Source organism: Salmo trutta, unplaced genomic scaffold (assembly GCF_901001165.1).
Source record: "Salmo trutta unplaced genomic scaffold, fSalTru1.1, whole genome shotgun sequence".
Lineage (NCBI taxonomy): Eukaryota > Metazoa > Chordata > Actinopteri > Salmoniformes > Salmonidae > Salmo > Salmo trutta.
The window spans coordinates 7,735,973-7,808,061 of record NW_021822911.1 but is presented as its reverse complement, the minus strand read 5'-3'; the positions used below and the strand labels follow the sequence as shown (position 1 = coordinate 7,808,061).

Sequence of the window (72,089 nt, the reverse complement as noted above, 5' to 3'; positions counted from 1 at the left end):
GAAGGTCCTATAATTAGGGGTGTGTTTGTATTGTGGTTTGTGGGTAGTTGTATTCTGTTTTGTGCTTGTTACCTGACAGAACGGTTGGTGTCGTTTCTGTTAATTGTATACGTGCTTATTTTGTTTCTCCTTCTTATATATTAAAAAGAGAAGATGAGTATACACTTCCCTGTTGCGTCTTGGTCCTCCACACACGTTACAACAGGAAGTAAGCCAAAAAGGTGGAACAACTAAAGGTGTTGACTCTCCACATCTATCAAGACAACTGGAGCACTGGGCCAGACACTCTTAAATAGAACCTGGACCAGCTCAGGTGAAACACCTTCCCACTAACGAGATGGACAAGCCAGCACAGGTGTAACACATACTGACTAACGAGGTGACACCAATCAGTGCGTCCTACGCGCTGACGAGCTAGACGGGCTAACGAGCTAGACGTGCTAACGGGCGAGCTAGACGTGCTAACGGGCTAGACGTGCTAACGGGCTAGACGTGCTAACGGGCTAGACGTGCTAACGGGCTAGACGTGCTAACGGGCTAGACGTGCTAACGGGCTAGACGTGCTAAACGTGCTAACGGGCTAGACGTGCCAACGGGCTAGACGTGCCAACGGGCTAGACGTGCCAACGGGCTAGACGTGCCAACGGGCTAGACGTGCTAACGGGCTAGACGTGCTAAAGTCCAGCCTCAAAACATAAATAGAAAAACCACAGCCCGTAACACCTTCCCCCTGAAGACAACAAATAAACTCAGCAAAAAAATAAACATCCTCTCACTGTTAACTGTGTTTATTTTCAGCAAACTTAACATGTGTATGAACATAACAAGATTCAACAACTGAGAGACAAACTGAACAAGTTCCTCAGACATGTGATTAACAGAAATTGAATAATGTGTCCCTGAACAAAGGAGGGGTCAAAATCAAAAGTCACCGTCAGTATCTGGTGTGGCCACCAGCTGCATTAAGTACTACAGTGCATCTCCTCGTCATGGACTTCACCAGATTTGCCAGCTCTTGCTGTGTGATGTTACCCCACTCTTCCACCAAGGCACCAGCAAGTTCCCAGACATTTCTTGGGGGAATGGCCCTAGCCCTCACCCACCGATCCAACAGGTCCCAGATGTGCTCAATGGGATTGAGATCCGGGCTCTTCGCTGGCCATGGCAGAACACTGACATTCCTGTCTTGCAGGAAATAACACACAGAACGAGAAGTATGGCTGGTGACATTGTCATGCTAGAGAGTCATGTCAGGATGAGCCTGCAGGAAGGGTACCACATGAGGGAGGAGGATGTCTTCCCTGCAATGACAACAAGCTCAGTCCGATGATGCTGTGACACACCACCACAGACCATGACGGACCCTCCACCTCCAAAGCGATTCTGCTCCAGAGTACAGGCCTCGGTGTAATGCTCATTCCTTCGACGATAAACGTGAATCCGACCATCCCCCCTGGTGAGACAAAACCGCGACTCGTCAGTGAAGAGCACTTTTTGCCAGTCCTGTCTGGTCCCATAGAGCACGTTGTTGCCGGTGATGTCTGGTTAGGACTGCCTTACAACAGACCTACAAGCCCTCAATCCAGCCTCTCACAGCCTATTGCGGACAATCTGGTCTGCCACTGCGAGGACGATCAGCTGTCCGTCCCTGTCTCACAGTATGGACATTGCAATTTATTGCCCTGGCCCCATCTGCAGTCCTTATGCCTCCTTGCAGCATGCCTAAGGCACGTTCACGCAGATGAGCAGGGACCCTGGGCATCTTTCTTTTGGTAAAAAAGCCGCTTCAGTAAAAAGGCCGCTTTAGTGTCCTAAGTTTTCATAACTGTGACCTTAATTGCCTACCGTCTGTAAGCTGTTAGTGTCTTAAGTACCGTTCCACAGGTGCAAGTTCATTAATTGTTTATGGTTCATTGAACAGTGTTTAAACCCTTTACAATGAAGATCTCAAATCAATTAAACAAACATTTAGGGTTCCACATTGTGAACATTTAAAATACTCCTACAACAATGTTAAAAACATATTGTGACATTGCATTGATATCATGAAACAACCTTCATCTATGTATTTTCTGATGTTTAATCAGATATCTTTTATCTGAGAATCTCTTGTCACATTGATTACAGCTATGAGGTTTCTCTCCTGTGTGTGTTCTCTGGTGTGATACCATGCTGTTTAGCCAATTAAAACTCTTCCCACATTGACTACAGCTATCAGGCTTCTCTCCTGTGTGTGTTCTCAGATGCACTACCAGGCTGTTTAACTGAGTAAAACTCTTCCCACATTGATCACAGCTATAAGGCTTCTCTCCTGTGTGTGTTCTTTGGTGTGTCATCAGACAGCCAGATGTAACAAAACTCTTCCCACATTGAGTACAGGTATATGGTTTCTCTCCTGTGTGTGATCTCTGGTGTACCACAAGGCTGCTTGACTGATTAAAACTCTTCCCACATTGATCACACCCATAAGGTTTCTCTCCTGTGTGTGTTCTCTGGTGTACTATCAGGCTGCTCGACTGATTATATCTCTTCCCACATTGATCACAGCCATAAGGTTTCTCTCCTGTGTGTAGTCTCTGGTGTGTCTTCAGATCTCCAGATTGACCAAAACTCTTCCCACATTGATTACAGCTATATGGTTTCTCTCCTGTGTGTGTTCTCTGGTGTTTAGTCAGATTGCTAGATGTAAAAAAAACACTTCCCACATTGATTACAGCTATAAGGTCGCTCTCCTGTGTGCATTCTCTGGTGCACCTTCAAGGTGTGTGATGTTGAAAAGCTTTTCCCACAAAATGAACAATGGTGAAGCTTCTCTCCTGTGTGTGTTCTCTGGTGCACTATCAAGGAGCTTGACACAGTAAAACTCTTCCCACATTGATTACAGCCATAAGATTTCTCTCCTGTGTGTGTTCTCTGGTGTGATTTCAGGGTTTTTAGCTGAGAAAAACTCTTCAAACATTGATCACAGCCAAAAGTTCTCTCTCCTGTGTGAATTCTATGATGTATTTTAAGGTCTGTTGTAGAGTTGAATCTTTTCCGACAGTCAGAGCACCAGTGAGATTTCCCTCCAGTGTGAATTCTCAGGTGTACTTTTAGTGAATTTGATCTTGAGAAACATTTCCCACAGTCAGAGCAGCAGTAAGATTTCTCTCTTGTGGGTCTCTGCTGTTTATTGAGGTGCTCTGATCTGGAGAGACTCTTCTCTGCCTCGTCAGCTTCTTGATGTTGTTGAGGCTCCCCAGAGGATCCACGATAGTCCCGTCTCTCTCCTGTGTGATCGACAAAGTCAGACAGATGGTTAAAGGCCCACAACAGCAGAAATCCACTGTTAATTTATTATTTTTTCACCTTTATTTAACCAGGTAGGCAAGTTGAGAACAAGTTCTCATTTACAACTACGAACTGGCCAAGAATAAAGCAAAGCAGTTCGACACATACAACAACACAGAGTTACACGTGGAATAAACAAAACATACAGTCATCAATAAAGTTGAAGAAAATCTATATACAGCATGTGCAAATTAGGTGAGATAAGGGAGGTAAGGCAATAAATAGGCCATGTTGGCAAAGTAATTACAATATACCAATTAGTAATTACAATATACCAATTAGACACTGGAATGATAGATGTGCAGAAGACGAATGTGCAAGTAGAGATACTGGGGTGCAAAGGAGCAATAAATAAATAAATAAATACAGTGTGGGATGAGGTAGTTGGATGGGCTATTAGCAGATGGGCTATGTACAGGTGCAGTGAACTATGAGCTGCTCAGACAGCTAGTGCTTAAAGTTAGTGAGGGAGATATGAGTCTCCAGCTTCAGTGATTTTTGCAGTTCGTTCCAGTCATTGGCAGCAGACAACTGGAAGGAAAGGCGGCCAAATAAGGATTGGCTTTGTGGGTGACTAGTGAGATATACCTGCTGGAGTGCATGCTACGGGTGGATGCTGCTATGGTGACCTGTGAGTTGACATAAGGCAGGGATTAACCTAGCAGAGACTTGTAGATGACCTGGAGCCAGTGGGTTTGACGACGAGTATGAAGCGAGGGCCAGCCAACGAGAGCGTACAGGTCGCAGTGTTGGGTAGTACATGGGGCTTTGGTGACAAAACAGATGGCACTGTGATAGACTGCATCCAATTTGCTGAGTAGAGTGTTGGGGGCTATTTTGTAAATGACATCGCCGAAGTCGAGGATCGGTAGGATGGTCAGTTTTACGAGGGTATGTTTGGCAGCGTGAGTGAAAGAGGCTTTGTTGCAAAATAGGAGGCCGATTCTAGATGTAATTTTGGATTGGAGATGTTTAATGTGAGTCTGGAAGGAGAGTTTACAGTCTAACCAGACACCTAGGTATTTGTAGTTGTCCACATATTCTAAGTCAGAACCGTCCAGAGTAGTGATGCTGGACGGGCGGGCAGGTGCGGGCAGCGACCGGTTGAAGAGCATGCATTTAGTTTTACATGCATTTAAGAGCAGTTGGAGGCAATGGAAGGAGAGTTATATGGCATTGAAGCTCATCTGGAGGTTAGTTAAGACAGTGTCCAAAGAAGGGCCAGAAGTATACAGAATGGTGTCGTCTGCGTAGAGGTGGATCAAAGAATCACCCGCAGCAAGAGCGACATCATTGATGTATACAGAGAAGAGAGTCGGCCTGAGAATTGAACCCTGTGGCACCCCAATAGAGACTGCCAGAGGTCTGGACAACAGGCCCTCTGATTTGACACACTGAACTCTGTCAGAGAAGTAGTTGGTGAACCAGGCGAGGCAATCATTTGAGAAACCAAGGCTGTTTAGTCTGCCAATAAGAATGTGGTGATTGACGGAGTCGAAAGCCTTGACCAGGTCGATGAATACGGCTGCACAGTAATGTCTCTCATCGATGGCAGTTATGATATCGTTTAGGACCTTGAGCGTGGCTGAGGTGCACCCATGACCAGCTCAGAAACCAGATTGCATAGCAGAGAAGGTACGGTGGGATTTGAAATGGTCGGTAATCTGCTTGTTAACTTGTCTTTCAAAGACCTTAGAAAGGCAGGGTAAGATAAATATAGATCTGTAGCAGTTTGGGTCTAGAGTGTCACCCCGTTTGAAGAGGGGGTCTAGCAGCTGCTTTCCAATGCTTTGGGAATCTCAGGTGATACGAAAGAGAGGTTGAACAGGCTAGTAATAGGGGTTGCAACAATTTTGGCAGATAATTTTAGAAAGAGAGGGTCCAGATTGTCTAGCCCGCTGATTTGTAGGGGTCCAGATTTCGCAGCTCTATCAGAACATCTGCTATCTGGATTTGGGTGAAGGAGAAATGGTGGAGGCAAGTTGCTGTGGGGGGTGCCGGGCAGTTGACCGGGGTAGGTTTTATTAGATAGTTTTATTAGATAGTACTCACTGTATTTACTGGTGTTTATCAGATCAATGTCCCTGTTTTATTAGATAGTACTCACTGTATTTACTGGTGTTAATCAGATCAATGTTCCTGTTTTATAAGATAGTACTCACTGTATTTACTGGTGTTAATCAGATCAATGCCCCTGTTTTATAAGATAGTACTCACTGTATTTACTGGTGTTAATCAGATCAATGTCCCTGTTTTATAAGATAGTACTCACTGTATTCACGGGTGTTAATCAGATCAATGTCACTGTTTTATAAGATAGTACTCACTGTATTTACTGGTGTTAATCAGTTCTCCAGTCTTCTCTTCATCATTGACAGTAATTGACCCCTCTTCAGCCTTAATTCCAAAAACGTCTTCATCTTCTTTCACTTCATCCTCCACTCCAAAAACTGCATCTTCCTCCTCTTCTTTCACTGTAACAGCCTCACCCTCTACTTGTTTTTGTATTGTAACGGCCTCCTCTTCCTCCTCCTCTTTCACCAGAGCTTCTTTCTCCATCCAGCAGACCTCCTCTTCTTTAACAGGAGGAGAGTAGCTTAGTGAACTCATGGTCGGGGATAATAGCTAGTTAGCATTAGCGACTAGACTAGTGCTAATTTAACCAGCCAGCTAGTTCTTACAACGTAAATATTAAATTTAATGGGGTAGCTAGTTGTTTCCACATAAGTATGTTTAAAGCAAAATGGCAATTAAACCACGAAATTGTCTAAAGAACTTGATTGTGCCGACTTTGTCGGCTAGCGAGCTACCGAGGTGGCTGCAGTTGTTGAAGAAGCGTTCCGTCCACTAGATTATACGTCACACTAGAAACATCGCCTGAAAGACACATATCGCCATCTGCTGTCTGGAGGGAGGAAACGCAGTTGAGGAGGGAAAACTATTTTTATTCTTCATTGAATTATAATATTATAAAGCAGTTTAGGGAAACGTTTTTTTCTCTCCATTAAATAACAATATTATATCAACACGTACAAAGAGCAAGAAGTATTGTTTGATTAGTTCAGATTTTTTTATGAGAATTTAAAACAAACTCTACATCTACTCCACATCTGTATTTCAGATTCAGTCAAATAACTAGATATCAAAATAAGCACCTAGTTATTGATACCCTTGATAAAGATGAGCAAAAATTACTGTATAAAATAAATAAATAAACTTTACCCATTACCAGGATATTTTAGCCCAAAACCTGGTTACCTCTCTGCTAGGAGGCTGAAACTTGGCCATAAGTGGATCTTCCAGCAAGACACATCAACATCCACGAAGAAATGGTTAATTGGGCACAAAAATCAACATTTTCAATGGCCATCTCAGTCTTCGGACTTGAACTCCATTGAAAACCTGTGGTTTGAATTGAACAGGGCAGTCCATAAGACAGACTAAATAAATCAAGGACATGGAGAGATTCTGTATGGAGGAATGGTCTAAGATCCCACCCAATGTGTTCTCTAATCTCATAAAACATTTCAGTGTCGTTATCCTTCCAAGGGGAGGGTGTTGGAGTATTGAAAACATGGGTGGCAATAATTCAGACCCCTACATTTTGAGAATTACATGTTAAACTAAATATTTCTCTCTGAGCAATTGTATTAGTATAAAATGATGTAATTTCCCTTTATTTTGGTGTACCAATACATCATGTAGATGTATATAATGAACAGACTAGGTCTATACTGCTCCTACATGGTGTAACAATACATCACGTAGATGTATATAATGAACAGACTAGGTCTATACTGCTCCTACATGGTGTAACAATACAACATGAAGATGTATATAATGAACAGACTAGGTCTATACTGCTCCTACATGGTGTAACAATACATCATGTAGATGTATATAATGAACAGACTAGGTCTATACTGCTCCTACATGGTGTAACAATACATCATGTAGATGTATATAATGAACAGACTAGGTCTATACTGCTCCTACATGGTGTAACAATACATCATGTAGATGTATATAATGAACAGACTAGGTCTATACTGCTCCTACATGGTGTAACAATACATCATGTAGATGTATATAATGAACAGACTAGGTCTATACTGCTCCTACATGGTGTAACAATACATCATGTAGATGTATATAATGAACAGACTAGGTCTATACTGCTCCTACATGGTGTAACAATACATCATGTAGATGTATATAATGAACAGTCTAGGTCTATACTGCTCCTACATGGTGTAACAATACATCATGTAGATGTATATAATGAACAGACTCGGTCTATACTGCTCCTACATGGTGTAACAATACATCATGTAGATGTATATAATGAACAGACTAGGTCTATACTGCTCCTACATGGTGTAACAATACATCATGTAGATGTAATAATACTTTCAATAATACTGATGGGAACAGTCATGATGTAGTGAATGTTTTAATATGGGAACAGTCATGATGTAGTGAATGTTTTAATATGGGAACAGCCATGATGTAGTGAATGTTTTAATATGGGAACAATCATGATGTAGTGAATGTTTTAATAATACTGATGGGATCAGTAATGATGTAGTGAATGTTTTAATATGGGAACAGTCATGATGTAGTGAATGTTTTAATAATACTGATGGGAACAATCATGATGTAGTGAATGTTTTAATAATACTGATGGGAACAGTCATGATGTAGTGAATGTTTTAATATGGGAACAGTCATGATGTAGTGAATGTTTTAATATGGGAACAGTCATGATGTAGTGAATGTTTTAATATGGGAACAGTCATGATGTAGTGAATGTTTTAATAATACTGATGGGAACAGTCAGGATGTAGTGAATGTTTTAATAATACTGATGGGAACAGTCAGGATGTAGTGAATGTTTTAATATGGGAACAGTCAGGATGTAGTGAATGTTTTAACATGGGAACAGTCATGATGTAGTGAATGTTTTAATAATACTGATGGGAACAGTCATGATGTAGTGAGTGTTTTAATATGGGAACAGTCATGATGTAGTGAATGTTTTAATAATACTGATGGGAACAGTCATGATGTAGTGAATGTTTTAATAATACTGATGGGAACAGTCATGATGTAGTGAGTGTTTTAATAATACTGATGGGAACAGTCATGATGTAGTGAATGTTTTAATATGGGAACAGCCAGGATGTATTGATTGTTTTAATATGTGAACAGTCATGATGTAGTGAATGTTTTAATATGGGAACAGTCATGATGTAGTGAATGTTTTAATAATACTGATGGGAACAGTCATGATGTAGTGAATGTTTTAATAATACTGATGGGAACAGTCATGATGTAGTGAATGTTTTAATATGGGAACAGTCATGATGTAGCGAATGTTTTAATAATACTGATGGGAACAGCCATGATGTAGTGAATGTTTTAATAATACTGATGGGAACAGTCATGATGTAGTGAGTGTTTTAATATGGGAACAGTCATGATGTAGTGAATGTTTTAATAATACTGATGGGAACAGTCATGATGTTGTGAATGTTTTAATAATACTGATGGGAACAGTCATGATGTAGTGAATGTTTTAATAATACTGATGGGAACAGTCAGGATGTAGTGAATGTTTTAATATGGGAACAGTCAGGATGTAGTGAATGTTTTAATATGGGAACAGTCATGATGTAGTGAATGTTTTAATAATACTGATGGGAACAGTCATGATGTAGTGAGTGTTTTAATATGGGAACAGTCATGATGTAGTGAATGTTTTAATATGGGAACAGCCAGGATGTATTGATTGTTTTAATATGTGAACAGTCATGATGTAGTGAATGTTTTAATATGGGAACAGTCATGATGTAGTGAATGTTTTAATAATACTGATGGGAACAGTCATGATGTAGTGAATGTTTTAATAATACTGATGGGAACAGTCATGATGTAGTGAATGTTTTAATATGGGAACAGTCATGATGTAGCGAATGTTTTAATAATACTGATGGGAACAGCCATGATGTAGTGAATGTTTTAATAATACTGATGGGAACAGTCATGATGTAGTGAGTGTTTTAATATGGGAACAGTCATGATGTATTGAATGTTTTAATAATACTGATGGGAACAGTCATGATGTTGTGAATGTTTTAATAATACTGATGGGAACAGTCATGATGTAGTGAATGTTTTAATAATACTGATGGGAACAGTCAGGATGTAGTGAATGTTTTAATATGGGAACAGTCAGGATGTAGTGAATGTTTTAATATGGGAACAGTCATGATGTAGTGAATGTTTTAATAATACTGATGGGAACAGTCATGATGTAGTGAGTGTTTTAATATGGGAACAGTCATGATGTAGTGAATGTTTTAATAATACTGATGGGAACAGTCATGATGTAGTGAATGTTTTAATAATACTGATGGGAACAGTCATGATGTAGTGAGTGTTTTAATAATACTGATGGGAACAGTCATGATGTAGTGAATGTTTTAATATGGGAACAGTCAGAATGTAGTGAATGTTTTAATATGGGAACAGTCATGATGTAGTGAATGTTTTAATATGGGAACAGTCATGATGTAGTGAATGTTTTAATAATACTGATGGGAACAGTCATGATGTAGTGAATGTTTTAATAATACTGATGGGAACAGTCATGATGTAGTGAATGTTTTAATATGGGAACAGTCATGATGTAGCGAATGTTTTAATAATACTGATGGGAACAGCCATGATGTAGTGAATGTTTTAATAATACTGATGGGAACAGTCATGATGTAGTGAGTGTTTTAATATGGGAACAGTCATGATGTAGTGAATGTTTTAATAATACTGATGGGAACAGTCATGATGTTGTGAATGTTTTAATAATACTGATGGGAACAGTCATGATGTAGTGAATGTTTTAATATGGGAACAGTCATGATGTAGTGAATGTTTTAATATGGGAACAGTCAGGATGTAGTGAATGTTTTAATATGGGAACAGTCATGATGTAGTGAATGTTTTAATAATACTGATGGGAACAGTCATGATGTAGTGAGTGTTTTAATATGGGAACAGTCATGATGTAGTGAATGTTTTAATAATACTGATGGGAACAGTCATGATGTAGTGAATGTTTTAATAATACTGATGGGAACAGTCATGATGTAGTGAGTGTTTTAATAATACTGATGGGAACAGTCATGATGTAGTGAATGTTTTAATATGGGAACAGTCAGAATGTAGTGAATGTTTTAATATGGGAACAGTCATGATGTAGTGAATGTTTTAATATGGGAACAGTCATGATGTAGTGAATGTTTTAATAATACTGATGGGAACAGTCATGATGTAGTGAATGTTTTAATAATACTGATGGGAACAGTCATGATGTAGTGAATGTTTTAATATGGGAACAGTCATGATGTAGCGAATGTTTTAATAATACTGATGGGAACAGCCATGATGTAGTGAATGTTTTAATAATACTGATGGGAACAGTCATGATGTAGTGAGTGTTTTAATATGGGAACAGTCATGATGTAGTGAATGTTTTAATAATACTGATGGGAACAGTCATGATGTTGTGAATGTTTTAATAATACTGATGGGAACAGTCATGATGTAGTGAATGTTTTAATAATACTGATGGGAACAGTCAGGATGTAGTGAATGTTTTAATATGGGAACAGTCAGGATGTAGTGAATGTTTTAATATGGGAACAGTCATGATGTAGTGAATGTTTTAATAATACTGATGGGAACAGTCATGATGTAGTGAGTGTTTTAATATGGGAACAGTCATGATGTAGTGAATGTTTTAATAATACTGATGGGAACAGTCATGATGTAGTGAATGTTTTAATAATACTGATGGGAACAGTCATGATGTAGTGAGTGTTTTAATAATACTGATGGGAACAGTCATGATGTAGTGAATGTTTTAATATGGGAACAGTCAGAATGTAGTGAATGTTTTAATATGGGAACAGTCATAATGTAGTGAATGTTTTAATATGGGAACAGTCATGATGTAGTGAATGTTTTAATAATACTGATGGGAACAGTCATGATGTAGTGAATGTTTTAATAATACTGATGGGAACAGTCATGATGTAGTGAATGTTTTAATAATACTGATGGGAACAGTCATGATGTAGTGAATGTTTTAATATGGGAACAGTCATGATGTAGCGAATGTTTTAATAATACTGATGGGAACAGCCATGATGTAGTGAATGTTTTAATAATACTGATGGGAACAGTCATGATGTAGTGAGTGTTTTAATATGGGAACAGTCATGATGTAGTGAATGTTTTAATAATACTGATGGGAACAGTCATGATGTAGTGAATGTTTTAATAATACTGATGGGAACAGTCATGATGTAGTGAATGTTTTAATATGGGAACAGTCATGATGTAGTGAATGTTTTAATAATACTGATGGGAACAGTCATGATGTAGTGAATGTTTTAATATGGGAACAGTCATGATGTAGTGAATGTTTTAATAATACTGATGGGAACAGTCATGATGTAGTGAATGTTTTAATAATACTGATGGGAACAGTCATGATGTAGTGAATGTTTTAATATGGGAACAGTCATGATGTAGTGAATGTTTTAATATGGGAACAGTCATGATGTAGTGAATGTTTTAATATGGGAACAGTCATGATAGAGTGAATATTTTAATATGGGAACAGTCATGATGTAGTGAATGTTTTAATATGGGAACAGTCATGATGTAGTGAATGTTTTAATATGGGAACAGTCATGATGTAGTGAATGTTTTAATATGGTAACAGTCATTATGTAGTGAATGTTTTAATAATACTGATGGGAACAGTCATGATGTAGTGAGTGTTTTAATATGGGAACAGTCATGATGTAGTGAGTGTTTTAATATGGGAACAGTCATGATGTAGTGAATGTTTTAATATGGGAACAGTCATGATGTAGTGAATGTTTTAATATGGGAACAGTCATGATGTAGTGAATGTTTTAATAATACTGATGGGAACAGTCATGATGTAGTGAATGTTTTAATAATACTGATGGGAACAGTCATGATGTAGTGAATGTTTTAATATGGGAACAGTCATGATGTAGTGAATGTTTTAATATGGGAACAGTCATGATGTAGTGAATGTTTTAATAATACTGATGGGAACAGTCATGATGTAGTGAATGTTTTAATAATACTGATGGGAACAGTCATGATGTAGTGAATGTTTTAATATGGGAACAGTCATGATGTAGTGAGTGTTTTAATATGGGAACAGTCATGATGTAGTGAATGTTTTAATAATACTGATGGGAACAGTTATGATGTAGTGAGTGTTTTAATATGGGAACAGTCATGATGTAGTGAATGTTTTAATATGGGAACAGTCATGATGTAGTGAATGTTTTAATAATACTGAAGGGAACAGTCATGATGTAGTGAATGTTTTAATAATACTGATGGGAACAGTCATGATGTAGTGAATGTTTTAATAATACTGATGGGAACAGTCAGGATGTAGTGAATGTTTTAATAATACTGATGGGAACAGTCATGATGTAGTGAATGTTTTAATAATACTGATGGGAACAGTCATGATGTATTGAGTGTTTTAATATGGGATCAGTCATGATGTAGTGAATGTTTTAATATGGGAACAGCCATGATGTAGTGAATGTTTTAATAATACTGATGGGAACAGTCATGATGTAGTGAATGTTTTAATATGGGAACAGTCATGATGTAGTGAATGTTTTAATAATACTGATGGGAACAGTCATGATGTTGTGAATGTTTTAATAATACTGATGGGAACAGTCATGATGTAGTGAATGTTTTAATATGGGAACAGTCATGATGTAGTGAATGTTTTAATAATACTGATGGGAACAGTCATGATGTAGTGAATGTTTTAATATGGGAACAGTCATGATGTAGTGAATGTTTTAATAATACTGATGGGAACAGTCATGATGTAGTGAATGTTTTAATAATACTGATGGGAACAGTCATGATGTAGTGAATGTTTTAATATGGGAACAGTCATGATGTAGTGAATGTTTTAATATGGGAACAGTCATGATGTAGTGAATGTTTTAATAATACTGATGGGAACAGTCATGATGTTGTGAATGTTTTAATAATACTGATGGGAACAGTCATGATGTAGTGAATGTTTTAATATGGGAACAGCCATGATGTAGTGAATGTTTTAATATGGGATCAGTCATTATGTAGTGAATGTTTTAATATGGGAACAGTCATGATGTAGTGAATGTTTTAATAATACTGATGGGAACAGTCATGATGTAGTGAATGTTTTAATAATACTGATGGGAACAGTCATGATGTTGTGAATGTTTTAATAATACTGATGGGAACAGTCATGATGTAGTGAATGTTTTAATAATACTGATGGGAACAGTCATGATGTAGTGAATGTTTTAATAATACTGATGGGAACAGTCAGGATGTAGTGAATGTTTTAATAATACTGATGGGAACAGTCATGATGTAGTGAATGTTTTAATAATACTGATGGGAACAGTCATGATGTATTGAGTGTTTAAATATGGGATCAGTCATGATGTAGTGAATGTTTTAATATGGGAACAGTCATGATGTAGTGAATGTTTTAATAATACTGATGGGAACAGTCATGATGTAGTGAATGTTTTAATATGGGAACAGTCATGATGTAGTGAATGTTTTAATATGGGAACAGCCATGATGTAGTGAATGTTTTAATATGGGAACAGTCAGGATGTAGTGAATGTTTTAATAATACTGATGGGAACAGTCATGATGTTGTGAATGTTTTAATAATACTGATGGGAACAGTCATGATGTAGTGAATGTTTTAATAATACTGATGGGAACAGTCATGATGTAGTGAATGTTTTAATAAGGGAACAGTCATGATGTAGTGAGTGTTTTAATATGGGAACAGTCATGATGTAGTGAGTGTTTTAATAATACTGATGGGAACAGTCATGATGTAGTGAATGTTTTAATAATACTGATGGGAACAGTCATGATGTAGTGAATGTTTTAATAAGGGAACAGTCATGATGTAGTGAGTGTTTTAATATGGGATCAGTCATGATGTAGTGAATGTTTTAATATGGGAACAGTCATGATGTTGTGAATGTTTTAATAATACTGATGGGAACAGTCATGATGTAGTGAATGTTTTAATATGGGAACAGTCATGATGTAGTGAATGTTTTAATATGGGAACAGTCATGATGTAGTGAATGTTTAATAATACTGATGGGAACAGTCATGATGTAGTGAATGTTTTAATAATACTGATGGGAACAGTCAGGATGTAGTGAATGTTTTAATATGGGAACAGCCATGATGTAGTGAATGTTTTAATATGGGATCAGTCATGATGTAGTGAATGTTTTAATAATACTGATGGGAACAGACATGATGTAGTGAATGTTTTAATATGGGAACAGTCATGATGTAGTGAATGTTTTAATTATACTGATGGGAACAGTCATGATGTAGTGAATGTTTTAATATGGGAACAGTCATGATGTAGTGAATGTTTTAATAATACTGATGGGAACAGTCATGATGTTGTGAATGTTTTAATAATACTGATGGGAACAGTCATGATGTAGTGAATGTTTTAATAATACTGATGGGAACAGTCATGATGTAGTGAATGTTTTAATAAGGGAACAGTCATGATGTAGTGAATGTTTTAATATGGGAACAGTCATGATGTAGTGAGTGTTTTAATATGGGATCAGTCATGATGTAGTGAATGTTTTAATATGGGAAAAGTCATGATGTAGTGAATGTTTTAATAATACTGATGGGAACAGTCATGATGTTGTGAATGTTTTAATAATACTGATGGGAACAGTCATGATGTAGTGAATGTTTTAATAATACTGATGGGAACAGTCATGATGTAGTGAATGTTTTAATAATACTGATGGGAACAGTCAGGATGTAGTGAATGTTTTAATAATACTGATGGGAACAGTCATGATGTAGTGAATGTTTTAATAATACTGATGGGAACAGTCATGATGTATTGAGTGTTTAAATATGGGATCAGTCATGATGTAGTGAATGTTTTAATATGGGAACAGTCATGATGTAGTGAATGTTTTAATAATACTGATGGGAACAGTCATGATGTAGTGAATGTTTTAATATGGGAACAGTCATGATGTAGTGAATGTTTTAATATGGGAACAGCCATGATGTAGTGAATGTTTTAATATGGGAACAGTCAGGATGTAGTGAATGTTTTAATAATACTGATGGGAACAGTCATGATGTTGTGAATGTTTTAATAATACTGATGGGAACAGTCATGATGTAGTGAATGTTTTAATAATACTTATGGGAACAGTCATGATGTAGTGAATGTTTTAATAAGGGAACAGTCATGATGTAGTGAGTGTTTTAATATGGGAACAGTCATGATGTAGTGAGTGTTTTAATAATACTGATGGGAACAGTCATGATGTAGTGAGTGTTTTAATATGGGAACAGTCATGATGTAGTGAATGTTTTAATATGGGAACAGCCATGATGTAGTGAATGTTTTAATAATACTGATGGGAACAGTCATGATGTAGTGAATGTTTTAATAAGGGAACAGTCATGATGTAGTGAGTGTTTTAATATGGGATCAGTCATGATGTAGTGAATGTTTTAATATGGGAACAGTCATGATGTTGTGAATGTTTTAATAATACTGATGGGAACAGTCATGATGTAGTGAATGTTTTAATATGGGAACAGTCATGATGTAGTGAATGTTTTAATATGGGAACAGTCATGATGTAGTGAATGTTTAATAATACTGATGGGAACAGTCATGATGTAGTGAATGTTTTAATAATACTGATGGGAACAGTCAGGATGTAGTGAATGTTTTAATATGGGAACAGCCATGATGTAGTGAATGTTTTAATATGGGAACAGTCATGATGTAGTGAATGTTTTAATAATACTGATGGGAACAGACATGATGTAGTGAATGTTTTAATATGGGAACAGTCATGATGTAGTGAATGTTTTAATAATACTGATGGGAACAGTCATGATGTAGTGAATGTTTTAATATGGGAACAGTCATGATGTAGTGAATGTTTTAATAATACTGATGGGAACAGTCATGATGTTGTGAATGTTTTAATAATACTGATGGGAACAGTCATGATGTAGTGAATGTTTTAATAATACTGATGGGAACAGTCATGATGTAGTGAATGTTTTAATAAGGGAACAGTCATGATGTAGTGAATGTTTTAATATGGGAACAGTCATGATGTAGTGAGTGTTTTAATATGGGATCAGTCATGATGTAGTGAATGTTTTAATATGGGAAAAGTCATGATGTAGTGAATGTTTTAATAATACTGATGGGAACAGTCATGATGTTGTGAATGTTTTAATAATACTGATGGGAACAGTCATGATGTTGTGAATGTTTTAATAATACTGATGGGAACAGTCATGATGTAGTGAATGTTTTAATAATACTGATGGGAACAGTCATGATGTTGTGAATGTTTTAATAATACTGATGGGAACAGTCATGATGTTGTGAATGTTTTAATAATACTGATGGGAACAGCCATGTAAATGTAAAAAATGATTTAAAACCTAATAGGAAGACAGTGTCATCAGTTTTGATCTCTCTGTTAAACTAAATCCCCTCTTTGTCTTTGGCAGGAGACCAAACTCAGAGGAACCAGAGGCAGAGGCGTCCAAAACAGCAAGACGACACCACTGCTCCCAGTGTGGAAAAGTTTTTTCCTGTTTAGCATCCCTGAAAAGACATAAAATAATACATACAGGAGAGGAGCCTTACTACTGCTCCCAATGTGGAAAGAGTTTTACCCAGTTAGGAACCCTGAACATACATAAGAGAATACACTCTGGAGCGAAGCCTCACCAATGCACCAAGTGTGGAGAGGGTTTTTCCCATTTAAGGTTCCTGAAAATACAGGAAAGATGCCTTTCCACTGCTCCCACTGTGGAAAGTGTTATATCAAGTTAGGGAACCTAAAAGAGCATGAGAGGAAACACACAGGAGAAAAGCCTTTCCAATGTTCCCAGTGTGGAAAGAGTTTTACCTATTCACGGAACCTAAAAGGGCATGAGAGAATACACACAAAAGAGAGGAGATGACTTATTACTACTGCTCTCAGTGTGGAAAGCGTTTTAGTTGGTTAAAGGACCTAAAACGGCATGAGAGAACACACACTGGAGAGACCCCTTACCAATGCTCTCAGTGTGGAAAGGCTTTCTCTCATTTAGCGTCCCTGAAGATACACAAAAGAAGACATACAGGAGAGAAGCCTTACCACTGCTCCCAATGTGGAAGGAGTTTTACCCAGTTAGGAAACCTGAGCATACATAAGAGAATACACTCTGGAGCGAAGCCTTACCATTGCGCCGAGTGTGGAACCGTTTTTCTCATTTAGGTTCCTTGAAATTACATGAAAGAATACCTACGGGAGAGAAGCCTTACCACTGCGCCCACTGTGGAAAGCGTTTTACCCAGTTTGGGAGCCTGAACAAACATAAGAGAATACACTCTGGAGAGAAGCCCTAGCGGTATACAATAAAGACTGTATACCGGGGTATTTGGAAATAGCCACCACGGGATGGTTTTTCAATACATTATAATATTTGTAGCCACTTCAGTAAATACCTGTAGTCAACTTGTGCAATACATTAGGAGATAAAGCAGATGGCGATCTTCATTTCACCTGTCACATTATTTTACATTATGAAGCTAACCGTAGTTCCCCAGAACAGTTGAACCAGTCATGTGTTTGTTTGTAAATAACAACAGAAAGCGAGAGCAGCTGAGTTCAGATGTGTATTGATGGGGGTCACGTTATATAATGAAAGTCATCAGTGTTTTTTTGGTTCAATAGCGTGATCACTTAAGTGTCACTAAAGCTTTACCTTCACAGAAAATACATTAGTGCAACACATTTGTCCAGAAAATAGCTTAATTTTCATCAGATGACAAACAGAAATTCAACGCTATTTGGCTGGCAGCCACACAAGTAAATGAGTTTACAATGAAAATCAAGGTCTTTTTTTTTTTAAACGATGCATGGCCATCATCATATTTCTAAACTTTTTATAATAGAAAGAATGTAGCCAGCTACCATTCCTAATGTTTTGTTTTAAAGTGAATCTGTCATTTTAGCTGATAAAAGTAGTCTACAGGAGAACAGCACCAAGTAGCTCCACAAAGTCTGAAGCAGAAATGTCAATAACAAGCATCTTAGCTCTACAGGTACAAAACGCAGACAGATTTTTCTGACGAGTTTTACATATTTATCCTGCATGAAAAACTCATAATTCTGCATAAACGCCAAGTTTAACTTGCTAGTTATCTCAGTAGGTGGCTGAATTGGTAAGGAGACGGGGCATCATATAGTGTTAACTTTCTGCCCTGTTTGAAAAGGTCAAAGCACTTTGAATTAGTTATTTGTACAGCTGCCACTGCTATCTTGATCTTGTTGTGTTTTTTTTAAATGTCTGTACTCGGCCTGTCTGCTCATCCCTCCTCATCTCCAAGCGGAGCAGGCAGGCCTGTTGCCCTTGCGACTCCAGAATCCAAACAGACACAGCTTGTACACATGCTGCTCCAGAGCCAGTACTGTTGTATATGTGTGTGTGTGTATACACAGTGCATTCAGAAAGTATTCAAATTCCCTTTTCCACATGTTGTTACGTTACAGCCTTATTCTAAAATGGATTAAGTCGTTTTTTTAACTCCTCAATCTACACACAATACCCCATAATGACATCACAATACCCCATAATGACATCACAATACCCCATAATGACAAGGCAATAACAGGTTTTTAGATACTTTTGCAAATGTATTAAAAACTAAAAACAGAAACCTTATTTACATAAGTATTCAGACCCTTTACTATGAGACTTGAAATTGAGCTCAGTTGAATCCTGTTTCCATTCATCGTCCTTGAGATGTTTCTACAACTTGATTTGGAGTCCACTTGTTTTAAATTCAATTAATTGATTGGACATGATTTGGAAAGGCACACACCTGTCTATATAAGGTCCCACAGTTGACAGTGCATGTCCGAGCAAAAACCAAGCCATGAAGTCGAAGGAATTATCTGTAGGTTTCCAAGACAGGATCTGGGGAAGGGTACCAAAACATTTCTGCAGCATTGATGGTCCCCAAGAACACGGTGGCCTCCATCATTCTTAAATGGAAGAAGTTTGGATCCACCAAGACTCTTCCTAGAGCTGGTCGTCTGGCCAAACTGAGCAATCGGGGGAGAAAGGCCTTGGTCAGGGAGGTGACCAAGAAGTCACCTCCCTGAGTTCCTTTGTGTAGATAGGAGAACCTTCCAGAAGGGCAAACCAATCAGGCCTTTATGGTAGAGTGGCCAGATGGAAGCCACTCCTTAGTAAAAGGCACATGACAGCCCGCTTGGAGTTTGCCAAAAGGCACCTAAAGGACTCTGACCATGAGAAACAAGATTCCCTGGTCTGATGGAACCAAGGTTAAACTCTTTGGCCTGAATGCCAAGCGTAATGTCTAGAGGAAACCAGGCACCATCCCTACGGTGAAGCATGGTGGTGGCAGCATCAGGCTGTGGGGATGTTTTTCAGAGGCAGCGACTGGGAGACTTGTCAAGATCGAGGGAAAGATGAACGGAGCAAAGTACAGAGAGATCATTGATGAAAACCTGCTCCAGAGTGCTCAGGACCTCAGACTGGGGCGAAGGTTCCCCTTCAACAGGACAATGATCCTAAACGCAGAGCCAAGACAACGCAGGAGTGGCTTCGGGACAAGTCTCAATGTCCTTGAGTGGCCTAGCCACAGCCTGGACTGAAACCTGATCGAACATCTCTGGAGAGACCTTAAAATAGCTGTGCAGCAAAGCTCCCCATCCAACCTGACAGAGCTTGAGAGGATCTGCAGAGAAGAATGGGAGAAACTCCCCAAATACAGGTGTGCCAAGCTTGTTGTGTCATACCCAAGAAGACTGGAGGGTGTAATTTCTGCCAAATGTGCTTAAACAAAGTAATGAGTAAAGGGTCTGAATACTTATGTAAATGTCGTATTTCCATTTTTTTATTTTTATACATTTGCAAAAAATTCTAAAAGCCAGTTTTTGCTTTTTCATTATGGGGTATTGTGTGTAGATTGAAGAGGAAAAAAACTATTTTAATAAATTTTAGAATAACGTAACAAAATGTGTAAAAGTCAAGGGGTCTGAATCCTTTCCGAAGGCATTGTATGGTAATGAGCATTTCCTGAGTCTAAACTTGAAACCTCTTGAATTTAGTTGTTTTGTTTCATTTAGATAATTAGTATTCATCAAGCTAAATTAATATGAAAATGTGATTACGTTGTTGACATGAAACATTCACTACATCATGACTGTTCCCATATTAAAACATTCACTACATCATGACTGTTCCCATCAATTAAAACATTCACTACATCCTGACTGTTCCCATATTAAAACATTCACTACATCATGACTGTTCCCATATTAAAATATTCCCTACATCATGACTGTTCCCATATTAAAACATTCACTACATCATGACTGTTCCCATATTAAAACATTCACTACATCATGACTGTTCCCATCAGTATTATTAAAACATTCACTACATCATGACTGTTCCCATATTAAAACATTCACTACATCATGACTGTTCCCTTATTAAAACATTCACTACATCATGACTGTTCCCATATTAAAACATTCACTACATCATGACTGTTCCCATCAGTATTATTAAAACATTCACTACATCATGACTGTTCCCATATTAAAACATTCACTACATCATGACTGTTCCCATCAGTATTATTAAAACATTCACTACATCATGACTGTTCCCATCAGTATTATTAAAACATTCACTACATCATGACTGTTCCCATATTAAAACATTCACTACATCATGACTGTTCCCATCAGTATTATTAAAACATTCACTACATAATGACTGTTCCCATATTAAAACATTCAATACATCATGACTGTTCCCATCAGTATTATTAAAACAAACACTACATCATGACTGTTCCCATATTAAAACATTCACTACATCATGACTGTTCCCATATTAAAACATTCACTACATCATGACTGTTCCCATATTAAAACATTCACTACATCATGGCTGTTCCCATCAGTATTATTAAAACATTCACTACATCATGACTGTTCCCATCAGTATTATTAAAAGTATTATATACATCTACATGATGTATTGTTACACCATGTAGGGGCAGTATAGACCTAGTCTGTTCATTATATACATCTACATGATGTATTGTTACACCATGTAGGAGCAGTATAGACATAGTCTGTTCATTATATACATCTACATGATGTATTGTTACACCATGTAGGGGCAGTATAGACCTAGTCTGTTCATTATATACATCTACATGATGTATTGTTACACCATGTAGGAGCAGTATAGACCTAGTCTGTTCATTATATACATCTACATGATGTATTGTTACACCATGTAGGAGCAGTATAGACCTAGTCTGTTCATTATATACATCTACATGATGTATTGTTACACCATGTAGGAGCAGTATAGACCTAGTCTGTTCATTATATACATCTACATGATGTATTGTTACACCATGTAGGAGCAGTATAGACCTAGTCTGTTCATTATATACATCTACATGATGTATTGTTACACCATGTAGGAGCTGTATAGACCTAGTCTGTTCATTATATACATCTACATGATGTATTGTTACACCATGTAGGAGCAGTATAGACCTACAGTAGCTGGCTACTTATTTATATGTTGTTTGACTGAATGAAACTGCCTTAAATGTGCTGTAGTAAACATTTTTTATTCTCACTAATCAACCAACACATTCCTGTCTTTCTATGTCTCAATATAATAGTATTATGTAATTAAATCCATGTAAAATAATCTTAGTCTGAATATAAAATGTGATCCTCAACTGCGTTTCCCTCCAGTCAGCAGACGGCGATGTGCGTCTTTCAGGCGATGCTGCAGCGTGACGTATAATCTAGTGGACGGTTCTTCATAAACAGCTCGTCAACCACCTCGGTAGCTTGCTAGCCAACATAGCCGAAAGATTCAACCTATTTATACGCTTTCGGTCTATATTAGCTACTGTGTTTTAGACACACTTCTGTCGTATCTACTTGTTAACCTATTTAATTTAATATTACGTTATTTTTTTATTAGTCAGCTATAGTAGCTGGCTGGTTAAGGTAGCATTAGCCTTGTCGCTAATGATAGCTAGCTAGCTAACATCCCCGAACATGAGCTCCCTAAACTACTACCCTCCTGTTAAAGAAGAGGAGGTCTGCTGGACGGAGAAAGAAGCTCTGGGACTGAACATTGTCGTGAAAGAGGAGAAGGAAGATGAGGATGTCTCAGTAAAACAAGAAGTAGAGGGTGAGTCTGTTACAGTGAAAGAAGAGGAAGACGTTACAGTGAAAGAAGAGGAAGATGCATTCAGAGTGAAAGAAGAGGATGACGTTTTTGGAGTGAAGAAGGAAGGAGAGATGACTGTCACATTGAAAGATGAAGAGGAGGAGACAGGAGATCTGAGTAACACCAGTAAGTACCGCCTTCAATTCGTTTTTAACTTTGGATATTCGGAGTTGTCTCGTCAATACCTCTTCAACGGAGGGTCCTGGGATGATGACTGATATGTCTAGAATCAGACGACGTAGAGAACAAGCTACCCCTTGTTTTCTCCATTCCGTTTCCAAAAAGTGACTTAACATATATATTTGAGAAGGGTCTATCTGCTGACCACAGACTGGGGGCCACGGCATGTAGTGATTTTAATGTAGTGATGTTTTACTACACACCGTGACCCCCAATAGAGCCATGTGAGAGTTGGGTTGGCTACACCAAAGATTATGGATATACTGACAAGATGTCTCTCCGTCCTAACAAGGGGAGTCGTTGTCCACAAAGCTGCACTGTGGGTTGTCTATCTCCCACCTATCCTGTCTTTGGATTGGTGGATACATCTTATTATTGTAATCTATTGTTTATATTCTATGAGGGTTGTTGTCGTCAACCGCCTGTATTCAATGGAGAGAGATGCTAAGCTACTAGCATGAATATGCATAGCAATCTGGAGACAACTCCAATAGTGTTTTATCAAAGTTGTCGGTATGTCACGTGTCCACATAACAACTTAATCATTACGAAACTTCTGTTGGATCAAGTAAACCTCACGTAGCAAATAAGCCATTCATTTTGTTGTTGACCAAATTCAACACTTTCCACATTGGGTTGATAATTGTTTCCACTTGGATACAACCTACTGTAACCTACTGGCATGACCTAGAGAGTTACAACCTACTGTAACCTACTGGCATGACCTAGAGAGATACAACCTACTGTAACCTACTGGCATGACCTAGAGAGATACAACCTACTGTAGCCTACTGGCATGACCTAGAGAGTTACAACCTACTGGCATGACCTAGAGAGATACAACCTACTGTAGCCTACTGGCATGACCTAGAGAGTTACAACCTACTGGCATGACCTAGAGAGTTACAACCTACTGTAACCTACTGGCATGACCTAGAGAGATACAACCTACTGTAGCCTACTGGCATGACCAAGAGAGATACAACCTACTGTAGCCTACTGGCATGACCTAGAGAGTTACAACCTACTGTAATCTACTGGCATGACCTAGAGAGATACAACCTACTGTAGCCTACTGGCATGACCTAGAGAGTTACAACCTACTGTAACCTACTGGCATGACTTAGAGAGTTACAACCTACTGTAACCTACTGGCATGACCTAGAGAGTTACAACCTACTGTAACCTACTGGCATGACCTAGAGAGTTACAACCTACTGTAACCTACTGGCATGACCTAGAGAGATACAACCTACTGTAGCCTACTGGCATGACCTAGAGAGATACAACCTACTGTAACCTACTGGCATGACCTAGAGGGATACAACCTACTGTAACCTACTGGCATGACCTAGAGAGTTACAATCTACTGTAACCTACTGGCATGACCTAGAGAGATACAACCTACTGTAACCTACTGGCATGACCTAGAGAGATACAACCTACTGGCATGACCTAGAGTTACAACCTACTGTAACCTACTGGTATGACCTAGAGAGATACAACCTACTGTAGCCTACTGGCATGACCTAGAGAGTTATGACCTAGAGAGATACAACCTACTGTAACCTACTGGCATGACCTAGAGAGATACAACCTACTGTAGTCTACTGGCATGACCTAGAGAGATACAATCTACTGTAGCGTACTAGCATGTTCTACAGAAATAAAACCACTGGTATGCAAGCATTTCTAAACTTTCTTCTGAATTTTATGGGGTATTGTGATGTCATTTTGAGGTGTTGTCTGAAGATTGATCATTTAAAAAAAAGTAATCCATTTCAGAATAAGGCTGTAACGTAACAAAATGTGTAAAAAGGGAAGCGGTCTGAATGCACTATGTTCTGGGGCTGTCCCAAATAAAAATAAAAAATAGTATTTTATTTCTACCAATTGATTGGTTGAAATTTTATGACGTGTATTTGTTCATATAGACACACCCCATGTGTTTAATAAAATCAACTGTATGTGCAGAACTTGAACTGAACTGATGCTTCAAGCGTTTGATGAAATAATTAACACACACAAATGACTTGAGGAAGCCAGAGATCAATATAACCAGAAGAAAATAACCAATTCCCCACCTGCTGCTGGCCTTCGTTAATTCTGACGTTATGCTCCTGGAGTTTCCGGTAAAATAGGCAAACTTTTTCCATTTCCATTTGGAGTGCCAATTTATCTTACCATTTCTACCGATCTGCGTGCCAGTTATGAACGAGTTACAACACCTGTTTGGCTCCGCCACTTCCTGGGTCGGTGAAGTGAGGTATTAAATTTAAGGATTAAATCATTTAAGGAATATATCCGAGTCTCACGCTCATCACCTGTGGAATGCGGGGCTTCCAGCGAGGTGTGGATTTATTAGTATGTTGTACCTAGTTTCCCTCCTTCAGGGAACAGTAGTTATAGTCATAACATTAAGCTTGTCATATGATGAACTTCAACTTAAATACTGGATCTTGCTGTCAGACAGTTTTTTGTATTCAGATCTCTGAAATGCTCTCTAACTACTTAGAAGCATGTCAAACGCTGTTTGAAATCAATCTTTATGGTATTTTTCTCATAGAAAAGCGATAATATTCCAACCGGACAATAGCGTATTCATTTCAGAAGAAAAATAAGGAAAGGCGCGCTCACGTGACTGCGCATTTCCAAACCCTTTGTCCTCCACTCAGTAACTGAGCTCCTATATTCTGCCCGGTTACTGGATACGTATGAAACAACTTTCGGAGGGCTTTTGACAGCCAATGGAAGCCTTAGGAAGTGCAACGTGACCCCTAAGTATTTGTAGTTTCTCTAGGTATTCAAAAGTAGAACTACAGTTCTCAGACCTTACACTTCCTGGTTGAAATTTTCTCAGGTTTTTACCTGCCATATGAGTTCTGTTATACTCACAGACACCATTCAAACAGTTTTAGAAACTTCAGTGTTTTCTATCCAAATCTACTAATAATATGCATATTCTATTTCCTGGGCAAGAGTACTAACCAGTTTAAATTGGGTACGTTTTTCATCCGGCCGTGAAAATACTGCCCCCTAGCCCCAAGAGATTCAAGCGAGCCTTACAATTATAATCCAAAAGTAAAATGTGAAATGCACTCATAAGCTACCGGTAAATGGAGGCTATTTTTGCTGTCAGCCTATGAGAACTCCCCTGAGTTTTCCACCATGGTGGTGAATTAGTGAATAGACACAGAACTTAATGTGAGTTTCCTTGAGTAGCACTCCTGATCTTGCGCTGATAGTGAGCTGTAATATTCAGAATACATTGTGAAAAACTAAAATCTTCGCTCACCATTTTTGCTCCAGGCAGATATACTACATCCATAACTAGTGGTTTCCTCATTACCAGATATACTACATCTATAACTAGTGGTTTCCTCATTACCAGATATACTACATCCATAACTAGTGGTTTCCTCATTACCAGATATACTACATCCATAACTAGTGGTTTCCTCATTACCAGATATACTACATCCATAACTAGTGGTTTCCTCGTTACCAGATATACTACATCCATAACTAGTGGTTTCCTCGTTACCAGATATACTACATCCATAACTAGTGGTTTCCTCATTACTAGATATACTAGCAGGGAGGTGATTCTGCAACCAAAATTGTGTGCGCACTTTAACCATCTGACATTGTCGTTCACACAGGAGAGAGATGTGACTATCGTGGATCCTCTGGGGAGCCTCAACAACATCATGATGCTGACAAGTTAGAGAAGAGTCTCTCCACATCAGAACACCTCAAGAAACACCAGCAGAGACCCACAGGGAAGAAATCTCATTGCTGCTCTGACTGTGGGAAACGTTGCAAATATTCATCAGACCTTAAAATACACCAGCGAGTACACACAGGAGAGAAGCCTTATAGCTGTAATCAATGTGGGAAGAGTTTTACTCATTCAACCAACCTGATATCACACCAGAGAACACACACAGGAGAGAAACCTTATAGCTGTGATCAATGTGGGAAGAGTTTTACTCAGTCAAACGCCCTGAAATCACACCGTAAACTACACACAGGAGAGAAACCTTTTAGCTGTGATCAATGTGGGAAGAGATTTGTTAAGTCTAGCAATCTGACAGTACACCAGAGAACACACAAAGGAGATAAACCTTTTAGTTGTAATCAATGTGTGAAAGGTTTTATTACGTCTAGAGATCTGACTGTACACCAGAGAACACACACAGGAGAGAAACCTTATAGCTGTGATCAATGTGGGAAGAGTTTTATTACATCTAGCCATCTGACTAGACACCAGCGAGTTCACACAGGAGAGAAACCATTCCACTGTTCAGATTGTGGAAAAAGATTCTCAACTTCACAGATTTTGAAGATGCACCAGAAAACACACACAGGAGAGAAATCTTATAGCTGTGATCAATGTGGGAAGAGTTTTACTCAGTCAAGCTCCCTGATATCCCACTGTAAACTACACACAGGAGAGAAACCTTTTATCTGTGATCAATGTGGGAAGAGATTTATTAATTCTAGCAATCTGACAGTACACAAGAGAACACACACAGGAGAGAAACCTTTTAGTTGTAATCAATGTGGGAAAAGTTTTATTACATCTAGCTATCTGACTATACACCAGCGGAGACACACAGGAGAGAAACTTCACCACTGTTCAGATTGTGGAAAAAGCTTTTCAACATCACATACTTTGAAGATGCACCAGAAATCACACACAGGAGAGAAATCTTATAGCTGTGATCAATGTGGGAAGAGTTTTACTCAGTCAAGCTCCCTGAAATCCCACCATAAACTACACACAGGAGAGAAACCTTTTAGCTGTGATCAATGTGGGAAGAGATTTATTATGTCTGGCAGTCTGACAGTACACCAGAGAACACACACAGGAGAGAAACCTTATAGCTGTGATCAATGTGGGAAGAGTTTTACTACATCTAGCTATCTGACTATACACCAGCGGAGACACACAGGAGAGAAACCTTATAGCTGTGTTCAATGTGGGAAGAGATACTCTGATAAAAGTTATCTGATCAAACATCAGAAAATACATACATGAAGGAGTTGTTTCATGATATCAATGATATCTCACAATGTAGAATGTTTTAACATTGTAGTTGGAGTATTTTAATAATGTCACAATATAGAATGTTTTAACATTGTAGTAGGAGTATTTTAATGATGTCACAATATAGAATGTTTTAACATTGTAGTAGGAGTATTTTAATGATGTCACAATGTAGAAAGTTTTAACATTGTAGTAGGAGTATTTTAATGATGTCACAATGTAGAACCCTAAACGTTTGTCCCCTGTTCTATTGATTTCAACATGATATGGATATTAGCCTCAGGGGGAAAATCCAGGCTCTGAAATGGAAGAGTTACTATTTATGTGATTTAACAAAAAGTGACTAAGAAAAAAAGAGCTGGCTTACACTTACCACGTTGGTGACGCACTGGAATCACAATGTAGCTGTTTTCTACAGTAACCGGTGATGTGCACATTCTTCCCAGATTCCATGTGGGTTTTGAGTTGTTAGTTTTAACAAGACGTGCAACCTCATCTCCCTCCTGTAACATAAATGATTTCAACATGATATCGATGAGTGATGACAAATAAGTGTTGTGTTCCTTTGTTTAGGGACCCCTACATTTAAATGCATCACTCCAAAATGTAGCTGACTGTCTTCTGCAGGTTGTCCTCTAACCAGTGAGGTGAAAGATATCCCATTTCAATGTTTTTTTTTTTAGTTGTGTTAGTTTCCTGATTTCCCAATTAATCGATATCAGTGATTTATTGCTACTTGTCAAAACAACAGTGTTTCTGGTGCTTGTGCAGTTTATAAGGTGCTTGTTTAAAAAAAATACAAGTGATATGATTATTGTGGCAGATGTTTGTTTATATAGTATGGCCCATTTTATGTTTAGGTTTTCAATATATCACAAACTGTTTCTGCATATTGGTTATTGATTTGGACACGTTAAAACTGTGTTTTGACATTGGGGCTATCCCACCTAGCAACATGTCATTGAAAAGAAGACCAATATACGTCCGGTATCTTCATTGTAAATGAGGATTTGTTCCTAACTGACTAATTTACAATGACGGCCCAGTGGGTTAACTGCCTTGTTCAGGTGCAGAACAACAGATTTTGACCTTGTCAGCTCAGGGATTCAATCCAGCAACCTTTCGGTTACTGTTAAATGAAGGTTTACATTTTTTTAAATACACATGGACGCAGCCTATACACCTATAATCAATTTTATTAACAATCTGACATCACTCCAGTATTTCTTTGCAACGTTCAAGTGCTAATTGTCTTTATTCCACTACTGAAGAAGCAGGACTCAAATCACCTCATATTTCAAACATCCAGCCTGACAAAAGATACGTTTTATTATTTCTTGCCTCACCATTAAGTTAATTATTGCCAATACATATTAACAAAGGGGTGTACATTTGGTTTAAATATTTCATATTTACAATTCATGTAACATTTAGTAATCATTATTATTTATGCAACCAACTGACAATTTTTGGGTACAATTATATTGACATTGTTATCCTGCTTTTAGAATATCAGGGATCGTTCTCAGATGTGCCAACCCAAATGTACAAGAGCATGACATTGGGGACTGGGCCCTGATCCAACAACATGCCTATCGAGATATTGCAGGAGTTTGCGCTTGAAATCAGACATGACTAATACAATTTGATTTGAGTTTCGTTTCGGCTCGTTCCAAGGGGACGAGAGTTCTAGAAGCTAGTGAGTTTTAGGAAGACGAGAGTTCTAGAACTAGTGAATTTTATGATTCTATAGACAGAAAATGGAGAAAAAAATTACATGATTGTATATTATTATTTAGAAATACGTGTTTTTTCTTGTTTTTAATTGTTGACAGCAAGTTGTTTTCTGTTGGTGGTGAGCAAACTTGTCCAACAAAAATATAGGATATATTTGTTGTCTTAAGGGGGAAGGTGTTACAGGCTTTGGTTTTTCCATTTATGTTTTGAGGTTGGACTTTAGCACGTCTAGTTCGTTAGCACGTCTAGCTCGTTAGCACGTCTAGCTCGTTAGCACGTCTAGCTCGTTAGCACGTCTAGCTCGTTAGCACGTCTAGCTCGTTAGCACGTCTAGCTCGTTAGCACGTAGGACGCACTGATTGGTGTCACCTCGTTAGTCAGTATGTGTTACACCTGTGCTGGCTTGTCCATCTCGTTAGTGGGAAGGTGTTTCACCTGAGCTGGTCCAGGTTCTATTTAAGAGTGTCTGGCCCAGTGCTCCAGTTGTCTTGATACATGTGGAGAGTCAACACCTTTAGTTGCTCCACCATTTTGGTTTACTTCCTGTCTTTAAGTTTGGTGTGGGGTTTTCTTTTTTTGCCTCTTCTTGGGCAGATATAGTGGGTCTCATGGTGGGTGTCTTTTAGGTCCCAGTTGTTGTTACTAGTCAACTTTCAGTGGACACTGTGAGAGCAAAACTGCAACATTGTTATAATACTTTTATTGCATCAAATGGTTGTTTTATGCAACAGAATAGAGGGTTCTTATAACTATTGTGTCTGTGTGTTCTACTGAGGATGGGCCTCTGGGAGAAAACACTGACAGGAGATTTACAATGTCTTTTGGGTGATAAAACCTAAAGAGACCGCATTCCAGAGCATGAGTTAATCTTTCATACAAATCTTAACCTTGTGACCCGTTCTATACATCTGTTGTTCGTCATGTAGGTTGAAAGGGCTATAAAAGACCTTTGTACTTCTGTCCCGTGGGTCCACCAGCCATCATTATTGTAGGGCACTCAATTGATTCACTTTATATGTGTACGTTGTATTGACCTGCTCCCTTATAAGTGAATAAAGATTTAGTTTAAGAATAACTCTGACTTGTGTGATAAGTTTGTCTCCTCAATTGATATTGAAGAAATTAACCACCACATTTGGCAATGGGGATGTGAATCTTCACTTGGTGACCTGGCTCCTGAGGACCTGGGTAAATGACCTGGCTCCTGATGACCTGGGTAAATGACCTGACGACCTGGGTAAATGACCTGGCTCCTGATGACCTGGGTAAATGACCTGGCTCCTGATGACCTGGGTAAATGACCTGACGACCTGGGTAAATGACCTGGCTCCTGATGACCTGGGTAAATGACCTGGCTCCTGATGACCTGGGTAAATGACCTGGCTCCTGATGACCTGGGTAAATGACCTGGCTCCTGACGACCTGGGTAAATGACCTGACGACCTGGGTAAATGACCTGAATCCTGATGACCTGGGTAAATGACCTGACTCCTGATGACCTTTGTAAATGACTTGACTTCTGATGACTTGGGTAAATGACCTGACTCCTGATGACCTGGGTAAATGGTGCACGAGGGATCCCTCTAACTTGGGATCTGAGGGAGACCACCCTCCACACAGGAATACACACTAAGCCTACTGACTGGGCCCTGTTTACACCTCCAAGGTGCCCCCCCCCCCCCCCCCCCCCACACACACACACACACAGGAATACACACTCTGAGCCTGCACTTGCATGTTTTGCTCACCTCATTCTTTAAAAAAAAAACTAGGTTTGAGTTGTGGTATCCACTCAGATTAAAGGTGGGTTCATCTGCTCTGTTTCCGAAGTGTGTAAACAGGGCCCAGTCAGGAGGCTCTGAGTGTGTATTCCTGTGTGGAGGTGTAAACAGGGCCCAGTCAGTAGAATGAAAACTAGAATCTGTGTTTACTAGTTAAGACCATTTATGATATAGTATAAGATAGTAAGGTGCACCTTTAATTGTTTTAAACCTGTAATTATTTTAAACCTGGATCCCATTTTAGAAGTATTGAAAGATGTAAATGTATGTGTTGCATTATTCTAGGAACTAACCATGAGATAGAAATGTGAAAATATTCCTGCAGGTTAAAATATTGTTGAAAAACAACTAATTGATTAGGTATGTTTGAGAATAGCATTGTGTGGCTGTGATATGGGAGTTGTGTGACTGTGATATGAGAGTTGTGTGACTGTGATATGAGAGTTGTGTGACTGTGATATGAGAGTTGTGTGACTGTGATATGAGAGTTGTGACTGTGATATGAGAGTTGTGTGACTGTGATATGAGAGTTGTGTGACTGTGATATGAGAGTTGTGTGACTGTGATATGAGAGTTGTGTGACTGTGATATGAGAGTTGTGTGACTGTGATATGAGAGTTGTGTGACTGCGGAAATGAGTCTTAATCTGTCGTCTGGATAGTAACATAGAAATTTGCTTAATCAGATGATTGAAATGTGGATAATAAGTGGGATGATATTTTAGAAAGCAGCAGAAGGTCTATAGTTCCTGGGAGGCTTGATTTTGCCGTGATCTCAGGGAAGTTAGAGAACCGTTGATGATCCCATGGTCATTGTCCGGGAAACAAAAGTTAATTTTTTTGTTCTGCTGGGAGTATTTATAGAGAGCTGCTTCGTAGCTATGGAGAGTCCTTGAAAAAGCAAATGGAATGGTTGTCGTGACTACCTGAGAATTTCTTACGTTTTATATGGATTCTGTGAATATATGAAAATATGATGAATTGTATGTGTGTATAATGATTACTAGAGATTTGATGAAGTAATACTGGGAATATAATTAGATACAATTTAAACAACCCATATGTAGACGAACGTAGGTTTTGAGTTGGTATCTTTAATGGATCATTTGATAAAGATGAGGTTTAAGCATTATTAAACTGTAAATTACCCTAAGGATGAAACTATAAAATGTCCAGGTACTACAATTGAAATAAAACTGCCCTTAAGGCCTGGGGGGGTTCTTCCCGGTATGAGAGGAGTTGCTAGATTTATTGAATAAACCTTTTTCCATAAAGTTAGAGTGAACCAAGGTGGCTGACTAGCTGTTGATGTTGAAGAAGCGTCTCGTCCACTAGATTATACGTCACAGTGGCAGAATCACCTGAAAGACGCACATCGCCATCGGCTGACTGGAGTTGGTATCGCATTTGAGAAAATACTTTCAGACAAAAAGCCAAAAAGCGACTGCCCCTACAAACCAACGACTCCCTTTGAAAACGGGTGATGTGGCATCAGAAACATTTATTATAGTGTAAAAATGTACTACAAAGTGTAGCTAAATAGAATAACTTTGGTCATACCCAGTCAGCACGTGACGTCCAAGGACATCGAATTATGGTCGATATCAGGTCTGTCTGTTGTGGCCGCTATTTCACCCTAAAATAATCATCCCAAATTGGGCTGTGTATAACTATGTAAATGTCTCTCGGACAAGGTGACTTTTATCAATATACACTCTAAAAAGTAAAGGTTCCTGGAGTATCCTTTAGGGGTTCTTCAAATTGAAACTGTGGGGGAACCCCTAAAAGTTATTTGAAGAACCTTCAAAGAAGAACCTTTAAACTTCCTTTCCACCCTCCCTCCATTATAAAACATATTTTAATAACAATAATATTGACAATATTGATTTAAATAATTCATTATTTATTTAGTGGCACCACAAATGTGAATTCATATTTACAAAACAATTTACCAAACAAAACACATTACAAAATTGCAACATTTCTGCAGACATGTCAGACCATAATAAATAATACATTTACTTTGTATAGTGATTTTCATGACAGTTACAAAATAAGGATGTACAATAAAAACATTAAAAATGAATCACAGGTCAACTAACAACATTGTAGACTTGATGCTAAATACAGATGTTTCAGCTTTAGTGTGTATATCGTATCCACTTAGTTATGTTAGGAAGTTCTCCATCTTTATGACCGGCCCTGGTAACTTCACCCCAACTTCTCTGATCCCCAGAACACAGTAACTTAACAACATAACTGTTTTTCTGACATTTTGGGGAAATTGAAGGGAAAATAAAAATCCAGTCGTAGCAGAGCCCCAAGTCCCATGGGGACGTCCTCGGGGGTCTGGATGTTCTCCCCATCAAAGGCCAGCGGGATTTCACTCTCATGGTGAAATGGATTTCCACCGATGTGCAGTAAAGGACTGAAGAGCGGTGAAATCTGTGTCAACAAAAGGAAGAAAAGATTAATACACATACAATTAACAAAGAACATAACAAATGTTCAGCTGTAGTTTTATATAAGCATGAACACCTATGTTTATGAAGAAACAGATGATTGGTGCATAGGCATACCTTGTCACGGACATAAAGGCCACTCGGGTCCTCATTGAAGAGGTTGGGCAAGAGCAGAATCGCTGCTGTGGTCTCCAGTCCTAGTAAAGTAAAGCAATGATCTTACTACACTTGCTAATTTCATTACAAAATACATTAGAGAAAGGGAAGGAATAAGAGCAAATCCCTCTTCTGTATTGTCCTTCAGGGACTGTCAAAATAGCAGGATGATGTCCTCACCCCTGCCTCGCCTCTCTACCTCTGATAGTCCTTGAATTATCTTTTTGTCTATATCCATTCCATGGACCTGATTCATTTCTGAGAAGATCTGAAAAGATAATTTGCACACATTTGTACGCTAATAGATTTCAGTTTGTATTGACTGCTATGTAGATTAAATGTACACTTCAAATGCAGCTGTCCTACAACATATCTGTACCTTCTTCTTGAAAATGTGTCAAAGTCTAACAAGCATTAATATATATCTAAGTCGCTCTGGACAAGAGCTTCTGCTAAATGACGTAAATGTAAATGTACTCAATCAATATTTAAAGATAAATGGCATTGACATACAATGGAATGTAAAATAGATGAACATATTGGAGAAAGCACTAGCCAATACAGTACTGCCATACAGTAACAGTACTTCCATACAGGCCTAATATCACATTTCAAGATATCTTTGTACACAAATTGTTCAATATTTTATCAGGCTGACTTGAAAGATTATATGCAACATTTTGCTGCGTGGCAATACTGTGTTTGGATTCTGAAGGGCATTCATACAAAAGAGGTAGTCTAGACACTCTATTAATACCATTATGCATTTGAATCCCATCTACAGCTACCATCTAAGATATTAATTTCCCTCCACAAGGGGGCGGACATGTAACGTTTCCAAAATGGGATAGTATTGTCCATGTAATGTTTCCAAAATGGGATAGTATTGTACATGTAACGTTTCCAAAATGGGATAGTATTGTCCATGTAATGTTTCCAAAATGGGATAGTATTGTACATGTAACGTTTCCAAAATGGGATAGTATTGTACATGTAACGTTATGCCCCCTTGTGAGTTAATAGTATTGCATGCTGTAGCAGGCTATATAAAGAGGAAGACCTCCATTGACGATTCAGTTTGTTGTAACATCTCGTCTGGACAGGTCACCGTCCTTAGTTAGTTAGTTAGTTAGTTAGTTAGTTAACGAAGCTAACGTTAGCTAGTTCATTATCACAAAAGTGAGAACTGCTCTAGATTGGAAACTTACGTTAATGAGTGTAAAGCCATGTTGGCTTTATGGAAACGATGTACAATATATGGGAAAGAATATAGTTGAGGAAATAATCCAAACCTAGTTGTGCCTAGTTAGGACATAACGTTAACTAGCTAACGGTACTGTACTGTAGCTCATACAAAGCCGACGGTCAAACCCGGCTTTCTAATATTTACCTTCATTAATATATATATATTATACTATATTATATTATATTATATATATTTACATATTTTTTCTTCACTTATCTTTTTACATTTTTTTTATTCTAAATACTCAACCTCAAAGCACTCTCCTGCAACCCGCCTCATCAATTAAAAAAAAAAAGAAAGTATTATTTACCTCATCTGAATTCCACGACAGAAGCTAGCCAGAGGTTAGCCATTTTCACTGGCTAACGTTGAAGTTCAGCTAGCTACGGTTAGCTGTCCTCAGCTATCCATTAGCTCGAAAAGCTATCGCCAGTTTTTGTACAGCGCGACTCAGACCAGAGCATATCGGACCTATTCTCTCTCCTTTCCTCGATTTCTACCGCAGGCTCTGGACATTTACACCTGGATCTTGCAGCTAACTAGCTGCTACCTGAGTGACTATTGGCAACGTCGGTCTCGGAATTAACACACACTATTACGGAGCTAGCTAGCTAGCCAGCTGAAGAATTCCGTCAGCCACTCGTGGGCTACTCCTGAGCTAGCCAGCTGAAGTGTCTCCTGGGCTACAACTCACCTATCCTGACCCGTTTTACTGCCGATGCGGAGCCCCATTGGGTCTTCACGACTGGATCACCGACGTTATCTGCCCGAGGGAGTTGTCCAACTGGCCCCTCCGTCGCGACGTAACCTGATCGCCCATCTGCGGCCAGCTAATCGTTAGCTGTCTTTTCGGCTGCGATCTGAATAGGTCTGTCGGACACTTTTCTTGGGCCACTATAACTAACTATTTTGCCAACTTGGACAGGTCCCCCCTTCCACACGGAACCCCACTAACCCACAGACGGAAACGCACGAGGCGGCTAAAAACAGACCTCCCTCCCATCTTCCACCAGCTTGCTACCTATGGCCCGGCTAGCTGTCTGATTCTCACTGGACCCTCTGATCACTCGGCTAAGCATGCCTCTCCTTAATGTCAATATGCCTTGTCCATTGCTGTTCTGGTTAGTGTTTATTGGCTTATTTCACTGTAGAGTCTCTAGCCCTGCTCATTATACCTTATCCAACCTCTCAGTTCCTCCACCCACACATGCTATGACATCTTCTGGTTTCAATGATATTTCTAGAGACAATATCTCTCTCATAATCACTAAATGCCTAGGTTTACCTCCTCTGTACTCACATCCCACCATACCTTTGTCTGTACATTATACCTTGAAGCTATTTTATCGCCCCCAGATACCTGCTCCTTTTTCTCTCTATTCTGGACGTCACAGACGACCAATTCTTATAGCTTTTAGCCGTACCCTCATACTTATCCTTCTCTGCTCCGCTGGGGATGTAGAGGTGAATCCAGGCCCTTCAGTGCCTGGCTCCACACCTACTCCCCAGGCGCTCTCTTTTGATGACTTCTGTAACCGTAATAGCCTTGGTTTCATGCATGTTAACATTAGAAGCCTCCTCCCTAAGTTTGTTTTATTCACTGCTTTAGCACACTCTGCCAACCCGGATGTCCTAGCTGTGTCTGAATCTTGGCTTAGGAAGTCCACTAAAAACTGTGAAATCTTCATCCCTAACTACAACGTTTTCAGACAAGATAGAACGACCAAAGGGGGCGGTGTTGCAATCTACTGCAGAGATAGCTTGCAGAGTTCTGTCCTGCTATCCAGGTCTGTACCCAAACAATTTGAACTTCTACTTTTAAAAATCCACCTCTCCAAAAACAAGTCTCTCACCTTTGCCGCCTGCTATAGACCCCCCTCGGCCCCTAGCTGTGCTCTGGACACCATATGTGAACTGATTGCCCCCCATCTATCTTCAGAGCTCGTGCTACTAGGCGACCTAAACTGGGACATGCTTAACACCCCAGCCATTCTACAATCCAAGCTTGATGCCCTCAATCTCACACAAATTATTAATGAACCCACCAGGTACAACCCCAAAGCCGCAAACACTGGCACCCTCATAGATATCATCCTAACCAATGTGCCCTCTAATTACACCTCTGCTGTTTTCAACCAAGATCTCAGCGATCACTGCCTCATTGCCTGCACCCGTAATGGGTCAGCGGTCAAACGACCTCCACTCATCACTGTCAAACGCTCCCTGAAACATTTCAACGAGCAAGCCTTTCTAATCGACCTGGCCCTGGTATCCTGGAAGGATATTGACCTCATCCCGTCAGTAGAGGATGCCTGGTTATTTTTTAAAAATGCCTTCCTCTCCATCTTAAATAAGCATGCCCCTTTCAAGAAATTTAGAACCAGGAACAGATATAGCCCTTGGTTCTCCCCAGACCTGACTGCCCTTAACCAACACAAAAATATCCTGTGGCGTTCTGCATTAGCATCGAACTGCCCCCGCGATATGCAACTTTTTAGGGAAGTTAGAAACCAATACACACAGGCAGTTAGAAACGCCAAGGCTAGCTTTTTCAAACAGAAATTTGCTTCGTGCAACTCCAACTCTAAAAAGTTCTGGGACATTGTAAAGTCCATGGAGAATAAGAACACCTCCTCCCAACTGCCCACTGCACTGAGGATAGGAAACTCTGTCACCACCGATAAGCCCACTATAATTGAGAATTTCAATAAGCATTTTTCTACGGCTGACCATGCTTTCCACCTAACTACCCCTACTGCATTCAACAGCACTGCACCCCCCACAGCTACTCGCCCAAGCCTCCCCCATTTCTCCTTCTCCCAAATCCATTCAGCTGATGTTCTGAAAGAGCTGCAAAATCTGGACCCCTACAAATCAGCTGGGCTTGACAATCTGGACCCTTTCTTTCTAAAATTATCTGCCGAAATTATTGCAACCCCTATTACTAGCCTGCTCAACCTCTCTTTCGTGTCGTCTGAGATTCCCATAGATTGGAAAGCAGCTGCTGTCATCCCCCTCTTCAAAGGAGGTGACACTCTTGACCCAAGTTGCTACAGACCTATATCCATCCTACCCTGCCTTTCTAAGGTCTTCGAAAGCCAAGTCAACAAACAGATTACCGACTATTTTGAATCCCACCGCACCCTCTCCGCTATGCAATCTGGTTTCAGAGCTGGTCATGGGTGCACCTCAGCCACGCTCAAGGTCCTAAACGACATCGTAACCGCCATCGATAAGAAACATTACTGTGCTGCCGTATTCATTGACCTGGCCAAAGCTTTTGACTCTGTTAATCACCACATCCTCATCGGCAGACTTAGTAGCCTTGGTTTCTCAAACGATTGCGTCGCCTGGTTCACCAACTACTTCTCTGACAGAGTTCAGTGTGTCAAATCGGAGGGCCTACTGTCTGGACCTCTGGCAGTCTCTATGGGGGTACCACAGGGTTCAATTCTTGGGCCAACTCTTTTCTCTGTATACATAAATGATGTCGCTCTTGCTGCTGGTGAATCTCTGATCCACCTCTACGCAGACGACACCATTCTGTATACTTCTGGCCCTTCTTTGGACACTGTGTTAACAACCCTCCAGACGAGCTTCAATGCCATTCAACTCTCCTTCCGTGGTCTCCAACTGCTCCTAAACACAAGTAAAACTAAATGCATGCTCTTCAACCGATCGCTGCCTGCACCTGCCCGCCCATCCAGCATAACTTCTCTGGACGGTTCTAACTTAGAATTTGTGGACAACTACAAATACCTAGGTGTCTGGTTAGACTGTAAACTCTCCTTCCAGACTCACATCAATCATCTCCAATCCAAAGTGAAATCTAGAATTGGCTTCCTATTTCGCAACAAAGCATCCTTCACTCATGCTGCCAAACATACCCTCGTAAAACTGACCATCCTACCAATCCTCGACTTCGGCGATGTCATTTACAAAATAGCCTCCAATACCCTACTCAACAAGCTGGATGCAGTCTATCACAGTGCCATCCGTTTTGTCACCAAAGCCCCATATACAACCCACCACTGCGACCTGTATGCTCTCGTTGGCTGGCCTTCACTTCATCATCGTCGCCAAACACATTGGCTCCAGGTCATCTACAAGACCCTGCTAGGTAAAGTCCCCCCTTATCTCCGCTCACTGGTCACCATAGCAGCACCCACCTGTAGCACGCGCTCCAGCAGGTATATCTCTCTGGTCACCCCTAAAGCCAACTCCTCCTTTGGTCGTCTCTCCTTCCAGTTCTCAGCTGCCAATGATTGGAACGAACTACAAAAATCTCTAAAACTGGAAACACTTATCTCCCTCACTAGCTTTAAGCACCAGCTGTCAGAGCAGCTCACAGATCTCTGCACCTGTACATAGCCCATCTTTAATTGAGCCCAAACTACTACCTTTTCCCCTACTGTATTTATTTATTTTATTTATTTTGCTCCTTTGCACCATATTATTTATATTTTAACTTTTAACTTTCTTCAAACTACAAATCTACCATTCCAGTGTTTTTTCTTGCCATACTTTATTTACTTTGCCACCATGGCATTTTTTTGCCTTTACCTCCATTATCTCACATCATTTGCTCACATTGTATATAGTCTTATTTTTTTCTACTGCATCATTGATTGTATGTTGTTTTACTCCATGTGTAACTCTGTGTTTTTGTATGTTGTCGAACTGCTTTGCTTTATCTTGGCCAGGTCGCAATTGTAAATGAGAACTTGTTCTCAACTTGCCTACCTGGTTAAATAAAGGTGAAATAAAAAAAATAAAAAAAATTAACTATAGTAACGTTATGGAAGATATTCACAGAAAACCATCATTGTCTTCGTTATTCATTATTAGTATGTTAAATTATTTCGAGACATATTCAGAGCCAAACATCAACCCAACTTAACCTTTTTAACTGTTGTCGCATCCAAACTTGTCACCATCGTTTTCAGTTGTAATTGCGAAGTTCCCGGAAGAAGTCCAGCAACAACGGAGGTTCCTCGATGAACCCACCTTCTAACAAGTTCTTTGAAGAACCTTTTTGGGCTGTTTTTCATTGACCAAGAACCCTACGGTTCTTAGGGGATCTGAGAACAACTCCAGTTGAACCCTTCATTTTTCGAGTATAGTCGGCTCTATTTACTCTCAGATTCAAACATGATGATTAGCATCAACGATCAAGTCAGCTGCTGCTCCAATACAGTATGAGGTGAGATGGTGAACTGATGTTGAACTGGGCAGTCAGCTGCTGCTGCTCCAATACAGTATGAGGTGAGACGGTGAACTGATTTTGAACTGGGCAGTCAGCTGCTGCTGCTCCAATACAGTATGAGGTGAGACGGTGAACTGATGTTGAACTGGGCAGTCAGCTGCTGCTGCTCCAATACAGTATGAGGTGAGACGGTGAACTGATGTTGAACTGGGCAGTCAGCTGCTGCTGCTCCAATACAGTATGAGGTGAGACGGTGAACCGATGTTGAACCGGGCAGTCAGCTGCTGCTGCTCCAATACAGTATGAGGTGAGACGGTGAACTTATGTTGAACCGGGCAGTCAGCTGCTGCTGCTCCAATACAGTATGAGGTGAGACGGTGAACTGATGTTGAACCGGGCAGTCAGCTGCTGCTGCTCCAATACAGTATGTGGTGAGGCGGTGAACTGATGTTGAACCGGGCAGTCAGCTGCTGCTGCTCCAATACAGTATGAGGTGAGACGGTGAACTGATGTTGAACCGGACAGTCAGCTGCTTCTGCTCCAATACAGTATGAGGTGAGGCGGTGAACCGATGTTGAACCGGGCAGTCAGCTGCTCCAATACAGTATGAGGTGAGACGGTGAACTGATGTTGAACCGGGCAGTCAGCTGCTCCAATACAGTATGAGGTGAGACGGTGAACTGATGTTGAACTGGGCAGTCAGCTGCTGCTGCTCCAATACAGTATGAGGTGAGACGGTGAACTGATGTTGAATTACACCTCTGTTGCTAGGCAGAACTTTAGTCACATGAGTTCTTCCTCACTTCACCTGACCTGACCTCAGCCTAAATTCCTCACTCCTCCCCACCTCACGGCTGTCCTGTTGACTTGATCCAGACTGTGGCCCTTCTCCTCCCCACCTCACGGCTGTCCTGTTGACTTGTTCCAGACTGTGGCCCTTCTCCTCCCCACCTCACGGCTGTCCTGTTGACTTGTTCCAGACTGTGGCCCTTCTCCTCCCCACCTCACGGCTGTCCTGTTGACTTGTTCCAGACTGTGGCCCTTCTCCTTCCAGAGGATCCCTGACGTCTAACAATAACACATTCTGACAGAATGTAAACGTTCTACATTCCCCTCAAACAGTGACATGAATAAGGATATTTCATATTTTCAAGTTCAGAACCCATCACCTGCTATGTAAAAGAGACAGAAGAATGCACAATGGTCAGTGCTATCTGGGATCCTTGGGACATCCCTACCCTAAACCCTAACCTTAACCCCTACCTTAACCATTTTAAATGGCAACTTCAACGGGCTAGGGACGTCCCAAGGATGTATCTCTACCTGAAAATACATGATCTAAGTGATTGATAGTTGGTATTCAGCAGTCATAAAGCCTTATTTACTTTAATGAACTACTAAAATAGGGATTTTGTCAGACAGCATAGACAGCAGCTCTACACTTTATTGAGTGACTGATCCATTCATCCTTCCATCCCTCCTCAGCCTTCCTCTCCTCTGAAGACCCAGTGAGGGTGGAGCTCAGTCAGAGAGCTGTTGAGGGACTGGTTAGGAAGAACACTTCTACAGCCAGAGAGGTGTAAGGTCACACATGGTTTAGATGGTAAATATTTATGTCCCCTTAGCGGTTCATCACCTCAGCAAAAGGTAATATGTTCCATCATCCATGTTTATTTACATTAGTGCAAATTGTCCACTGAAATTGGTGTAATTTCTTACCCCTTTTGGCTGTATGAAAGTTAATTTCCCCTCAGGCACACATTTGTTCTTTGTTAATATGAAGGTAATTTGTGTAAAACGTATTTTTCCCCTCATTCACCCCATCTCTTTACATTGCTTATTTATATTCAGTGGCCTGACTGCATCCAGACTATGTCAAAAGCCCATCCTGGTAGATCTGAACCTAATGCAGTTTGGAGTGATCGGATGACAGAAGTCACATTTAGGTGCCAGGTGTAACTGAGGCCATAGATGCTCCATATCCATTACTTTGAGTGTTTTATATAATATGACTAAATGTGTTTCTGTGTTGCAGGGGCAGTCAAGTAATGGAACAGCAAGGCCACAGAACATGACATAATCAGAGCTGTGGGAGACCACCTCAAGCCCCTGGTAGAGCCGGGGGTGGTGTTTACCACTCCACCACGCCTTCAGCAGGCTGGAAAGGTGGGAATGATCCATTTGTTTGTTTCAGTTTTCAGTAGTTGAATCATTTTCAACATAATATCCTCTGATGTATTGTTGAGTTCAACATTTTTCATTTTCAACAAATGAACTGGGTTGGTTGAAAAGTGATACTAAACATGCATACCATTTGCACTATTTTGACATTGGAAGATATACTGAATTTATACTTTTTCATACTAAGATGGACCAATATGTGTTGCTTTTGCACATATTTGTTAATTGGTTTTGCAAGAGTATGTTGATTGTCGGTCATTGGGTTAATTTGTTTTGCAATATGTTCAAATCAAATCAAGCTTTATTTATACAGCACATTTCAGACATGGATGCAACACAATGGTTTCACAGGGGAGAAAAACTAATATTTAGTACACAACAAACATAAGAGGATAAAAAAGTAAATTAACATCTTAAAGACTAATTGGCACCCTAAGGAAATTCCGTTGATTAAAATATTAATTGGATGCAATGTCCAACCCAAACTACAAGCTTGTTTTATAGGAGGGGCTCTGAAAGACACTATGAGGGTGTCCACTGAAAGTTGACTAGTAACAACAACTGGGACCTAAAAGACACCCACCATGAGACCCACTAAATCTGCCCAAGAAGAGGAAAACAAAAGAAAAACCCACACCAAACTTAAAGACAGGAAGCAAACCAAAAAGGTGGAGCAACTAAAGGTGTTGACTCTCCACATGTATCAAGACAACTGGAGCACTGGGCCAGACACTCTTAAATAGAACCTGGACCAGCTCAGGTGAAACACCTTCCCACTAACGAGATGGACAAGCCAGCACAGGTGTAACACATACTGACTAACGAGGTGACACCAATCAGTGCGTCCTACGTGCTAACGAGCTAGATGTGCTAACGAGCTAGACGTGCTAACAAGCTAGACGTGCTAACGAGCTAGACGGGCTAGACGGGCTAGACGGGCTAACGAGCTAGACGTGCTGACGAGCTAGACGTGCTAACGAGCTAGACGTGCTAACGAGCTAACGAGCTAGACGTGCTAACGAGCTAGACGTGCTAAAGTCCAACCTCAAAACATAAATGGAAAAACCAAAGCCTGTAACACCTTCCCCTTTAAGACAACAAATATATCCTACATTTCTTTAGGACAAGTTTGCTCACCACCAACAGAAAACAACTTCCATTTCACATTATAATCAACTACAATGCTTCACCTTCACCAATATAAACATGGTGTCTACTGGATGTCAACAATTAAAAACATGAAAAAAACACGTATTTAAATAATAATATACAATAGGATTATTTTTTTCTCCTTTTTCTTTATATAGAATCCTAAAACTCACAAGCTTCTAGAACTCTCGTCTTCCTAAAACTCACTAGCTTCTAGAACTCTCGTCTTCCTAAAAGTCACTAGCTTCTAGAACTCTAGTCTTCCTAAAACCCACTAGCTTCTAGAACTCTCATCTTCCTAAAACTCACTAGCTTCTAGATCTCTCGTCCCCTTGGAACGAGCCCAAACGAAACTAAAATGAAATTGTATTAGTCATGTCTGATTTCAAGAGCAAACTCCTGCAATATCCGTAGTAACGTTCCACCTCACTGCAGAGCTTCTCTCTCTTTTCAGGGTTCACTAGATAGGCATGTTGTTGGATCGGGGCCCAGTCCCCAATGTCATGCTCTAGTACATTTGGGTTGGCACATCTGAGAATGAACCCTGATATTCTAAAAGCAGGGCAGCAATGTCAATATAATTGTACCCAAAAATGGTCAGTTGATTGCATAAATAATTATGATTACTAAACGTTACATGAATTGTAAATATGAAAAGCAAATGAACACCCCTTTGTTAATATTTATTGGCAATAATTAACTTAAGGGTGAGGCATGAAATAATAAAACGTATCTTTTGTCAGGCTGGATGTTTGAAATATGAGGTGATTTGAGTCATGCTTCTTCAGTAGTGGAATAAAGACAATTAGCACTTGAATGTTGTCAAGAAATGCTGGAGTGATGTAGGATTGTTAATAAAATTAATTATAGACCAATTTATTATACTGCGACCATGTGTATAGGCTGTAAGTACATTGAAATTAAATCACTGATATCGATTAGGGGGGAAATCAGGCTGTACGTGCTGTTGAAACTTTCACAACTAAAAATAAACACATGGAAATGGGAGACATCTTTTACCTCACTGGTTAGAGGACAACCTGCAGAAGACAGTCAGCTACATTTTGAGTTTGTGTCCCCAACACTAAGAGAAACACAACACTTATTTGTCATCACTTATATCGCGCGAGAGAGGGAGTACATCCTGTTAAAACTAACAGCTCAAAAACCACACGGAATCTGGGAATAATGTGTACATCACTGGTTAGAGGACAATTTGTAGAAAACAGCCAGATACATTTTGAATTGTTGCATTTTGATTCCAGTGGGTCACCAACGTGGTAAGTGTAACAACTCTTTTTTTGTTAGTCACTTTTTTGTTAAATCACATAAATAGTAACTCTTCCATTTCAGAGTCTGGATTTTCCCCCTGAGGATAATATCCATATCATGTTGAAATCAATAGAACAGGGGACACACGTTTAGGGTTCTACATTGTGACATCATTAAAATACTCCTTCTACAATGTTAAAACATTCTACATTGTGACATTAATTCATTGAAATCATGAAACAACTCATTCATGTATTTTCTGATGTTTGATCAGATGTCTTTTACCGGAGAATCTCTGGTCACAGCTATAAGATTTCTCTCCTGTGTGTGTTCTCTTGTGTACTGTCAGACCGCTAGATGAAACAAAACTCTTCCCACATTGACCACAGCTATACGGTTTCTCTCCTGTGTACAGTCTCCTGTGTGTACTCTCCTATGTACAGTCTCCTGTGTGTACTCTCCTGTGTACAGTCAGCTTCCCAGATTGACCAAAACTCTTCCCACAATGATCACAGCTAAAATACTATTCTCCTGTGTGTGTTCTCTGGTGTTGAGTCAGAGCGCTAGATGCAGCAAAACTCTTTCCACATTGAGCACAGCTATAAGGTTTCTCTCCTGTATGTATTCTCTCATGTTTTTTAAGGTCTGCTGACTGGGTGCATCTCTTCCCACATTGAGCACAGCTATAAGGTTTCTCTCCGGTGTGTGTTTTCTGGTGTACAGTCAGCTGCCCAGATTGACCAAAACTCTTCCCACATTGATCACAGCTATAGGGTTTCTCTCCTGTGTGTATTCTTTGGTGTTGAGTCAGATTGCTAGATGCAGCAAAACTCTTCCCACATTGATCACAGCTATAAGATTTCTCTCCTGTGTGTGTTCTCTGGTGTAACGTCAGCTGGCCAGATTGAACAAAAGTCTTCCCGCATTGACCACAGCTATAAGATTTCTCTCCTGTGTGTGTTCTCTGGTGTGAAGTCAACTGGCAAGATTGACCAAAACTCTTCCCACATTGATAACAGCTATAAGATTTCTCTCCTGTGTGTATTCTCTGGTGTAGAGTCAGATTGCTAGATGCAGCAAAACTCTTCCCACATTGATCACAGCTATATGGTTTCTCTCCTGTGTGTATTCTCTGGTGTTTAGTCAGACTGCTAGATGCAGAAAAACTCTTCCCACATTGATCACAGCTATATGGTTTCTCTCCTGTGTGTATTCTCTGGTGTTGAGTCAGATTGCTAGATGCAGCAAAACTCTTCCCACATTGATCACAGCTATAAGGTTTCTCTCCTGTGTGTGTTCTCTGGTGTAATGTCAGCTGGCCAGATTGAACAAAAGTCTTCCTGCATTGACCACAGCTATAAGATTTCTCTCCTGAGTGTGTTCTCTGGTGTAAAGTCAGCTGGCCAGATGTAGTAAAACTCTTCCCACATTGAGCACAGCTATAAGGTTTCTCTCCCGTGTGTATTCTCTGGTGTGACTTTAAATGTCCTGAAGAAACAAAACTCTTCCCACAGTCAGAGCAGCGGTGAGTTCTCTTCCCTGTGGATCTCTGAGGATTTTTCTTGAGGTGTTCTAATGTGGAGAGACTCTTCTCTGCCTTGTCAGCATCATGAGGTTGTTGAGGCTCCTTAGAGGACCCACGATAGTCACGTCTCTCTCCTGTGTGAACAACAAAGTCAGACAGATGGTTAAAGGCCCGCAACAGCGGTAATCCACTGTAAAAGTGATGCCAACAGCGTAGCCATGATGTAGCCATGCAATTGACATCTGTAATGAATGTAATGATTATTTGACAATTGTCTTAAAATTAGCAAGAATAGTCATATTTTAGTAGTAACATCGATGATTGTAGGCTAGAAGAAAGTTAAAGTTGCTGAAATCCTAAGCAGTGTGCCAGACGACTTTTGGTCTCCAATACAGGCCCCTTTCTGTGTTTAATAAAATTGCAGCACGAGGGCAATGCGCACACAATTTGATTGCAGAAACACCTCCCTGCTAATAAGGAAACCAATAGTTTTTCACAATGTATTCTGAATGTGAATGGGGGAAAACTCAGGGGAGTAACCTCCATTTCCAGGTTGCGTATGAGTGCATTTCACACTACTTTGGATTATAATTGTAAGGCTTGTTTGAATGTCCTGCTCAATGTAATGTTTGTGTCATCATCGCAAATCAACCGCTTGGTAACGCTTTTAACTCAGAAATGGCTCCGGAGGAGATGGCTGCCGTTTTACGGTCTCCTAACCAATTGTGCTATTATGTTTTCTTTCGCGATATTGGTAAATTATTTTGTACAAAATGTTTCTGCAACCGTATCTTACTGCAGAAAAGAGCTTCTGGATATCAGGACAGTGATCACTCACCTCGGATTAGACAAAGATTTTTTCAACAACAACAACAAGCAGGACTCAGACGATATTCTCCAAACACCCCACAGGGCCGACATCCTAACTATTCGCAAAAGGAAGCGACGCAGAGGACGAAGAGCCGAATGCCTCGTCCGGACCCGCAGAAGGCGAGTAGGAAAGCTGCCATTACCGTCAATATTACTCGCCAACGTGCAATCATTGGACAATAAACTAGACAAGGTACGTTCACGAATATCCTACCAACGGGACATCAACAACTGTAATATCCTATGTTTCACGGAATCGTGGCTGAATGACGACATGGATATTCAGCTAGCGTGATACACGCTGCACCGGCAGGATAGAACAGCACACTCCGGTAAGACGAGAGGGGGGCGGTCTGTGCATATTTGTAAACAACAGCTGGTGCATGAAATCTAAGGAAGTCTCTAGATTTTGCTCGCCTGAAGTAGAGTATATTGTGATAAATTGCAGGCCACACTACTTGCCTAGAGAGTTCTCAGCTATACTTTTCGTGGCTGTTTATTTACCACCACAGACAGATGCTGGCACGAAGACCGCACTCAGTCAGCTGTATAAGGAAATAAGCAAACAGGAAACCACTCACCCAGAGGCGGCGCTCCTAGTGGCCGGAGATTTTAATGCAGGGAAACTTAAATCAGTTCTACCAAATCTCTATCAACATGTTAAATGTGCAACTAGAGGGAAAACAATTCTAGATCACCTGTACTCCACACACAGAGACAAAGCTCTCCCTCGCCCTCCATTTGGTAAATCCGACCACAACTTTATCATCCTGATTCCTGCTTACAAGCAAAAATTAAAGCAGGAAGCACCAGTGACTCAGTCTATAAAAAAATGGTCAGATGAAGCAGATGCTAAACTACAGGACTGTTTTGCTATCACAGACTGGAACATGTTCTGAGATTCTTCCGATGACATTGAGGAATACACCACATCAGTCACTGGCTTTATCAATAATTGCATTGAGGACGTCGTCCCCACAGTGACTGTACGTACATACCCCAACCAGAAGCCATGGATTACAGGCAACATTCGCACTGAGCTAAAGGATAGAGCTGCTGCTTTCAAGGTGCGGGACTCTAACCCGGAAGCTTACAAGAAATCCCGCTATGCCCTGCGACGAACCATCAAACAGGCAAAGCGTCAATACAGGACTAAGATCGAATCGTACTACACCGGCTCCGACGCTCGTCGGATGTGGCAGGGCTTGCAAACTATTACAGACTACAAAGGGAAGCACAGCCGCGAGCTGCCCAGTGACACGAGCCTACAAGACGAGCTAAATCACTTCTATGCTTGCTTCGAGGCAAGCAACAATGAGGCATGCATGAGAGCATCAGCTGTTCCGGACGACTGTGTGATCACGCTCTCCGTAGCCGACGTGAGTAAGACCTTTAAACAGGTCAACATACACAAGGCTGCGGGGCCAGATGGATTACCAGGAAGTGTGCTCCAGGCATGTGCTGACCAACTGGCAGGTGTCTTTACTGACATTTTCAACATGTCCCTGATTGAGTCTGTAATACCAACATGCTTCAAGCAGACCACCATAGTCCCTGTGCCCAAGAACACAAAGGCAACCTGCCTAAATGACTACAGACCCGTAGCACTCACGTCTGTAGCCATGAAGTGCTTTGAAAGGCTGGTAATGGCTCACATCAACACCATTATCCCAGAAACCCTAGACCCACTCCAATTTGCATACCGCCCAAACAGATCCACAGATGATGCGATCTCTATTGCACTCCACACTGCCCTTTCCCACCTGGACAAAAGGAACACTTATGTGAGAATGCTATTCATTGACTACAGCTCAGCGTTCAACATCATAGTACCCTCAAAGCTCATCACTAAGCTAAGGAACCTGGGACTAAACACCTCCCTCTGCAACTGGATCCTGGACTTCCTGATGGGCCGCCCCCAGGTGGTGAGGGTAGGTAGCAACACATCTGCCACGCTGATCCTCAACACTGGAGCTCCCCAGGGGTGCGTGCTCAGTCCTCTCCTGTACTCCCTGTTCTCCCACGACTGCATGGCCAGGCATGACTCCAACACCATCATTAAGTTTGCTGACGACACAACAGTGGTAGGCCTGATCACCTACAACGACGAGACAGCCTATAGGGAGGAGGTCAGAGACCTGGCCGGGTGGTGCCAGAATAACAACCTATCCCTCAACGTAACCAAGACTAAGGAGATGATTGTGGACTACAGGAAAAGGAGCACTGAGCACGTCCCCATTCTCATCAACGGGGCTGTAGTGGAGCAGGTTGAGAGCTTCAAATTCCTTGGTGTCCACATCAACAACAAACTAGAATGGTCCAAACACACGAAGACAGTCGTGAAGAGGGCACGACAAAGCCTATTCCCCCTCGGGAAGCTAAAAAGATTTGGCATGGGTCCTGAGATCCTCAAAAGGTTCTACAGCTGCAACATCGAGAGTATCCTGACCGGTTGCATCACTGCCTGGTACGGCAATTGCTCGGCCTCCGACCGCAAGGCACTTCAGAGGGTTGTGCGTACGGCCCAGTACATCACTGGGGCAAAGCTGCCTACCATCCAGCACCTCTACACCAGGCGGTGTCAGAGGAAGACCCTAAAAATTGTCACAGACCCCAGCCACCCCAGTCATAGACTGTTCTCTCTACTACCGCATGGCAAGCGGTACCGGAGTGCCAAGTCTAGAACAAAAAGGCTTCTCAACAGTTTTTACCCCCAAGCCATAAGACTCCTGAACAGGTAACCAAATGGTTACCCGGACTATTTGCATTGTGTGCCCCCCCCCAACCCCTCTTTTATGCTGCTGCTACTCTCTGTTTATCTTATATGCATAGTCACTTTAACTATACATTCATGTACATACTACCTCAATTGGCCCGACCAACCAGTGCTCCCACGCATTGGCTAACCCGGCTATCTGCACTGTGTCCCACCACCTGCCAACCCCTCTTTTTACGCTACTGCTACTCTCTGTTCATCATATATGCATAGTCACTTTAACCATACCTACATTTACATACTACCGCAATAAGCCTGACTAACCGGTGTCTGTATATAGCCTTGCTACTGCTACTCTGTTCATCATATATACATAGTCACTTTAACCATACCTACATGTACATACTACCTCAATCAGCCTGACTAACCGGTGTCTGTATATAGCCTTGCTACTGCTACTCTCTGTTCATCATATATACATAGTCACTTTAACCATACCTACATGTACATACTACCTCAATCAGCCTGACTAACCGGTGTCAGTATATAGCCTTGCTACTGCTACTCTGTTCATCATATATACATAGTCACTTTAACCATACCTACATGTACATACTACCTCAATCAGCCTGACTAACCGGTGTCTGTATATAGCCTTGCTACTGCTACTCTCTGTTCATCATATATACATAGTCACTTTAACCATACCTACATGTACATACTACCTCAATCAGCCTGACTAACCGGTGTCTGTATATAGCCTTGCTACTGCTACTCTCTGTTCATCATATATACATAGTCACTTTAACCATACCTACATGTACATACTACCTCAATCAGCCTGACTAACCGGTGTCTGTATATAGCCTTGCTACTGCTACTCTCTGTTCATCATATACATAGTCACTTTAACCATACCTACATGTACATACTACCTCAATCAGCCTGACTAACCGGTGTCTGTATATAGCCTTGCTACTGCTACTCTCTGTTCATCATATATACATAGTCACTTTAACCATACCTACATGTACATACTACCTCAATCAGCCTGACTAACCGGTGTCAGTATATAGCCTTGCTACTGCTACTCTCTGTTCATCATATATACATAGTCACTTTAACCATACCTACATGTACATACTACCTCAATAAGCCTGACTAACCGGTGTCTGTATATAGCCTCGCTACTGCTACTCTCTGTTCATCATATATGCATAGTCACTTTAACCATACCTACATGTACATACTACCTCAATCAGCCTGACTAACCGGTGCCTGTTATAGCCTCTCTACTCTTCTTTTCAAATGTATTTTTACTGTTGTTTTATTTCTTTACTTACACACACACACACACACACACACACACACACACACACACACACACACAGACACACACACACACACACAGACACACACACATACCTTTTTTCGCACTATTGGTTAGAGCCTGTAGTAAGCATTTCACTGTAAAATCTACACCTGTTGTATTTGTCGCACGTGACAAATAAACTTTGATTTGATTTAGTTATTCTAGTTTTCCAGTGAGGAATCAAAACAACAGGAAATCACTCTAGACACAGTTCCTCTGAAGTAGATCAACGGTTCCCTGAATTGGGGCAAGCAAGCGAGTGTCTAGAGCAAGTCTAGAGATAAATCAGACCCAGACTGAACTGTGTAATGTAGTAGGGAGTTGTAGTTTCTCTAGAGATAAATCAGACCCAGCCTGAACTGTGTGATGTAGTAGGGAGTTGTAGTTTCTGGAGATAAATCAGACCCAGACTGAACTGTGTAATGTAGTAGGGAGTTGTAGTTTCTCTAGAGATAAATCAGACCCAGCCTGAACTGTGTGATGTAGTAGGGAGTTGTAGTTTCTCTAGAGATAAATCAGACCCAGCCTGAACTGTGTGATGTAGTAGGGAGTTGTAGTTTCTCTAGAGATAAATCAGACCCAGACTGAACTGTGTGATGTAGTAGGGAGTTGTAGTTTCCAACAGGCCAATATTCTTAAAAGTTTAGTGCATAAAATGCTGTAATTAACTACAATGACCATAATCCACTGCGCTCCTACTTGTCTTGTTTGTGTTTCTTTTACACCTGTGTTAAGTTCTAAATAAAGAGTAAAAACTATAAGTAAAAGACTATAAGTAAAGCTCAAACCAAGTTTATTCCCCCACTGAGTCACAGCTGCATGAGACCAAGACATATTCACACAAGCTGCTGGTATTTAACCCTTTATGCCGATGTCTCCTCCTTACTGGTATTAACCCTTTATGCTGAGTCTCCTCCTTACTGGTATTAACCCTTTATGCTGAGTCTCCTCCTTACTGGTATTAACCCTTTATGCTGAGTCTCCTCCTTACTGGTATTAACCCTTTATGCTGAGTCTCCTCCTTACTGGTATTTAACCCTTCATGCTGAGTCTCCTCCTCTATGCTGAGTCTCCTCCTTACTGGTATTAACCCTTTATGCTGAGTCTCCTCCTTACTGGTGTTTAACCCTTTATGCTGAGTCTCCTCCTTGCTGGTATTTAACCCTTTATGCTGAGTCTCCTCCTTACTGGTATTAACCCTTTATGCTGAGTCTCCTCCTTACTGGTATTTAACCCTTTATGCTGAGTCTCCTCCTTACTGGTATTAACCCTTTATGCTGAGTCTCCTCCTTACTGGTATATAACCCTTTATGCTGAGTCTCCTCCTTACTGGTATTTAACCCTTTATGCTGAGTCTCCTCCTTACTGGTATTAACCCTTTATGCTGAGTCTCCTCCTTACTGGAATTAACCCTTTATGCTGAGTCTCCTCCTTACTGGTATTAACCCTTTATGCTGAGTCTCCTCCTTACTGGTATTAACCCTTTATGCTGAGTCTCCTCCTTTATGCTGAGTCTCCTCCTTACTGGTATTTAACCCTTTATGCTGAGTCTTCTCCTTGCTGGTATTAACCCTTTATGCTGAGTCTCCTCCTTACTGGTATTAACCCTTTATGCTGAGTCTCCTCCTTACTGGTATTTAACCCTTTATGCTGAGTCTCCTCCTTACTGGTATTAACCCTTTATGCTGAGTCTCCTCCTTACTGGTATTAACCCTTTATGCTGAGTCTCCTCCTTACTGGTATTAACCCTTTATGCTGAGTCTCCTCCTTACTGGTATTTAACCCTTTATGCTGAGTCTCCTCCTTACTGGTATTAACCCTTTATGCTGAGTCCCCTCCTTACTGGTATTAACCCTTTATGCTGAGTCTCCTCCTTACTGGTATTAACCTTTATGCTGAGTCTCCTCCTTACTGGTATTAACCTTTATGCTGAGTCTCCTCCTTACTGGTATTTAACCCTTTATGCTGAGTCTCCTCCTTACTGGTATTTAACCCTTTATGCTGAGTCTCCTCCTTACTGGTATTAACCCTTTATGCTGAGTCTCCTCCTTACTGGTATTAACCCTTTATGCTGAGTCTCCTCCTTACTGGTATTAACCCTTTATGCTGAGTCTCTCCTTACTGGTATTTAACCTTTATGCTGAGTCTCCTCCTTACTGGTATTTAACCCTTTATGCTGAGTCTCCTCCTTACTGGTATTAACCCTTTATGCTGAGTCTCCTCCTACTGGTATTTAACCCTTTATGCTGAGTCTCCTCCTTACTGGTATTAACCCTTTATGCTGAGTCTCCTCCTTACTGGTATTAACCCTTTATGCTGAGTCTCCTCCTTACTGGTATTAACCCTTTATGCTGAGTCTCCTCCTTACTGGTATTAACCCTTTATGCTGAGTCTCCTCCTTACTGGTATTAACCCTTTATGCTGAGTCTCCTCCTTACTGGTATTAACCCTTTATGCTGAGTCTCCTCCTTACTGGTATTAACCCTTTATGCTGAGTCTCCTCCTTACTGGTATTAACCCTTTATGCTGAGTCTCCTCCTTACTGGTATTAACCCTTTATGCTGAGTCTCCTCCTTACTGGTATTAACCCTTTATGCTGAGTCTCCTCCTTACTGGTATTAACCCTTTATGCTGAGTCTCCTCCTTACTGGTATTAACCCTTTATGCTGAGTCTCCTCCTTACTGGTATTAACCCTTTATGCTGAGTCTCCTCCTTACTGGTATTAACCCTTTATGCTGAGTCTCCTCCTACTGGTATTTAACCCTTTATGCTGAGTCTCCTCCTTACTGGTATTTAACCCTTTATGCTGAGTCTCCTCCTTACTGGTATTAACCCTTTATGCTGAGTCTCCTCCTTACTGGTATAACCCTTTATGCTGAGTCTCCTCCTTACTGGTATTAACCCTTTATGCTGAGTCTCCTCCTTACTGGTATTAACCCTTTATGCTGAGTCTCCTCCTTACTGGTATTAACCCTTTATGCTGAGTCTCCTCCTTACTGGTATTAACCCTTTATGCTGAGTCTCCTCCTTACTGGTATTAACCCTTTATGCTGAGTCTCCTCCTTACTGGTATAACCCTTTTATGCTGAGTCTCCTCCTTACTGGTATTTAACCCTTTATGCTGAGTCTCCTCCTACTGGTATTTAACCCTTTATGCTGAGTCTCCTCCTTACTGGTATTAACCCTTTATGCTGAGTCTCCTCCTTACTGGTATTAACCCTTTATGCTGAGTCTCCTCCTTACTGGTATTAACCCTTTATGCTGAGTCTCCTCCTTACTGGTATTAACCTTTATGCTGAGTCTCCTCCTTACTGGTATTTAACCCTTTATGCTGAGTCTCCTCCTTACTGGTATTTAACCCTTTATGCTGAGTCTCCTCCTTACTGGTATTTAACCCTTTATGCTGAGTCTCCTCCTTACTGGTATTAACCCTTTATGCTGAGTCTCCTCCTTACTGGTATTAACCCTTTATGCTGAGTCTCCTCCTTACTGGTATTAACCCTTTATGCTGAGTCTCCTCCTGGTATTAACCCTTTATGCTGAGTCTCCTCCTTACTGGTATTAACCCTTTATGCTGAGTCTCCTCCTTACTGGTATTAACCCTTTATGCTGAGTCTCCTCCTTACTGGTATTAACCCTTTATGCTGAGTCTCCTCCTTACTGGTATTTAACCCTTTATGCTGAGTCTCCTCCTTACTGGTATTAAACCCTTTATGCTGAGTCTCCCTCCTTACTGGTATTAACCCTTTATGCTGAGTCTCCTCCTTACTGGTATTAACCCTTTATGCTGAGTCTCCTCCTTACTGGTATTAACCCTTTATGCTGAGTCTCCTCCTTACTGGTATTAACCCTTTATGCTGAGTCTCCTCCTTACTGGTATTAACCCTTTATGCTGAGTCTCCTCCTTACTGGTATTAACCCTTTATGCTGAGTCTCCTCCTTACTGGTATTAACCCTTTATGCTGAGTCTCCTCCTTGCTGGTATTAACCCTTTATGCTGAGTCTCCTCCTTACTGGTATTTAACCCTTTATGCTGAGTCTCCTCCTTACTGGTATTAACCCTTTATGCTGAGTCTCCTCCTTACTGGTATTAACCCTTTATGCTGAGTCTCCTCCTTACTGGTATTAACCCTTTATGTTGAGTCTCCTCCTTACTGGTATTTAACCCTTTATGCTGAGTCTCCTCCTTACTGGTATTAACCCTTTATGCTGAGTCTCCTCCTTACTGGTATTTAACCCTTTATGCTGAGTCTCCTCCTTACTGGTATTAACCCTTTATGCTGAGTCTCCTCCTTACACCTCTGTTGCTAGGCAGAACTTTAGTGATATCAGTTCTTCCTCACTTCATCTGACCTGACCTCGGCCTAAATTCCTCACTCCTCCCCACCTCACGGCTGTCCTGTTGACTTGTTCCAGGCTGTGGCCCTTCTCCTCCCCACCTCACGGCTGTCCTGTTGACTTGTTCCAGACTGTGGCCCTTCTCCTCCCCACCTCACGGCTGTCCTGTTGACTTATTCCAGACTGTGGCTCTTCTCCTCCCCACCTCACGGCTGTCCTGTTGACTTGTTCCAGACTGTGGCCCTTCTCCTCCCCACCTCACGGCTGTCCTGTTGACTTGTTCCAGACTGTGGCCCTTCTCCTCCCCACCTCACGGCTGTTCTGTTGACTTGTTCCAGACTGTGGCCCTTCTCCTCCCCACCTCACGGCTGTCCTGTTGACTTGTTCCAGACTGTGGCCCTTCTCCTCCCCACCTCACGGCTGTTCTGTTGACTTGTTCCAGACTGTGGCCCTTCTCCTCCCCACCTCACGGCTGTCCTGTTGACTTGTTCCAGACTGTGGCCCTTCTCCTCCCCACCTCACGGCTGTCCTGTTGACTTGTACCAGACTGTGGCCCTTCTCCTCCCCACCTCACGGCTGTCCTGTTGACTTGTTCCAGACTGTGGCCCTTCTCCTCCCCACCTCACGGCTGTCCTGTTGACTTGTTCCAGACTGTGGCCGTTCTCCTCCCCACCTCACGGCTGTCCTGTTGACTTGTTCCAGACTCTGGCCCTTCTCCTCCCCACCTCACGGCTGTCCTGTTGACTTGTTCCAGACTGTGGCCCTTCTCCTCCCCTCCTCACAGCTGTCCTGTTGACTTGTACCAGACTGTGGCCCTTCTCCTCCCCACCTCACGGCTGTCCTGTTGACTTGTTCCAGACTGTGGCCCTTCTCCTTTCATAGGATCCCTGACGTCTAACAATAACACATTCTGACAGAATGTAAACGTTCTACATCCCCTTCTCTCAAACAGTGACATGAATGAGGATATTTCATATTTTCAAGTTCAGAAGTCAGAAGTCAGAGCCCATCACCTGCTATGTAAAAGAGACAGAAGAATGCACAATGGTCAATGCTATCTGGGATCCTTGGGACATCCCTACCCTAAACCCTAACCTTAACCCCTACCTTAACCATTTTAAATGTTAACTTCAATGGGCTAGGGACGTCCCAAGGATGTATCTCTACCTGAAAATACATGATCTAAGTGATTGATAGTTGGTATTCAGCAGTCATAAAGCCTAATTTACTTTAATGAACTACTAAAATAGTGATTTTGTCAGACAGCATAGACAGCAGCTCTACACTTTATTGAGTGACTGATCCATTCATCCTTCCATCCCTCCTCAGCCTTCCTCTCCTCTGAAGACCCAGTGAGGGTGGAGCTCAGTCAGAGAGCTGTTGAGGGACTGGTTAGGAAGAACACTTCTACAGCCAGAGAGGTGAGAGGTCACACATGGTTTAGATTGTAAATATTTATGTCCCCTTAGTGGTTCATCACGTCAGCTAAAGGGAATATGTTCCATCATCTATTTTTATTTACATTAGTACAAATGGTCGACTGATATTGGTGTAATTTCTCACCCTTTTGGCTGTATGAAAGTTAATTTCCCCCTCAGACACACACATTTGTTCTTTGTTATTACCTGAGCCACTGCCTGTTCAGCCTGCTATCATCCAGAAGGCGAGGTCAGTACAGGTGCATCAAAGCTGGGACTGAGAGACAGAAGCTGTTTTTCAATCTCAAGGCCATCAGACTGTTAAATAGCATCACTAACACAGAGAGGCTGCTGTCTATGCATTACTCATCTCATATGTATATACTGTATTCTATTCTACTGTATCTGTCTATGTATTACTCATCTCATATGTATATACTGTATTCTATACTATTCTACTGTATCTGTCTATGTATTACTCATCTCATATGTATATACTGTATTCTATTCTACTGTATCTGTCTATGTATTACTCATCTCATATGTATATACTGTATTCTATCCTATTCTACTGTATCTGTCTATGTATTACTCATCTCATATGTATATACTGTATCAGTCTATGTATTACTCATCTCATATGTATATACTGTATTCTATTCTATTCTACTGTATCTGTCTATGTATTACTCATCTCATATGTATATACTGTATTCTACACTATTCTACTGTATCTTAGTCTATGTATTACTCATCTCATATGTATATACTGTATTCTATTCTATTCTACTGTATCTGTCTATGTATTACTCATCTCATGTGTATATACTGTATTCTATCCTATTCTACTGTATCTGTCTATGTATTACTCATCTCATATGTATATACTGTATTCTATTCTACTGTATCTGTCTATGTATTACTCATCTCATATGTATATACTGTATTCTATTCTACTGTATCTGTCTATGTATTACTCATCTCATATGTATATACTGTATTCTATTCTACTGTATCTGTCTATGTATTACTCATCTCATATGTATATACTGTATTCTACACTATTCTACTGTATCTGTCTATGTATTACTCATCTCATATGTATATACTGTATTCTATCCTATTCTACTGTATCTTAGTCTATGTATTACTCATCTCATATGTATATACTGTATTCTATACTATTCTACTGTATCTGTCTATGTATTACTCATCTCATATGTATATACTGTATTCTATTCTATTCTACTGTATCTGTCTATGTATTACTCATCTCATATGTATATACTGTATTCTATTCTACTGTATCTGTCTATGTATTACTCATCTCATATGTATATACTGTATTCTATACTATTCTACTGTATCTGTCTATGTATTACTCATCTCATATGTATATACTGTATTCTATTCTACTGTATCTGTCTATGCATTACTCATCTCATATGTATATCCTGTATTCTATACTATTCTACTGTATCTTAGTCTATGTATTACTCATCTCATATGTATATACTGTATTCTATCCTATTCTACTGTATCTGTCTATGTATTACTCATCTCATATGTATATACTGTATTCTATACTATTCTACTGTATCTGTCTATGTATTACTCATCTCATATGTATATACTGTATTCTACACTATTCTACTGTATCTGTCTATGTATTACTCATCTCATATGTATATACTGTATTCTATTCTACTGTATCTTAGTCTATGTATTACTCATCTCATATGTATATACTGTATTCTATACTATTCTACTGTATCTGTCTATGTATTACTCATCTCATATGTATATACTGTATTCTATCCTATTCTACTGTATCTTAGTCTATGTATTACTCATCTCATATGTATATACTGTATTCTATTCTATTCTACTGTATCTGTCTATGTATTAGTCATCTCATATGTATATACTGTATTCTACACTATTCTACTGTATCTGTCTATGTATTACTCATCTCATGTGTATATACTGTATTCTATCCTATTCTACTGTATCTGTCTATGTATTACTCATCTCATATGTATATACTGTATTCTATTCTACTGTATCTGTCTATGTATTACTCATCTCATATGTATATACTGTATTCTATTCTACTGTATCTGTCTATGTATTACTCATCTCATATGTATATACTGTATTCTACACTATTCTACTGTATCTGTCTATGTATTACTCATCTCATATGTATATACTGTATTCTATCCTATTCTACTGTATCTGTATTACTCATCTCATATGAATATACTGTATTCTATCCTATTCTACTGTATCTGTCTATGTATTACTCATCTCATATGTATATACTGTATTCTACACTATTCTACTGTATCTGTCTATGTATTACTCATCTCATATGTATATACTGTATTCTATTCTACTGTATCTGTCTATGTATTACTCATCTTATATGTATATACTGTATTCTATTCTACTGTATCTGTCTATGTATTACTCATCTCATATGTATATACTGTATTCTACACTATTCTACTGTATCTGTCTATGTATTACTCATCTCATATGTATATACTGTATTCTATCCTATTCTACTGTATCTGTCTATGCATTACTCATCTCATATGTATATACTGTATTCTATACTATTCTACTGTATCTGTCTATGTATTACTCATCTCATATGTATATACTGTATTCTATCCTATTCTACTGTATCTGTATTACTCATCTCATATGTATATACTGTATTCTATACTATTCTACTGTATCTGTCTATGTATTACTCATCTCATATGTATATACTGTATTCTATACTATACTACTGTATCTGTCTATGTATTACTCATCTCATATGTATATACTGTATTCTATACTATACTACTGTATCTGTCTATGTATTACTCATCTCATATGTATATACTGTATTCTATCCTATTCTACTGTATCTGTCTATGTATTACTCATCTTATATGTATATACTGTATTCTATTCTACTGTATCTGTCTATGTATTACTCATCTCATATGTATATACTGTATTCTACACTATTCTACTGTATCTGTCTATGTATTACTCATCTCATATGTATATACTGTATTCTATCCTCTTCTACTGTATCTGTCTATGCATTACTCATCTCATATGTATATACTGTATTCTATACTATTCTACTGTATCTGTCTATGTATTACTCATCTCATATGTATATACTGTATTCTATCCTATTCTACTGTATCTGTATTACTCATCTCATATGTATATACTGTATTCTATACTATTCTACTGTATCTGTCTATGTATTACTCATCTCATATGTATATACTGTATTCTATACTATACTACTGTATCTGTCTATGTATTACTCATCTCATATGTATATACTGTATTCTATTCTACTGTATCTGTCTATGTATTACTCATCTCATATGTATATACTGTATTATATACTATTCTACTGTATCTGTCTATGTATTACTCATCTCATATGTATATACTGTATTCTATCCTATTCTACTGTATCTTAGTCGATGTAATACTCATCTCATATGTATATACTGTATTCTACTGTATCTTAGTCTATGTATTACTCATCTCATATGTATATACTGTATTCTACACTATTCTACTGTATCTGTCTATGTATTACTCATCTCATATGTATATACTGTATTCTACACTATTCTACTGTATCTGTCTATGTATTACTCATCTCATATGTATATACTGTATTCTATTCTACTGTATCTGTCTATGTATTACTCATCTCATATGTATATACTGTATTATATACTATTCTACTGTATCTGTCTATGTATTACTCATCTCATATGTATATACTGTATTCTATCCTATTCTACTGTATCTTAGTCGATGTAATACTCATCTCATATGTATATACTGTATTCTACTGTATCTTAGTCTATGTATTACTCATCTCATATGTATATACTGTATTCTACACTATTCTACTGTATCTGTCTATGTATTACTCATCTCATATGTATATACTGTATTCTACACTATTCTACTGTATATTAGTCTATGTATTACTCATCTCATATGTATATACTGTATTCTATCCTATTCTACTGTATCTTAGTCTATGTATTACTCATCTCATATGTATATACTGTATTCTACACTATTCTACTGTATCTGTCTATGTATTACTCATCTCATATGTATATAATGTATTCTATTCTGCTGTATCTGTCTATGTATTACTCATCTCATATGTATATACTGTATTCTATTCTATTCTACTGTATCTGTCTATGTATTACTCATCTCATATGTATATACTGTATTCTATACTATTCTACTGTATCTGTCTATGTATTACTCATCTCATATGTATATACTGTATTCTATACTATTCTACTGTATCTGTCTATGTATTACTCATCTCATATGTATATACTGTATTCTATACTATTCTACTGTATCTGTCTATGTATTACTCATCTCATATGTATATACTGTATTCTATCCTATTCTACTGTATCTGTCTATGTATTACTCATCTCATATGTATATACTGTATTCTATACTATTCTACTGTATCTGTCTATGTATTACTCATCTCATATGTATATACTGTATTCTATTCTGCTGTATCTGTCTATGTATTACTCATCTCATATGTATATACTGTATTCTATTCTATTCTACTGTATCTGTCTATGTATTACTCAACTCATATGTATATACTGTATTCTATACTATTCTACTGTATCTTAGTCTATGTATTACTCATCTCATATGTATATTCTGTATTCTATACTATTCTACTGTATCTGTCTATGTATTACTCATCTCATATGTATATACTGTATTCTATACTATTCTACTGTATCTGTCTATGTATTACTCATCTCATATGTATATACTGTATTCTATTCTACTGTATCTGTCTATGTATTACTCATCTCATATGTATATACTGTATTCTACACTATTCTACTGTATCTGTCTATGTATTACTCATCTCATATGTATATACTGTATTCTATACTATTCTACTGTATCTGTCTATGTATTACTCATCTCATATGTATATACTGTATTCTACACTATTCTACTGTATCTGTCTATGTATTACTCATCTCATATGTATATACTGTATTCTATCCTATTCTACTGTATCTGTCTATGTATTACTCATCTCATATGTATATACTGTATTCTATTCTACTGTATCTGTCTATGTATTACTCATCTCATATGTATATACTGTATTCTATTCTACTGTATCTGTCTATGTATTACTCATCTCATATGTATATACTGTATTCTATTCTACTGTATCTGTCTATGTATTACTCATCTCATATGTATATACTGTATTCTATTCTACTGTATCTGTCTATGTATTACTCATCTCATGTGTATATACTGTATTCTATCCTATTCTACTGTATCTGTCTATATATTACTCATCTCATATGTATATACTGTATTCTACACTATTCTACTGTATCTGTCTATGTATTACTCATCTCATATGTATATACTGTATTCTATTCTACTGTATCTGTCTATGTATTACTCATCTCATATGTATATACTGTATTCTATTCTACTGTATCAGTCTATGTATTACTCATCTCATATGTATATACTGTATTATATACTATTCTACTGTATCTGTCTATGTATTACTCATCTCATATGTATATACTGTATTCTATCCTATTCTACTGTATCTTAGTCTATGTATTACTCATCTCATATGTATATACTGTATTCTATTCTATTCTACTGTATCTGTCTATGTATTAGTCATCTCATATGTATATACTGTATTCTACTGTATCTTAGTCTATGTATTACTCATCTCATATGTATATTCTGTATTCTACACTATTCTACTGTATCTGTCTATGTATTACTAATCTCATATGTATATACTGTATTCTATCCTACTGTATCTGTCTATGTATTACTCATCTCATATGTATATACTGTATTCTACACTATTCTACTGTATCTTAGTCTATGTATTACTCATCTCATATGTATATACTGTATTCTACACTATTCTACTGTATCTTAGTCGATGTAATACTCATCTCATATGTATATACTGTATTCTATCCTATTCTACTGTATCTTAGTCTATGTATTACTCATCTCATATGTATATACTGTATTCTATACTATTCTACTGTATCTTAGTCTATGTATTACTCATCTCATATGTATATACTGTATTCTATCCTAGTCTACTGTATCTGTCTATGTATTACTCATCTCATATGTATATACTGTATTATATACTATTCTACTGTATCTGTCTATGTATTACTCATCTCATATGTATATACTGTATTCTATTCTACTGTATCTTAGTCTATGCATTACTCATCTCATATGTATATACTGTATTCTATTCTACTGTATCTGTCTATGTATTACTCATCTCATATGTATATACTGTATTCTACACTATTCTACTGTATATTAGTCTATGTATTACTCATCTCATATGTATATACTGTATTCTATCCTATTCTACTGTATCTGTCTATGTATTACTTATCTCATATGTATATACTGTATTCTATTCTACTGTATCTGTCTATGTATTACTCATCTCATATGTATATACTGTATTATATACTATTCTACTGTATCTGTCTATGTATTACTCATCTCATATGTATATACCGTATTCTATTCTACTGTATCTTAGTCTATGTATTACTCATCTCATATGTATATACTGTATTCTATTCTACTGTATCTGTCTATGTATTACTCATCTCATATGTATATACTGTATTCTACACTATTCTACTGTATATTAGTCTATGTATTACTCATCTCATATGTATATACTGTATTCTATCCTATTCTACTGTATCTTAGTCTATGTATTACTCATCTCATATGTATATACTGTATTCTACACTATTCTACTGTATCTGTCTATGTATTACTCATCTCATATGTATATACTGTATTCTATTCTACTGTATCTGTCTATGCATTACTCATCTCATATGTATATACTGTATTCTATACTACTGCATCTGTCTATGTATTACTCATCTCATATGTATATACTGTATTCTATTCTACTGTATCTGTCTATGTATTACTCATCTCATATGTATATACTGTATTCTATACTATTCTACTGTATCTGTCTATGTATTACTCATCTCATATGTATATACTGTATTCTATACTATTCTACTGTATCTGTCTATGTATTACTCATCTCATATGTATATACTGTATTCTATTCTACTGTATCAGTCTATGTATTACTCATCTCATATGTATATACTGTATTCTATTCTATTCTACTGTATCAGTCTATGTATTACTCATCTCATATGTATATACTGTATTCTATACTATTCTACTGTATCTGTCTATGTATTACTCATCTCATATGTATATACTGTATTCTATTCTACTGTATCAGTCTATGTATTACTCATCTCATATATATATACTGTATTCTATTCTACTGTATCAGTCTATGCAGCTCTGACATTGCTCGTCCATATATTTATATATTCTTATTCCATTACTTAGATTTGTGTGTATAAGGTATTTGCTGTGAAATTGTTAGATATTACTGCACTGTTGGAGCAAGGAAATCAAGCATTTAGTTAGATATTACTGCACTGTTGGAGCTAGGAACACAAGCATTTAGTTAGATATTACTGCACTGTTGGAGCTAGGAACACAAGCATTTCACTACACCCGCAATAACAACTGCTAAACACATGTATGTGACAAATAACATTTGATTAATTATGAAGGTCATGTGTAAAATGTACTTTTCCCCACTCATTCACCCCATCTCTTTACGTTGGTAATTTTTATTCAGTGGCCTGACTGCGTCAAAGGCCCATCCTGGTCGATCTGAACCTAATGCAGTTTGGAGTGATCAGATGACAGAAGTCACATTTAGGTGCCAGGTGTAACTGAGGCCATAGATGCTCCATATCCATTACTTTGAGTGTTTTATATAATATGACTAAATGTGTTTCTGTGTTGCAGGGACAGTCAATAAATGGAACAGCAAGGCCACAGAACATGACATAAGCAGAGCTGTGGGAGACCACCTCCAGCCCCTGGTAGAGCCGGGGGTGGTGTTTACCACTCCACCACGCCTTCAGCAGGCTGGAAAAGTGGGATTGATCTGGTTGATCCATTTGTTTGTTTCAGTTTGCAGTAGTTGAATCCTTTGACGTATTGTTGAATTAAACATTTATCTTCAACAAATGCACTGGGTTGGTTGAAAAGTGATACTAAACGTACATACCAGCACTATTTTGACATAGTGGGAGATATACTGAATTTATACTTTTTTCATAATAAGATGGACCAAGACACGTATTGGTTTTACAAGAGTCTGTTTATTGTCAGTCATTGGGTTAATTTCTTTTGCAATATGTTCAAATCAAGCTTTATTTATACAGCACATTTCAGACATGGATGCTTCACAGGAAAAAAAATAAAACAATGAAAATAAACAGAAATATTTACCACAACAAACATAAGATTAACAACTGAAAGACGAATTAGCATTCTAAGGAAAATCCATTGATTAAAATATTAATAGGATGCAACATCCAACTCAAAATATAAGCATGTTTTTAGGAGGGGCTCTGAAAGACACTATGGGGGTGTCCACTGAAAGTTGACTAGTAACAACAACTGGGACCTAAAAGACACCCACCATGAGACCCACTAAATCTGCCCAAGAAGAGACAAACAAAAGAAAAACCCACACCAAACTTAAAGACAGGAAGCAAACCAAAAAGGTGGAGCAACTTAAGGTGTTGACTCTCCACATGTATCAAGACAACTGGAGCACTGGGCCAGACACTCTTAAATAGAACCTGGACCAGCTCAGGTGAAACACCTTCCCACTAACGAGATGGACAAGCCAGCACAGGTGTAACACATACTGACTAACGAGGTGACAGCAATCAGTGCGTCCTACGTGCTAACGGGCTAGACGTGCTAACGGGCTAGACGTGCTAACGGGCTAGACGTGCTAATGGGCTAAAATCCAAACCTCAAAACATAAATGGAAAAACCAAAGCCTGTAACACCTTTCCCCCTTAAGACAACAAATATATCCCATATTTTTGTTGGACAAGTTTGCTCACCACCAACAGAAAACAACTTCCATTTCATATTAAAATCAACTACAATGATTCACCTTCACCAATATAAACATGGTGTCTACTGGCTGTCAACAATTAAAAACAAGAAAAAAACACGTATTTCTAAATAATAACATACAATAGTATTATTTGTTTCTCCTTTTTCTTTCTATAGAATCCTAAAACTCACTAGCTTCTAGAACTCTCGTCTTCCTAAATCCCACTAGCTTCTAGAACTCTCGTCTTCCTAAAACTCACTAGCTTCTAGAACACTCGTGTTCCTAAATCCCACTAGCTTCTAGAACTCTCGTCTTCCTAAATCCCACTAGATTCTAGAACTCTCGTCCCTTTGGAACGAGTCCAAACAAAACTCATCTCCAATACAGAAAAACGTGCAGTCAAAATAAATTGTAATCCATGGCAACGCACTGGCTAAACGCAAAACACAAATCTTTTTGAATGCCCACTCTTGAGACAATCAACAACCTAGTTGTCCTTACCACAGACATGTCTGATTTCAAGAGGAAACTCTTGCAAAATCCGTAGTAACTTTCCACCTCACTGCGGAGCTTCTCTCTCTTTTCAGGGTTCACTAGATAGGCATGTTGTTGGATCGGGGCCCAGTCCCCAATGTCATGCTCTAGTACATTTGGGTTGGCACATGTGATAATTAACCCTAATATTCTAAAAGCAGGGCAACAATGTCAATATAATTATACCAAAAATTGTCAGTTGGTTGCATAAATAATTATGATTACTAAATGTTACATGAAATGTAAATATGAAAAATTTGGTTGCATAGTCTTATTTTCAGTCTTCTCAATTACATTTTGCTAGGTGGGATAGCCCAATGTCAAAACACAGTTTTAACGTGTCCAAATCATTAACCAATATGCAGAAACAGTTTGGGATAAATCGAAAACATAAAATGTGCTATTTACACAAACATCTGCCACAATAAACATATTCCTTGCATTTTTTTTAAACAAGCACCTTATAAACTGCACAAGGAGCAATAAATCACTGATATCGATTAGGGGGAAATCAGGTTGTACGTGATGTTGAAACTAACAACTAAAATAAACACATGGAAATGGGAGATATCTTTTACCTCACTGATTAGAGGACAACCTGCAGAAGACAGTCAGCTACATCTTGGAGTGATACATTTAAATGTAGGGGTCGCTAAACAAAGGAACACAACACTTATTTGTCTTAACTCATCGATAACGTGTTGAAATCAATTGTGTGACAGAAGGGAGATGAGGTTGCACGTCCTGTTAAAACTAACAACTCAAAAACCACACGGAATCTGGGAATAATGTGTACATCCCTGGTTAGAGGTCAATTTGTAGAAAACAGCAAGATACATTTTGATTCAAGTGCGTCACCAACGTGGTAAGTGAAACACAACTCTTTTTTGGTTAGTCACTTTTTGTTAAATCTCATAAATAGTAACTCTTCCAAATCAGAGCCTGGATTTTCCCCCTGAGGCTAATATCCATATCATGTTGAAATCAATAGAACAGGGAACAAACGTTTAGGGTTCTACATTGTGACATCATTAAAATACTCCAACTACAATGTTAAAACATTCTACATTGTGACATTATTTCATTGATATCATGAAACAACTCCTTCACTTATTTTCTGATATTTGATCAGAAGTCTTTTATCAGATTATCTCTGGTCACAGCTATAAGATTTCTCTCCTGTGTGTGTTCTCTGGTGTGAAGTCAGAGAGCCAGATGTGGTAAAACTCTTCCCACATTGACCACAGATATAAGGTTTCTCTCCTGTGTGTATTCTCTGGTGTGAAGTCAGAGAGCCAGATGTAGTAAAACTCTTCCCACATTGACCACAGATATAAGGTTTCTCTCCTGTGTGTATTCTCTGGTGTATAGTCAGATACCAAGATGTAGTAAAACTCTTCCCACATTGATCACAGCTATAAGGTTTCTCCCCTGTGTGTGTTCTCTGGTGTAGTGTCAGAGTTCTAGATGCAGCAAAATTCTTCCCACATTGACCACAGCTATAAGATTTTTCTCCTGTGTGTATTCTCTGGTGCACTATCAGCGCTCCATTTCGACCAAAACTCTTCCCACATTGACCACAGATATAAGGTTTCTCTCCTGTGTGTATTCTCTGGTGTGAAGTCAGAGAGCTAGATGCAGTAAACCTCTTCCCACATTGACCACAGCTATAAGGTTTCTCTCCTGTGTGTGTTCTCTGGTGTAGAGTCAGAGCTTTAGATGTAGCAAAACCTGTTCCACATTGACCACAGCTAAAAGGTTTCTCTCCTGTGTGTGTTCTCTGGTGTGATAAAAGATTGTCAGATCGACCAAAACTCTTCCCACATTGACCACAGCTATAAGGTTTCTCTCCTGTGTGTATTCTCTGGTGTAGTGTCAGAGCGCTAGATGTAGCAAAACTCGTCCCACATTGACCACAGCTATAAGGTTTCTCTCCTGTGTGTGTTCTCTGGTGTGATACCAGCTGGCCAGATCGACCAAAACTCTTCCCACATTGACCACAGCTATAAGATTTCTGTCCTGTGTGTATTCTCTTGTGTTGAGTCAGATGGCAAGATCGACAAAAACTCTTCTCACATTGACCACAGCTATAAGATTTCTGTCCTGTGTGTATTCTCTTGTGTTGAGTCAGATGGCCAGATCGACCAAAACTCTTCCCACATTCACCACAGCAATAAGGTTTCTCTCCTGTGTGTGTTCTCTGATGAATTTTAATGCCTGATGAGGTGAATCTCTTCCCACAGTCAGAGCAGCAGTGAGTTCTCTTCCCTGTGGATGTCTGCAGGTGTTTATTGAGGTGTTCTAATGTGGAGAGACTCTTCTCTGCCTCTTCAGCATCATGAGGTTGTTGAGGCTCCCCAGAGGATCCACGATAGTCCCGTATCTCTCCTGTGTGAACAACAAAGTCAGACAGATGATTTAAGGCCCCAAACAGCGGTAATCCACTGTAAAAGGTGATGCCAACAGCAGAGCCATGATGTTGGACAACAATTGACGTCTGTAATGAATGTTAAAATTATTTGATATTTGCCTTAAAATGAGCAAGAGTCATATTTTGTCTTGTTTTCACATTAGTAGTAACATCGATGATTGTAGGCTAGAAATAAGTTATTCATGTTGTTGAAACTCTAAGCAGTGTGCCAGGCGACTTTTGGTCTCCAATATAGGCCCCTTTCTGTGTTTGCTAAAATTGCGGCACGAGGGCAATTTGATTGCAGAAACTCCTCCCTGCTAATGAGGAAACCGATAGTTATGAATGTACTATATCTGCCTGGAGCAAAAATGGTGAGCAAAGATTTTAGTTTTTCACAATGTATTCTGAATGTGAATGGGGGAAAACTCAGGGGAGTAACATCCATTTCCAGGTTGATGATGAGTTCATTTCACACTACTTTGGATTATAATTGTAAGGCTCGTTTGAATGTCCTGTTTAATATAATGTTTGCTACAGTATTATGTATTATGTGTAATTATTGAAGAACCGCGTTAATGAAAGTATCCATTTGGGTGTTGTCAATAAAGTTAAGATTCTATTTTTTATTTTTTTATTTCACCTTTATTTAACCAGGTAGGCCAGTTGAGAACAAGTTGAGAACATCACTGCTCTCGGTGATGCATTTTCTTCTTTGACGCACCTCATGTCTAAACTTCTTTACAGTGAAATGATTTTGATTGGTGATCTCAACTGGTGTTGGTTAATGCCGGTGTCTGATCATTTAAAAATGTTTTGTAATTCTATGAATCTTACCCAGTTGATTAACTCACCCACTCGCCCTAATCTAAAATGCCCAGATAAATCTACCCTGATTGATTTGATATTGACAAATGTTCCACATAAATATTCTGCGGTTGGTGTTTTTTGTAATGATTTAAGTGACCATTGTGCTGTTGTTGCTATTAGAAATACTAAGATTTCTAAGTCTAACCCGCGTTTTATTCGTAAGAGAAATCTGAAGTGTTTCATTGAGCAGGCTTTCTTTCATGATTTGTTTTATTTTGACTGGAGCAAGATTGAGTTTATCCCTGATGTGGAAACTGCCTGGAAATTCTTTCATGATGGTTTTCTCCAAATAGTAAACAGACATGCTCCATTCCGCAGGTTCAGGGTTAAAGGGAGGGATAATCCATGGTTTTCGTCTGAGCTTTCTTGCATTGTTCACGACCGTAATCTAGCCTGGGCTAAAGCAAGGAAATCGTGTTCTGATGCTGATTGGCTTGTTTTTAGGCAGTTACGAAACAAGTGTTCTTCTCTTCTCAGGAAGGCCAAGTCTGATTATTTTATGTCTGTTACCACTGATAACCTGAATGACCCTAGAAAGTTTTGGAAGGCTATTAAGTCTATGTCTGGTAACAGTAATGTTAATGAATTACCGTCATGTGTATTGAAGGACTCTGTTGCTGTATATGACAAAACTGAAATGCTGAATTGTTTCAATGAGCACTTTGTATCATCTGGTAGACTATTTGATTCAGTGTCCTCTGTCTCTGTACAACCTTGTGTTGATGAACCAGTGAGAGCTGGTCAAACTTTTAGCTTTTTGCCATTCTCAGTGCAGGTAGTACATAAGGCCCTGAAATCCTTAGATCAGAGAAAGCCTGCAGGTCCTGACCTTTTGGATCCCTGCTTTTTAAATCTGGCAGCTGATTTCATAGCTGAACCACTTGCATATCTGTTTAATCTAACCCTAGAATGTAATGAAATTCCAAAGATCTGGAAATCAGCATTTGTCCTGCCACTTTTAAAACGGGGAGATCCAACTCTTTTAAATAATTATAGGCCAATCTCAAAGCTGTCACCCCTGGTCAAAATACTTGAAACCCTTGTGAGTGACCAGCTAAAAGAGTTTTTATATACTAACTCTATTTTCTCAATGTACCAATCCGGTTTCAGGAAGAAGCATAGCACAATTACAGCAGCCATGAAGGTCTTAAATGATATCACTGAAGCTCTTGACAAAAAACAGCATTGTGTCTCACTTTTTATTGATCTCTCTAAGGCTTTTGATACAGTTGATCATGCTATACTAAGGCAGAGATTGTCGAGTGTAGGTCTTTCAGAGCATGCAGTTGCATGGTTTGTTAACTATCTGTCTGATAGAACTCAGTGCACTCAATTTGATGGGCTTAGGTCTGTTAAATTGTCTGTCTTAAATGGTGTGCCCCAAGGCTCTGTACTTGGTCCTCTCTTATTCACTATTTATATAAATAATTTAGACAAAAATGTCCAAAATGCACAACTTCATTTTTATGCTGATAATACTGTTATTTACTGTTGTGCTTCATCTCTTACAAAAGCTTTCCAGAACTTGCAAACTGCTTTTAATACTGTTCAACATACCTTGTCTCAATTGAAGCTTATCCTCAATACTGACAAAACTAAACTACTGGTGTTTTCTAAAGCAAGAAATAGACCTCTGAACCTTTCACCTATTACTACCTGTCAGGGCAAGGAGATTGAGGT

The 72,089-nt window shown here is 39.2% G+C and overlaps 2 protein-coding genes and 1 long non-coding RNA gene across 3 annotated transcripts; 1 reads left to right on the top strand and 2 right to left on the bottom strand.

The window, feature by feature from the left end:
- Positions 1–2,898: 2,898 nt before the first annotated feature.
- Positions 2,899–5,811, bottom strand: LOC115186383 (uncharacterized). The gene is made up of 2 exons (XR_003875734.1): positions 5,658–5,811; positions 2,899–3,269 (listed from the first exon to the last, which is right to left on the bottom strand). It is a non-coding gene; the product is annotated as an uncharacterized LOC115186383 (long non-coding RNA).
- Positions 5,812–24,654: 18,843 nt separating this feature from the next.
- LOC115186448 (zinc finger protein 271-like) lies at positions 24,655–27,988 on the top strand (the record flags this gene model as incomplete). Its single annotated transcript, XM_029746075.1, has 2 exons — positions 24,655–24,679; positions 26,700–27,988. Coding segments are annotated over exons 1-2 (1,314 nt in total), but the record flags the coding sequence as incomplete, so codon positions are not given.
- Positions 27,989–45,024: 17,036 nt separating this feature from the next.
- LOC115186447 (zinc finger protein 420-like) lies at positions 45,025–70,720 on the bottom strand. The gene is made up of 4 exons (XM_029746073.1): positions 70,712–70,720; positions 68,463–69,161; positions 45,819–46,768; positions 45,025–45,055 (listed from the first exon to the last, which is right to left on the bottom strand). The coding sequence occupies exons 1-4, from the start codon at positions 70,718–70,720 to the stop codon at positions 45,025–45,027; spliced, it is 1,689 nt and encodes a 562-aa protein (XP_029601933.1).
- Between the last annotated feature and the right edge of the window lie 1,369 nt (positions 70,721–72,089).

Bases quoted from the DNA above. Each gene is read 5' to 3' on its own strand.
- LOC115186447 (XM_029746073.1), bottom strand. The intron at 46,769-68,462 runs ATCTGTGGTCAA...AAGAGAACTCAC, and splicing joins ACACAGGAGAGAAACCTTAT to CGCTGCTCTGACTGTGGGAA. The intron at 45,056-45,818 runs TGCTGCATCTAG...TGTTTCTCTTAG, and splicing joins GCTCAATGTGGAAAGAGTTT to TGTTGGGGACACAAACTCAA.